Below are 72,089 nucleotides of genomic sequence, written 5' to 3' on the forward strand. Positions count from 1 at the left end.
AAGAAATGAAATACAGCTATCAGTTAATGGTATGAGCTTGGTAACAACTATATGAATCTACCATTGGTATGTATAAGTTGAATAAAATGAGCTGTCTGTCTTTGATACCATTTAGTTGAAGTTTTTAGATTAGTTTCTTGAAGGTGAGTATTTTTCTAAATACTTTACTCATTTACCATACTCGTCTTGGGTTTGTCGAAATGTACTGGCGAAAATGAATAACACTAAAGAAAGAAACCATGCCAAGACGTAAGATAATAAAATATTGCTTATCTTTTAAATAAATTCTTTCTATTTAAAGGAAGATTCTTATATATGTACGGTTTGAAACTTTAAAATTTTGCAGTGGGATGGAACTTTTATGATTCTAGATTCTTTTTAACATAGAAAGCAGTCGAACAGATGGTTGCTTTCATCTTGCGCTATAGAGTCAAAGTCAAAATACAAGTAACAGGAACTGTATTGTGCCCTATGTCTGTTTTTCTGCAATAAGATTCTGCTTATCTCCATATGCTTCATTTCAAAAGAACGTATAATACGACGGCTGCAATTGGAAAGAAGCCATTAAAATTCATACTTGAGATTTATCAGCCTCAGTTTTTAAGGTCTCATCAGAAGGATCCACAACTTTCTCTGCAAAGTGCAGAGTGCTTGGTGAAGAAACAGCTTCTACCTAGTTTTATCGACTTAGGTCAGTCGTGGCAGCCGCGATTCGAACACACAATGTTCCAATCACGCAGAAAGCTCTTTTCACTTTTTGCAAAATATTCCACATCAATTACTCTGGAGAATACAGAATGTATTTTTTTATGTGTCCAAATCCAATTTTTCAAAACAATTTTAAATTTGACGAAAAAAATGCATCAAAATCCAAAAATAATTTAAAATGATAATGGGAAAGAGGTAAAGAACAGCACTTTTTCTCAAAAAAAACTTAAATAATACATTTTGTAAAAAGGGTATAAAACACTGAGCTCTGGATATTTCGTAGTTAAATAAGGTGCCTAGGATAAGTGAGCATCCCCTGTTAACTTATTACATCCGCCATTTCCCATATGAATTGATCAAGGCTACAATCCATAGTCAAAGCTATTGTAAAATAGTGAAAAGACAAATATTGTACTTGTACTGTGGGGGGTTTCTAAAGGTTCACGTTTTCTGGGACAACTACCGTAATTAGCGGTTGCATTAGGTTTATAATTAGGCATTTTTTTCTCTCTTTATATCTCTTTATATATTTGTTGTCAAATTTGATTAATTTGTATGAGGCCGTCCCCCTTTTGCCACTACTTTAAACTGATAAGAATAAACAAAGGTATTTTTAGAAAAAAAAAATATGTGAACGTTCACAAATTCTTCATAAAATTTAACCCTTTAAAATTCATGAGCTTCAAAATTTTCAATTGTAGAAGCTTATTAGTCTACCTAGTACATTGTTTATCAAATCTGCATTCTTTAACTAGCCATTCCAAAAGTAACTATTGGTAAGATAAATGGTTGTTCATTTACGCACATTAATCGTTTTTAGTCCTTAGTTTTTCTGCGTAAGCAGTGTTAACAATATTAAGAATTGCCTTTGACTTCACGCTCTACTTTAGCTACCGAGTTTTTAAATAATCATAAATGTCAAAATTTAAAAGTGTTAATTTATCAAACTCATCCCACAACTCTCCATTCAAGCTCTATTTAGAATTATATGACTGGTTTTTTAACCAAAGAAATTATAGTCTAGTAGAACAAACAAAATTGCAAATTTGAATTTTATCATCAACTGTCAAACAATTATATCAAACTTATCATAGAAACTTCTTTTGTAATAAAACCTAATTACAATCATTTTGTGTCCTTTTAATCTATGTACTTTAAAAGCAAAATTAGAAACTGCCATTACTGCCTTGCCAAAATATATGTTTTAATTTATTTTTTTTTTTTAATGAGCTTATTCTTAGTTAAAAACTTTATAAACAAGGTAAAAAAAAACTGTTAAACTCAAAGTTGCCGAAAGAATCTTTTCAAAGAAAAAAGAGAAGAGAAAGAAGTTTATTCGGTATGCTAAGTAAAGATTCGATCAAAATTTGCGTACTAATGTTAACAACTTTCCTGGAATTTTCTCTTCAAATGCATCATACTCAATCGAATCAAATTTAGAACGACGGTTCAACGCTCTCCATTTTATCCCTTTTCCTGGTCAGTCGGTAGATTGTGATAAATTATTATCAATTCGATTTTGATTTATAGTCTTGGGGGTTGTCACAGTGTCTCTTTATTTGAGTTAACCATTCGTAACGTTTCCTTTTTATTCAAATTTCCAACTTGCACAACGTGAGAAAGATTAAAGATAGAATTTTGTTTATTTTAGGCAGTTCGTTGTCGAATCACTTTCTTTCCCTCTTCGTTTCATTTCAATGTCAACTTACCGGTCAACGAATTGCTTATTTGGCGACATGAGTTGAATTATTAAGCATGTTGCATGTACGACAATATAAGAAATACGGACTGTATGTCAAATAAAATCTATTTCTGAATTTTACCGAACTTTTAGACATATATATTAGTTTTAAACGCTAAAAAATTATATTTAATCGTGTTAATGTATACGAAACAAGAAAAGAACAAAAGTAGTATTCTAAAGTACATATTGGTCCTTTCTCGAATGTCATCGTCGTTTCAAAAATAGTACTTTTTTTCACTGATTTAAAAAAAATTAAATAATAATTTTACCGATTTTGATTTTATATGGAATTAACATACAGTTATCAAACTCAAAAGTCCATTCAAACAGTACAAACCAGGAACAGAATCAAGAGCAAACTTGGAACCTTTAAAAGTCAAAATTGGGATCAAGTGCCATGGAGAAATGAGCATTTCCTGTTGACTGGTCACATGCTTTTTATCATGAGTTGGCAATTAGAATGTCTGTAGACAATTAAGTATGTACGAGTATATGAACGTTATGGTTATAACAACTGGTGTTAAAAATCGTCAATCAATACTCGACTTAATGAAAGATTGTACTTGCTGACAAGGCTATTGTATCGACCATAGAACTTGCGAAATGATGAATTTGATAGAAATTTTGGGTATCCTTGTTTCATCAACTTGTTTGTCAATATGAAAGATGTTCTGTTTAAAGAACAGGATATTGTGTATTTCGTTACATTTGTTCAAAATAGTTTCGTATAAACTACACTTAGATTACAATTAATTTTAAAACAAACAATGCAGTATAAGCGTGTAATGTTTATGTTGCTATTACACAATATTGGCATTCTATCATTTAGTTTATTTCTTAAAATTAAAGCCCTCATCCTCTTTTTTAATGCAAACAAATGAAGTATTTTCTAAAGATATATGTTTCAAAGAAACGTTTCCTGTTTAAATGGCTGATCGAAATTGAAGTGAAAATATATGTTCTTAAATTGTAGAAAAAGCGAAACCGTCGAGGTACAAAAGTTTTATATCTTCTTAAGATATTCGACCCAAATTATTAAATAGCTTCAGATTCATATCTCAGTTGATTCGATACGCAAGAACATGCTCTACGTTTGAACAATTTCTAAATCGAGGTAAATTATTAACAAACAAGTTGATGAAACAAGAATATCAACAGTCTCGTTTAAAGTCATCATTTCGTAAGTTCTATGGTCGAAACCATGACCTTGTCAGCAAATACAATTTTTCATTGAGTCAAATGCTGACTCAGACGTTTTACATACTACCATTAATTGTTAGTCCATCATTTATACACTGAATTGACGACGGATTTTTCCGTCATTTCCCGGTCATGACAAGGAGTACACGGCGGGTGTGACCGGTCGGCAGGGGATGCTCACTCCCCCATGGCATCTGATCCCACCTCTGATGTTTTGGAGGTCCATGTTTGCTCTGCTCCAGTTTTGTATTGTTTTATGGACTTTTGATCTTGAATACTGTTTGTTATCTCTATATGTTTCATTCAATGAAATCTGAACGTATAACAAATATTGACTGCATACTCAGTATATATAGACATAATCTTCATTTTTAGTATCAATATGTAGGAGCGGGGTGTGTTTTAATTTTTGACATTGACCTGTCCTTGAAGAGTTATCCCCCTTTGCTTTGAATAACATCAATTAAAATCAATCTATTAGGTGAAAAATTATTTATAATCGTTTTCTATTCTTAATAATTGTATACATCTTTCCACTATAGCATTTTTTTATATTCTTTGTATTTAAATTTTTATTTCCAAAAAACAAATTCTTGTTTCTCTAGACCTCCACGCATTCTTCATCAATTAATCATATTTTTGAAAATGTCTCCTGGTAAATTCTTTTCTACTCTAAACTCCTTTGAATTAATTTCAGAGAATTTAATACGGAATGTATATTCAAGGTGAAAAAATTATGTACTATTATGGGTCGGATACCTTAGTTTTAAACAAGAAATGTGAATAAAGTATTGAAAAGAGACACAGTAGATGATAAACTATCTAATTCGGCCTAATTTTAAGACCTTCTGCTCGAATATATCTAGTTTTGCAACATTTCGAATTTACGATATTTTTCCTTACAGAAATTTTTATCATTTTTAATTCTTAAATTCAAACGTAATTATTCATTTTGATTAATAGCTTTTGTTGAAAGAAAAGGGTATATTCCTAAGATTTAAGTAGGTAGGAAAAAAATAGAAATAAATTTTCTTGTCTTTTTAATTTCCTACGATGCTATTTTAATAAATCTAATTAAGAACACATCAAGCAAGAAAAAATAGTGACTTTCTTGAAATGTAGTAGTATTTTAAACATAAGTTGTTTATGAAACATTTTTAAAGAAATATGAGTTCTCTATCTTGAGGGCTGGACTTCCCTGTGTATATGACCTTTGCTTTAATTTATACTATATTTCTCGCATTATCACCATAGTTAGGCTTATTCAGTGTAGGAAAACAATGCGATATTTTTGTGCATCTCATTGTGTATAACTTTGCAGTAAACAATTTTTTTAAAAAACATAGATATTATACACTCACGAGGAAGGGAGGGTTAAATACAAAAGATGCAAATTAATCATGTGAAGTTACATATTTCTATTTTATTGACGTTAAAGAAAATATCAACTTAAATGAATTGACTGGTCATTTGAACACTTTTCGATCAGAAACTCACAAGAACAATAAAAAGCTGGACATTTTGTTTCAATTGACCATAAAACTTTATAATTGTTACCATTCTCAAACCTTTATGAGAATATCCAAAAATTCACATTTTGTATTTAAAGATATCAGTATTCTTCTGGATCGGTATTCATAATTAACAATTGGTTGACGAGAAACTAAAAAGAAATCACAGTTAATGAAAATGTATTATTTAGTGTGTACAATAGTGGGCGGAAATTGATTAAATGACAGGTTTGCGAAGATATGATTATAAGCGCATTTCTTATTGTTCTTATTTCAGGAAGAAACAAGACCTTTCAGTTAAAACTGAAAGAAGTAAATGGCCATCAGCCACTGAATGGCACATACATTTTGACCTTTAGTTGCCTTTGTCACATTTCAGATACATTTCAGTCACCATTCAGCGGAAACATTTCAGTCAACTTTCAGTGGCCTTTCCATCAACTTTCAGTGACCTTTCCATCAACTTTCAGTGACCTTTCCGTCGTCTTTCAGTGACCTTTCCGTCGACTTTCAGTGACCTTTTTGTCATCTTTCAGTGACCATTCCGTCGACTTTCAGTTACCTTTCTGTCGTCTTTCAGTGACCTTTCCGCCACCTTTCAGTGATATTTAAATCGCAATTTAGTAATTTTTTTTCACTAGCGTATTATTTTATAATCAGATATCATAAATATGTCTAGGTAATTATTATTGATAATTACAAGAATAAATAAATCGTTGAATACATTCCTCTTGTAAAAAAAAAAATATAGGAGATTTTAGCTTTCTAATGATAAAATCATTCTACTAAGTTTTAGCTCTATAGAGAATTTACAATGATCTTAAATCTTTGACACAGGAACAGGTGCCCGTCTCTGATAATTGTCATCATCCTTATAGGAGATGTGTAATTAATTTGTCTATCCCCAAAATAAAATATGAGAGACTTATTCAAAATGATTTTAAAGTGAATATTTCTAGTTACATTAAGAAAATAAATTCTTCAAGTGATAAAAAATGATGATCCGATAACCGATTCAAAATTTAAATAAATGCATAACATTCTATAGTGCTTATACGTGTATTTTTTCATGGAAGTAAATAGTTGTGATTAATGAGACAGAATTAATATTATTTAAACCATTTCTGGAAGATCACAAGTATAACTAATCAATTTCGTTTCTTAATTATGTCATTGTCAAAACTGCAGGATATTTATTTTTTCAAAGGCATTATTTTAAATTAATTTTTAATTACAAGAACAAACACATTGTTTATACATGCCTCTTGTAGAAAAAAAAATATATAGGAGATTTGAGCTTTCTAAATGATATTGCTTTAATAAAATCATTCTACTAAGTTTCTAGCTAGAGAATTTAACGATCTTAAAAATCTTTGACACAGTAACAGGTGCCCGTCTCTGATAATTGTCATTATCCCAATAGGAGATGTGTAATTAATTTCCCAAAAATCCGCGCAACTAACATAGAATATACAAAAGATATACAAGATATATACACATCGCAGCTCCTCGATTCAACAGGTGAACTGATTGTTCCATCGATTTCTATAAGTTAATTGATTTTAAATCCTCATACCCCAACAAGAAGTCATAGCGTAATTGATAAGGTCGCGGACACCTACACAGGAGACCCGGGTTCGACTCTGGCTATGGGAGCAATTTTTTTTTCTTGTATTAATTTTTTCCTATTTTTTTTATTCGGAATTAGATACATTTAATGCTATTATACCAAGAAAAAGTGAAATAAAATTTTTAGGTTAAAAAATAAGCCGATTATTCAATAAAATGATTCAACTGAATGATCACGGAAAGGTCACTGAAATATATGTGCCATTCAGTCGACTGAATGGTAACTGAATGATCACGGAAAGGTCACGGGAAAGGGTCTTTTCAGTGACCTTTCAGTGACCATTCAGTGGCCATTCAGCCACCATTCAGTCGACTGAATGGTGGATTTTCATCCTGTGGTACGATAAATGTGCTACACATTTAGCATTGTACTTGAATAAGCGTTCCTTTACGCAAAAGGCGCTAAAAGAGTACACAGTTAAATGTAATATAAATAGAATATCTCTACAATGTACATAAGACGAATCCCTGAAAAGACAATTTAAGTTGGCAATGAGTCGAAGGAATGTGAATTTTGACTTAATTATTCAGCCAAATTAAACATTTCTTGACAATATTTTCTTTAATAATTCACTTTTAATTTTACTGTTTATTTGATAATTGTTACTTATTTTCATTGAAAACATGTTTGCTTTTTAATTCAGAAATATCTTTAATTTTTGATCGAGGAAAGATTAAAACTGCCACAACATTCGCCATGTTTTATGGAAATTTTCATGCCTTTTATGGAACCATTAAAATAATCATGTCTCAGTTCTTGGAATCCACTATCCCACACTTGTTGTAATGAATGATTCTATTAATTTTATTATGATCAGATTGCATTTTTTTATTTTTCATTTCTCTTTTGTAAATCCATCACTATGATCCTCAAGGAAACATCGCTATATATTCATAATTAATTGAGACGACGCGCTTAAAATGTCACAAAAAATAGAGGATATCTACAAACAACATCTATTCAAGAATTTGTATTGGTTTGATATTTCCAAAGAATTTTTTTAAGATAAATGTTTTGCATTATCTGCATAATCCTTGGAATGGTTAAAAAGGCAAATCCTGTCTATAAAGGCGTACTTCATCTTTCAAATGGCGTCATAATTTCATGAATGTTATGAATACTTTGAAAGATTTTGCCAGCTGATTGGCAAAATATGAAAATGAAGACCTTGACACTTTGTCAGAATGGATTAAAAGTATCACATGAATGTTGGAATCTCGCATTGAGCGGCTGACGGGCAATATAAAACAATCTAATAATCAATGTAGAAGTGAAATAAGAATTAGATAAATTTGGCGATTAGTTTGTACTGTTACAAGCTTAAAAGATAGTCACAACATTGTCATTGTAAGTCTAATTATTTTAGAGGACCTTGAATCTAATTCTGCAAGAAGAAATCCAACTTATACCCAAAGCTCTGGTTCCTTTCTAAGAAGGGGATTCTTCGAAACCATCAATCAGTTTAAAAATTTTAACTATTTCAACCATAAAATGAATGTAAATTTTCATGCCTTTGCTGGATTCCAAATCCCCTGGTATAAATCCTTCAGTAAAATGCAGAGTGACATTTATAAAACTTAAAGTTAATCAAGCATTTGAACATTGAATTGTTCATGGATTTTTCTAATTTTTCTAAATAATGACGAGGAGCGCACGGCAGATGTGTCACGTCGGTTGGGAATGCTCTTTCCTTCATGGCACCTGATTCCACGCTTGATGTTTTGTTCTGCTCCTGTTTTGTATTGTTTAAAATGGACTTTTGAGCATGATTTATGTTCGTTATCTCCATATATTTCACTACAAATAGTGATCTATAGCGGGTTCCAGTAAATGTTCTACCAAGCCTACTTCCTCACTAATAAATCGGTATTGAAGTGGCGTAAATTAAATCAGATTAGATACACAAAGTCTCCTAGAAACTTTAGAAATCACAAAATCATAGCAAAATCATAACATCAAAATGTCGTTTTAACACTTTATACAACCATTTCCCATGATTAATTAAAGTTTTGAATTTAAAATCATAAACACCTCAACTGCTTTTTTAAAAATAAAAATAACCCCCGTAAATGTCTAAAAAATGGTTATTTGCAGAGTAATTTTATGTTCAAGAAAAATTGATTGTACTCGTATGCACAGGTACACTGAAGTTGATATTAAAAGATGTGGAAGTTTTTGATTGATAATATATTTTTGACTGATAATAATATTTTGATTGATATAATTTTTTTTTAGAGATCATGCCTTCCGACGGTCTGTTTGAATACCCAAAGGTGCCAATATCCCCCATTCATTGGCAGATCTGTTTTCGTATTTATCAGATTTTTTTCAAAAACTTCTAAATGAAAAGAAGAAAACACTTGCTGTGGTCTCTTCAAGTCGATATTGAGATACAGTATATGGACAACGCATTATCGATTAAGAATGGATACTTCTATTCATATTTCGTTTTGATATATCCCAGTGAACTTGAATTAAAGGAAACACAGAGTCTGACAAATTTGTTTTTAATTTGGATATTTTACTTCACCTAACAATCAAGCCATGTTATAACCGTGATGACTTCAGTTTATTTATCCTCAACTACCCCACCTTATTAAATACAATGCCTCATCACTTGCATATACCGGTAATGTTATTTCTTCGAGTTGATTAGATGCGTAATGGTATACTCTACGTACATGTATGAACAATGTCTTAATATAAGGCAAACAAACTCATGAAACAAGAGTATCAGAAAAATCTTGTTTACAGTCATCATTCGGCAAGTTCTAATAGTCGATACAATGACATTGAAAAAACTACTATCTGTTGAAATGCTGACTGAAAATGTTTATACAAATTTAAGGCCATTGTTTTCACACTGAATTGTCTGTGGACTTTGGTCGTTTTTCCGATCAATGCTGGTGTGCATCGAGATCCTTACAACTCCCTGACACCTGATCCCATCACTGCAATTTTTGACAAAGCATAATTGTGAATTGTGTAAAACTTCTTCTTAAATATCATGTAAAATGATAAAAAATGATATGAGTAAAACTTTGTACACCAAACTTCAAACAAAATTTAACACACAAATGCACATTAATTGAGGTATTCTTTTTCAATATCCTACCATTCAAGAAAATGACCTTTAAAAATTTAATTTTTCCAGAATTTCAATCAAATTTAGTTTCATTAAAAAGAACATGTATTAAAATTGCAGAAATTCATTCTTTTCCTCAGTTGAAGAATGATACGTGATTCTTTACAAGAGCATGGAATATAAAATTTTCACCTTAGATTTGCGGTTAATACATTAATGCATGTCAAACAGTTTTTACTTGACTTTAATGTAAAAGCATTCTCCTTTGATGTAAATTGCTGCCTCCAAGTGTCATAATACTAATTTGTCTTGTCACATTACCGGACAGGCATATATTTTATTTTGTCGAGTAAAGATTAAAATGCTTAACAGAACAAGAATAAATATTTTTTGTACTTACTGTTACGTACTTCTACTTATCGTTCATTGATCACAAAGCCTTGTCTTAAATACTAAAATATTCCTTCATTATTACCATTTTCAACGATTAATTCAAGTCCATGTTTTTGACATCAAAGGCAGCTTCTTTTATCAATCAAAATAGAGGTCGTAATTTTATGTATCTTGCCAATGATCATTTAAAAATATTATTTTGTCAAAAACATTCTGATTGTACACACAGGCACTTATAAGTAAATATCAAATAAGATGTTGAGTTTTTGATTGAGAATATCTATATGTTGCTTCTGGAGATTGAGTTTTCCATCAAACTGTCTAAAGCCCTATTAGTAATTAATGCTCCTTGTTATTAGCAGACGTATTTTTTATTCATACATGTATGAAGCAGAGTTTTTTCTAAAAATTAAATGTTCATTATTTTAAGAAAAACTTCCCTAATTTTCAATATGACAATTCAATTTATTCACGAAGTGTTATTGATTAACAATGGGTATATCCATCCATATGTCGAATCGAAATATCCCAGATGACTTGAAATAAAAGATATCACATACCCTGGCACATCTGTTTCATATTTGGATATTCTAAGAGATAGATGCGTTAACGGTAACCTAACAACAACAAAAAACTTTTAAAATACGTTGACTTCATTTTTTTATATTGTTCACTTGTCTTATTACAGAATTATGAATATCAGCAGTCTCGTTTAAAGTCATCATTTCATAAGTTCTATGGTCGATACAATGACCTTGTCAGAAAATACAATTTTTACATTGAGTGAAATGCTGACTGACGTTTTACAAACTACCAGTAATTGTTAGTCTATTATTTTACACTAAATTGACGACGGATTTTTCCGTTATTTCCCGACCATGACAAAAAGTTGTATGAAACAAAGATTTCATGGCACTTGATGCCACCTCTGATGTTTTGGAGTTCCGTGTTTGCTCTGCTCCTATTTTTTTTATTGTTTTATGGACTTTGATATTGAATACTGTTCGTTATCTCCATATCCTACGTTGAAGTCAAAAAGCTAAAAGTGTCCTGTCTGCAAAAAACAGTTTACTCGTAGGTCGAATACTAACTACCGGTTTTATACTAATGGTTAGATATCGGATTTGCTCGATCAAAACAAGGTGCATATTGACCGGACGACGTAGGATGCTTTATCCTTCACGGCACCTGATTTCCATGCTGGTATGCATTGTCTATATTGCATTTTGAGCTCGATTACTGTTCGTTTTCACGATATATCAATTATCTACGATATTCAGGATAGTACAAGAAAAGAGAATCGCTCTACCTTCAACTGCCGACTTTCTCGAAAAGTAATGGACACACTAAGCTGAAAATTTCAGTAAATGTTTATTTATCATATTTAAGTGCAAGATAATTTTTTTGATAAAATATCTGCAAAAATAAAGATTTTATTATGCTTCAATGTGCACGGGGTATTGCCCTACGGCGCACGGACAAAAAACCAAGGTTTTATTAAAGAATACACAAGTTTGAATTCAAAATAAAAGTTTTAGATACTCCTAAGATTTGGATTAAAATTATGTTTTATGCAATCAATTTTGTAGTCTTTGTAAAAATTATAAGGCATTTGGTTAATTTTTGGCAGTTTATCGAGCATTCGAAATTGAAGTCAAAAAGACGTTTTATGAAAGCGCACCGGAGAGCAGTTCCGTTTTAATTCGATGTTGTAATGACACATTTAGAGACTTGAAATGACCATAGAAGAAAAAAAGATTTTAAAAATATCACCATATCTTAACTATATAAATAAAATAGGAGTTTTCTTAGCAAAGTCCTTTTTGATCGAGTCCCTGGGGAGTACAAAACATGCGGACAAACTCCTAATGTAATAGCAAAAGACGCTGTCACAGTAGACCGCCGATATGAGATTTTCTATTAGTTGAATGATGGTGAGGATATTCACCGCACCTGATAAATCTTCAGAAGATCGCATGAGGGTGCCAATTGGTTCTTCGACTGTTTATGGAGACTAAAGAATGTTTATCAATTTTTTTTTTAGTGTTGGCAACGAGTACCCGGTTAACCGGTTAACCGTCGAACGATGCAAGTATCGGTTAGTAAAACTGCTATTCGGTTACTCGGATAAAATACATCTTATATAGTAAATAAATAACAAAAGTAAATTTATTTATAAGCGTATACATAAACATTTCTCTAATTTTCTTTACTGTTAGACTTAATGATCTAGTGGTTCACTAATACGATCGATTTGTTTTGATAAGTTTTCACAGTTAATTGATATAAACTTGAATGCCAGCAGGTTATACAAGTTTTGAAGACTTTAGTTATAATTATCTTATTAAATAATTTAACAAGACGCCGCCAAAGACATGTATAGTTTGGAAGTATTTTAAAAGAACAGCTAATTGGAGTTATCGTGTACGGGTGTGACTTCATTTGTAAATACTCAGCAATTTTTCTCCTTGATCGCGACATATATCGGGGGTCAAAAAGTAAAAGGCGATGAACGCCATTGTGAAATAGCGTTTAACATTGAATATTTCTTTTTCTTCTTCTGATTTAGTTATTTTTTTTTTATTCTGATAACAAAATTATTTCAAGATAGTGCATGCGTGCGTGTCTTTAATTTATAAATAAAGTTCATTCACAATATACTGTGTTTTATTAAACTTTATCATATAATAATAATAATATTTTATCATATTGGACTTTCGCGAGGAGTGCTGACTTTTACAGTTGACTGCTTACTTTTACACAAGGACAATGTATGGAAGCTCTTTTAAGATATAAATATTTAAGTCAACCTTTAACTCAACAAAAATAACATAATTTGTTTATTTATGCATATATTTTCTGTAATTTGCTGTGTATAATAAAAGTTGTACTAAATAATAGTGAAAATTTCAGAACGCTGTGATGTTTATTTTTTACACTAGACAACTTGTCCACGATTTTACGGGACAACCCTCGTAGAAGTGTTTTCTGATATATTATCAATTCTGCACCTCCTTGCATGATACAAGTTTGAATGTCCAAGTAAACTGTCAACTGTAAAAGTCAGTGCTTCTCGCAAAAGTCCATTAATCGTACAATGAAACTTTACTTTTGAATAACAAGCTGCAAGCCTGCTGTTGTATTATGGATGTAAATTATATATACTGAAAAGTTATCAATCTCGAAGGAAATAAGTGTCTTTCAAAATCATTATGTATGTCACTTGCTAAGCAATCATTTAGGACCACTGCGTCGTCCATGGGTATGTCGTTTGTCAAAACGTTGTTTTTGAACCAAAATGCGTGAAATATACCACCGATCATGGGAGCCGCGTCAAACCTGACATGGATGGCGACTTTTATTTCGCCAAGTGAGCGGTGCTAGACATAAAAGTCACGGGTCTTTCGGATGAGACTTTTAGAATCTTTAAAAAACAAGATTCCATTGCATTCAATTCCTTGATTTTTAAAGTATCTAAATGCTGAATTTCAAACAACATTTGATGACATATGATAAATGAAAACTTCTCGAATGGGATATTGAACAACAAACAAATAATCAGTCAATCATATTCTTAATGATGCTATTTATAAAGAAAATCTTAAAAATATGGAGAAGATTCTTTTATCTTGTTTTGACCTTTGGATTTTTTTTTCAATTATATTTGCATCGCCAAGAATGGGGTTGTAAAAAGCAAAATGCATGCCAAATGACCTTTTTCTTAGATAAATTGTTATTTTAATAAGAACAATGACATTTATATGTGATGTAGTCTTGTTTGCTCATTGATTTTTGAAATGTAAAAGGTTTGGGGTTTGTTATTTGGAAAGAGTATTATTTTTACAAAATATTTATGATTTTCAGAGCTTCCTCAGCATGACCTTGAACTTAAATTTTGGTCTGATTTAGAGATGAATCGTGTTCATTGTCTTTTAATCTCTGAGTATGATTTCTTGATAGTTTTAAGTATCAGAGAGCACTGATAATTATGTAAAAATCTTAGCACTTGACCATGAAGTTTGCAATATCCAATAAAGAGAAGAAACATGCTAGTATCTCGTTTTCCTTTACACAAAAGGCAAGTAAATTGCTTGTTTAAGAAATATTATTGTCAACATTTTTCCTCTGTTGCTACAACAAGCGTTTAATTTCTTTGGGTTTTTGTGTACCAGGCATATCCTTAGATAAAAGAAATATTTTCCTCATAGTTTGCGACTCTTTCTGTGAAAGCAACAATTTTGAAACATTTTTGTGGGAGGGAAGAACTGAAAACAGGAAACAGTCTTGTTATAAACTGACAAAACTGGCGTCTCGAGGTTCTACTTATTTACATATTTACTGCATCTGCTTTCATTTTCACCCGTTCTTCTAAGGGTCATCTGTCAAAAGTTGTTGCATATAGTACATAAGAAATCCTTTGGTTTTATAATTGATTAAATTTCAGATTCTAAGCGACTTGGTTCTCAATAAATTCAAAATGATTTGTTTATGTTCACCCTAAATACTGCATAAAAATAGTTTTCTTATTTGTTTTATGCTTCATTTGTTTCATTTTCACTTATATAAAAGAAATACTTTGAAAAGTATTTTAACAAAAATACGTACAGTATATTGCTTTTAACTACTTTTTCAAACCAGGCATATCAAATCTGAGATATATACATGTATGCATTTGTGTAGTAACAATTAGTTGATTGAACAAAATGCATCACAAAAATTGTCATAACTTATATGCAATTTATGAAATCATAGAATTATTTATTTATTGTAACATTACAAGTACATACAGATATTGACAAAATACAACTGAACGGTTTTATCTATTTTGCAAGTACAAAAATAAGTCATATTTCAAGAATTTTGGCAGGCACTTAGTTGTTACAAAAATATTTTGAAAACTCAAAAGTAAAAAAAAAAAACCCATAAATGCTTAAAATCATTGTTGACACGGGTATGTTGACATGACGAATTTCTCTTTAAAAAGCCCTCGTAAAGTCATGTTGGTCAAGCAATTAATTTGAATGCATTTTCGAAAAAAGTAATATAAGGAAAACGTAAAAAAAAAAATCATAATATCCAATCTGACAGCAATGACTATATTTTCAATGCAAAAGGAAAATGAACTTTTCTTCAGTAAACACAAAAACAGTGGTCAAATCAAACAATACAAATTAACGGACAAGATAAACACGGTTCACTAGAAATTGTAAAGACTAAAGACTGTATCAGGAGCCTAGGTGGTGTAAAGATTCCCTCTCGATTTGTCACAACAATCTTGAGTCATCCTCATTTACTGTTCAGGCAGAAGGACGGAACAATCCATAGTCAAACTTAGTATAAAACAAAGGCCTGATAATTGATATGATGCGAAATATATTCAAAAAGGACTTTTGCAACGAGGGTTGACTTTTACTGTATACAGCTTACTTTTACACTTGGACAATATACGAAGGCTCCTTTACAATAAAAATGTTTAGCTCAACATTCAATTAAACGAAAATAACGGGCTGAAATAAAGCACTTAAAAGTTGCCAATGAAGAATACGGCAAACATCCTACCCTAAAAACCGCCCTTCACATGCTAATACCCCGAACAAAAATTACCATTGTCCACTACACAGGTTTACTAATCTAATATAAACTCAGTACCTCCGTACATGACACAGGTTTAAATGTTAAAGTAAACCGTCAACTGTACAGTCAGTGCTTCTCGCAAAGGTCAAATACGACCCAAAATACGTTACATTTTGCTAAAAGTATTTTACGGTGTATTACGACCATATATAAAATTGACGAAATACTGACTTTATACGAAGTTGTTGAAATCCCTGTAACATCAACTTTTTGCGATTAGCTTGAATGGGTTTAAAAACTGGTCATAAAACGGCTCTTCAGTGTTGGGTGAGTTGGGAAACATACCGGTAAACACCATAAGCAGGTGATTAAAAAATATTTTATATTTCTACATAAATTCTCCAGTTAGTACTTTAATACTGCAAATGAAGTTGTTTTTGATTATAATAATGTTTAACTAACTATTGCTAGATTTCAAAACAATAAAGCACTAAACAAGGACGCTGAGGTTCAAATTGAAAAAAAACTTGGAATTTATAACTCATTATAAACGTTAGAAGAACAAAAAGGAACAAAGAGTTCTATTTCTTGAACTTGACATTCAAATCAAAGCTTTAATTTGCATAGAAACTAAAGGAAAAAACATACATTTTTGTGCTGATTTACGTATACCTCCTGAATAAGTAACGCCATTAGGTGGAAAAATGATTTTTCAAAGAACTGTGAAATTCTGTAAATCTGTTTTTGAGGGAAGTCTGTTAAAGTACATGATTTATTTATTCTTTTTTATTGACAAATCATATTCGAGGAAAATATACATGTATTTTCCACAGGTCTCAAAACGTTTTCTTTGTGTGTAACAATGAAGTGAAATATGTTCACATTTTTTGAAAATATTGACTAACATCAGATGTTTATCTTTTTTTACACGCTATGAGATTATTTAAAAGCTTAAACTATATTTTTCGAAAATAAAGTACATCCATTTCTTTACGAAACGTTTATGTTTTCTCTACAGAGAAATGAAACTTATTTAGTCTTCATTTTTGGTGCAAGTTTGAAAATATCTAAATATAAACCAGGCTTAAAAGGTTGCAGAGTATAAAACTACCTTGTTTTAAGGAGAGGGAAATCATATAATTCATTCATCTCATGTTTCAAATTATATACAAAGATGCTAAAACAGAACTTATGAGGGAATAAGAAAACGTTTATTTTCAAATTTTTTATATAGATTGACCTCCTTAATGCGCTTGCCCAATAACAAACAACTGAAGCCAAATTGAATAAAGTTATAATTTACGATGAGACAATCATTGAATATTAATTTATTTTTGCCTTTTAATTTCTGCAGTTATTTTTTACTTTAAACCTTAACATTAATAGTTAGGACACTTGTCAGTTATCTATACATATACTTGATTTACTGTTTCAGAGTTGGCGCAGACTATCACAATTTGACAGAATTCATCAAACCACTTCCTCACATGAAAGGCATTAGGGACCTTAAACTAGATTAAGATATATTTTAATCAATCGCTAACTTCTGAATCATTTATATTCATTTGCTTGTTTATAGTGTACTGAGTATGAACCGTAAAACTTCATGAATCCTAACGAATCATGATAAATTGAGATAAGGTGGGTTGATGTCACTTGGGTTCCCTTTGCTTTCAGTTTAAATTACTTTGATTTTGTTTATAAAATATTTCAACTCATTTAGCTCCATATATATACTTGTAAATTACATTCCAATTTTAATTAATAATGTTTAAACCCCCCCATCCCCTCCAATAAAACCATGGTATGTGATATAAACATCTACATGTACATTTAATTTGAAATTAGAATATTTAGCTTTTTTCTAAATTTTATTTTGGTTTTTCCAATTTTAACGGCGGCTTTTGTTTATAGGAGACACCATTACGTGCCAGTTTAGGTTTCCAAATTCATACTTGTACTTGCAATTGACGACGTTGGAGGACTATGGCATCATGGGACCTCATTTATTAAGGTCTCATTTGAAGGACCAGACTCTATGTCCCACAGTTGGATTCAAATCTGCCATATAAGGATCGCTTATCCAGTTCTAGGGCAAACTTACCATTTCGCAGAGTGAGACACATAAAATTGGCTATGGTTATTCCAATTTTAATTTGTCTAGCTCAGTCTTTGCATTTTCAACATTTAATTTGGCCTTTTTAACTTTTAAATATTAACAGTAAAGTTTGTAATTCCAACTTTAAAATTCGTATTTCCAATTTCAATTTCTTCACTTTTTCTATCTTTTTTTTTTTAATTTTATTTGAGCTTTTAGTGTTGGACACTGAAACTTAAGTTTGGGTTTACCTACATTTAATTTTGAAAATCCAACTATAGCTATAAAGAAAAAATTAAAGTAAATAAACGATTTGATAATCTTACTTGCAGTCTCCCATTCAAAAATTGATGGTAACAATGATATAAAAGTCTAATTCTTCACTTTCATCATAAAGTTTTGTTGTGCTGTCAATATCTTTGTAAAGTAAACTAGCTTCAATTGTAACGGTCCCCGTTACAGATGTTCCCCAAATGCTCCCCAACTCCCTTTTTGTGCCTAATTCGTTTAAGACTTTAAAATTTGATCAGTATCGAGGGATTTCATCAAAGAATTATAAAAGCTACAATAATATCAACTATATGTCATTTTACGCATTGTATGCACAAGCACTTGCATGCACATGCAAGATGATAATGGCAGGTTGTCTAATCCATTAATTTTTCTATATTTCGTGAGAATCAATAAAAAAAATCTTTAAAATATACATGTTACTGTTTTTCAAATATATTGGTCATTTAGCGTATTTTGCGCGCGCCAGTGCATGCAAGCATTTTCGTGCATTCAATTTTGATTGTACCATAATGTACGAATCCGTTTTACCTTTTCATATTCTAAATTTCATCCTGTTTTGTTGAAAACTTAGAAAGTTATAGGCATTTGAAGTTTCAGCCAATCAGATTGCAGCACACGTGCATGCACATGCTTTCATGATAAGTAATACTGTAGAACTTCATAATGTATGACCATGTTCCAAATTTCAAAGAATTTTGTCAAAAAAAAAGAAAGATATTGAGACTTCAGTTTCAATCAATCAAAGCGAAGCGCATGAGATCTTGCTATTTTGACCATGTTATCACGTCTATATACTACTAATAAATACATATATTATGAGTTTCAAAGCGTATAATCAAGAATAGAAAAGTTACGGCTATGTCTATTATATTGGTCATTTCACGTGTTGCACAAGCGCGCTCTTGCAAGCACGTGCGCGCAAAATGAGCTTCATTCCGCAAATCTACATAACATGCCTACTGACCCTAAAAAGGTTTCACCTTAGTCGGATGTGTAGTTTACAAGATCACTCGCGGAAAAGATTTTCCCAGGAATAATAATAAAATAAGAAGAAGAAGAAACAGAGTAAAAACAATATGTTCCCCAACTTCGTTTGGGGAACATAAATATTAAGATATGAATCAGATGTATCAGGTTCTATGATATCCTTAATTTCGAGTTTAAAGGGACATATCGAATCAATTTTTGAATGAAAATGAATGCTGATAATTGATAAAACGCTGTCAATATATCTAAGTGTTGATTTGAAGGTCACAATAAGTGATAAAGTTTTGTTGTGGAGATGTGATTTTTAAGCAAAATTTGAAAAAAGTCTGTTTTATGTTTATCTGTGATTAAGTTTTACACCATCCCTTCTGGTGATTGAAATATATCAAACATTTTGTTTTTATCAAATACAGATTTTTTTTAAAAATAAATTTGCAAATGCTTAAAAGTATTTCTTGCTTGAGGTAACCTTTTTCAGAAATTTATGTTTACGATCATTACCATTGCGGAAATGTATACTTCCCAAGATTGACAAGTCTATTTTAAATAAGGAAATAAAGATGTTACTCTTAATAGTTTATAATCAAAAGATTTTTTTTAAAGTTATATAAAATTAGCACTTCAAGGTTTCGAGAACTTTTATGTTGAATTTCCTATACTAAAAGAAATAATTTATTGTTTGTCATTCAAAATAAACAGATTCGAATGCTGATCACCATAGGTGTGCACTTTGATAAATTTGCCCTGCTTCTGGTTAGCAAATCAGCTGCTTTCTCTATACAAGAGGAAATACACACAGTTATTTATTATTCAGCTTACAGTATTAGAATTACAAGAATAAAACATGGCAGACTTTTTACATGAAAAAAACATCTGTAAGGCTGACAAAATTTATTCAGAATTTTTATTTTATCTTTAATTAGATCAAAATACTAAAATAATCAGATGAGGTTAAAGGAAAAAATAATTATGTTTATCGGAGAGGAAGAGAAGGGGTTAATGGTGCATAAGATGCTCTTCATTCGTTCAAAAATCATTATGCTTGGTATTCCTTTTTTTTTATCTTTAGAAGAAATTTGTAGAAAAATCGGTTTACTAATACATGTATTGTGCTGCAAATATCTAATGAAAACAAAGTTATACAAAAGTGGAAGCGTTTCAACAATAATTAATAAAAGGTTTTTAAAATATATCAAAGCACAGAAAATTAAGCAACTAAACACCAAGGTTTGCCCGATGTAAAATTTGAAGAAGAAAAAAAAATATGATTATACATATTTCACTTCTGAGGTTTCAGTGTGTTTATTTTTTCTCATGGCTCATAAAGCATTTCAATAGCTCGTTATAAATGCAGATATAGAGTAATGTTCAATGCTGAAATTCACATTATTTTGCTTTTGTAAGCAATGAAATCGGTATTTCAATGCGGTTTGCATATCATCGTAGGTGAATTAAGCAAACAATTAGAATTGCAAATTGTTTATATAAAAACTTTTAGTATTGCTTGATTATAATAATTTTGATTGTCTTATGTCAAGAGACATTAATGTCTCTGTGTCAAAGAATATACATAAAATACCTTAGCTAACAGTCATGAATCTGAAAATCATTTTTTTTTCTCTGAATAGGCATATTTGTTTCCACCTCATTATTAATATTTTCACTTTGATTTCAGAATTTAAAAAAATGCACAATTGGCTGGTTCTAGTAAATAGATTATTTTTAAAAAAATGCAGAAGACAAAACGAAATAAACACCCATTTAAAGCTGACACCAATTTTATAATCTTTTTATCAAGAAATCAACTGCAAAGCAAGTTGAAGACGTGCTGTGTTCATGGATTTATTTCTCTATTGTATTCATAATTTTTAAAGCATTATTGCAAGAAAAGGAGAATAAATATGACTTTTTTTCAATTTCAACCGAATAAAAGTGTTTTCACAGTAAATGATATTTAAAACACATAAGAAGTATTAATCACGTGGTTTTAAAGCTCTTTTTGAGGGTATTTTTAGTTTGCAGTTGCGTTCTACATGTTGACCAATACGATAACTTGTATAGTTTGAAAATAGGGGTCAAAGGTTATCATGCCACAATTTTGTAATGAAAGTCTAAGAAGCGTTTTCTATTTCGACAAATGAAGTGATTCCAAAAAATGTATGAAAGAAACGTCTGAAATAAGATTAATGCTATTTTTTCCACAAATCACAGTAAACTCTTTTGCATTAAATTAACAGTGCACAAAAGGTGAAGTTAAAGTTAGAATTAATACATAATTTATTTAAACTGAATTCTACAAAAAAAAACTGTGTTTTCATCCTTTTGTTAGCATTTTTTCAACAGTAAATGAAATATAGAGAGATGTATGTTAACAGAAAGCCTCAAAAATGTTCTCATACTTATTTTTATTTTATCTTCTTTCATACTTTTGCGTCTGTTGTATGCGTACTGACGTATGACTTTTCAATTGCATTTTATTGTTTCTTACCAACTTCTTACCAACTTAGAACAGAATAATTTTTTTTTTGAATTTATTTAACTTCATTTGTCCATATAAAAAAAACGTCATTACTTTTCACCCAAAGCTTTACAATGAAGTTTTTGCCCTAGGGAAAGGGACGCGTTTTTTAAGCCAAATTAATAAATTGGAAGCCAAATTAAGGAAACTGTTAAATTTATAATGATTCTGAACTCTCTACAATTTATCTGTTTTCACAATTGTGACGGAAAAGCTCACAAAACGTTGGTCACAAAAATGACTTATCTGAGGAGATGTTTTGGGACAGGTATAAAACCTCTTAGCAGATATCATTGATGTAATTACCAAGTACGCTTAAAAAACTTAACAGTGACAGAAATTTTAAAGTGTCAAAAAAATCACAAAAAGGACAGAAAATGCAAAAATACGTGCTGAAAAAACAATAGGTCATGGGTTTTCAAAAGAAACTGCATTATTTGCAAATACATCTAATGAGATGATAAAAGACATTAATACACGGCAAGGATATCAAATTCATAATAGTAATAATATTCTGTATTCCGTATGTTTCTCCTTTTAGTTCATAATGATACTTATCAAGAACGAAGTGCGTATTTTATTCAAATTATAAAACTGAAAGCGACAATGAGATATAAGCGGTTGTAACATTTCTGTACTCCATGGAATAATGTCTATTTCCAGAACGATGCCGGAAATGACTGCTAATTGTTAGGCTTCATTATTATAGGTTGTCCACAAATGCTGAGCAACAGGTGTTTAACCTGTTTCAAAGAGTTAATTACCAATATTAGTGTACCGCAAGCATTATGACACGTACATTGAATATGGAGAAAATGGAATAGATAAAGATGACAAAAATGTTTGATTTATGGCAGACAATTGAGTTTGGGTAATATCGTGAGACTAACAAGAGGAGAATTTTAATATTAAATGATATGTCAGTACATGTATGATGAAATAAACACGTGTAGAAGGTGTCTTAATGACATGGAGTCGACATACCTTATAAGTCAATCCCCTCTTTTAATTAGTTAGAAATTTGAGAAGATTAGCAATTAAAGAATAGGGTAGTCACGCTCAGTATTAATTTTATGCTTTGATTCTCTCAGCTCTAGAAGTTCAAACATTATGTAACTGTGCTAATTGTTTTCGTTTTGGTGGAATTTTTGAATTTGCAGTCTCACTGCTTAATCTTTATCGCCAATAAAAATACGGAAACGAATATATCAAATTCGAATCTTCAGCCATTCACTTCCTTTAATGAGTTGGGATTTTCATTTTTGAATTTAAGCTTCAAGGTCAGGCTTCCAGATTAATATGATAGCCATCTTTTTCTGGCGATTCTTTGTTTGTATTTGTTTAATGAGGTTTGATATATATCTGCTATTCTGTATTGATAACTTTGAAGTTCATTTTGATTTAGATGCTGCATATCGGATTCTGTGGTTATTAATGTGATTTTTTTTAATTCATTACCTCATTTGTAAATCTAGCATCTTGAATTGCAAACAGAACCAATATATGAGTATATTTACACACAAGCAAATTTCTTCCTGTTTGCAAAAATAAATTATCAAGGCTTTCTAGTTTGAATAATTAACGGTGAGTAAATTCATTTGCAATCTACTATAATTCTTTTATTTTTATAACAGAAAAATACACCCATAAAAAAGAATTCTTTGAAATGCATGTACATTTAACATTGGGCCTAAGGAATGGATTTTTATTTAGACTTGGATTAGAAGAAAACCAAATTTAAAAAAAACTGGGTTTTTTAACAGAGAAATAATGAATAACAGCTAAAACTTAAGAATGACAAAGGACACTTATCCTGTCTGTACAAGACAACTAAAAGCTATCATGGCCAATAAAAGTTTGTCATGCCATTAATTTTATTTTTAAAAAAATTACAATTATTTCTAAACACATCTGAGCTCAAACGTATCTGTCTGCTCAAAATCATTCTAGAGCAACAAATCACAGAAAAGTCATTGATCAAACTTTGAAGGAATCTCTGAAAACTTGCGTCAATTCTGTCACTTATTTGACAGTCTAGAAGATATACGAGGTTTACCATTGATTGAACTGCCTTGTATATTTTGCATTCCAAACTAGGATCAAACATTCAACAAATGATGAAATGGCTTCATAGTAAAAAGGTGCTGTATTGAGAATTACAAGCTTGCTTGATTGAGGAAAAGGAAAACACTTGCTACAATTGAAACAAGTTCATCTAGTTAGTGATGTGATAAAAACAAAATGCAATATTGATAAGCTTTCCTGTCATTTATTTTTACATGACATTCTTTACACGTTCAGAGAGTCAAAATGTTACTTCAAAGTGCTCTTTTACTGGTGTTTTTAAATTTAATTAGAAAAATACTCTTATCTTCCATAAAAACACCATTTCTTTATAGCTTTTATCATTTTCAATGTTTGAGTTAGATTTGTTACAAATAATATTGAATTTTGTCGTGCATATTTTTCATATACTCAGATAATAAAGATTGATCGCAATGCTATTGACGAAAGTTAGAAAATGACCTTGTGCCGATTACCTATAATTTACACAGTTTAAATGTCGATTTTATTTGTATTTGTTAATACGAGTTTATATCAATTTTAAGTCAAAATAACAAAAAATATATATATTTTTTTTTTACAGAGGTAAACAATTCTGCGTGAAAGATATTTTAGTCAATAGATCGCTTTGATTCTATTTTTTTTATCTTTCAAAATTATTTGCTATATTTTAACATCAATACTCATTTTATTATGTTTATTCTGTGAAGTTTACATATTTCCTTAGCATTCTTTTCAAACAAAATTTCCACAAAAAGAGATTTTTTTCTGAAAGATACACGATTTCAAGAAAATTCATATGATAGCATTAAATCAAGCGAGTTCTCATGATGGAAAAAGAGCACGAATGACTTTTTTATGCCGTAGAGTGATAATGATAGTTGTAAGTCTTTGACATCAAAGCTCGTAAAATGAAGCCTAATATTGCCTTAATTGAGGAAGTCCTATTTAAAAAGTCAAGATAAATGGCACAAATTCATTAAAATTAGTGCAAATTCAAGGAATTAGTTCCCAGTTGAGTTGTTTTCTGTGGACAGTGAAAACATTTTCACTAACTAGTGTGAAAATTAGCCAAAACAGAAGTACGTTTTCTGGAAAAAGTTGATTTCATTAAATTTTTGGTTCAAATTGATGGATAATGTTTGCTTAGTTAAATTAAGAAAAAATATTCAGTTTTTGTTAATTTTTTGGAAAATTTGAATCATGCAATATCCTTACAAAAAAAGAGATTGAAAAATTGAGCAGATTATCAGAGAGAAAAAAACCATCTAATTTGAGGTTTAATCTTTTACGGTTTGGCAGTGTTAATTCATTCATTCACACTGAAAAAAAAATATTGCTGCTAACTAAGACATTTATCAAAGTTAAGAGGACTGATAAATGAAAATATTAAACATGAGGATTACAGTGAAAGTAAATAGAAACACTGAAGTAAAAGTAAGAAAGAAAATGTACAGCTTATATATTACTAGAATAGAAAATAATGATACTCGTAAATGTCATCAAAAGTAGAAAATTAAATTTGAGAAATAAGTTCTATAAATTTGATATTCCTTATTTCTAACACTGTCAAGATAAATTCTTTCAAATACATATTTACCTTGAGCCTGAAACAAATGCATGTATTCAAATTCTTTTTTTTCTTCTTTTTGAAAAGACTTGTTTGATCTGTACAAAAAATGTACAACTTTTTAAAAAGTCTTTGGGTATTTTTTATTTATAAATAGTCATAAAACATTGAATTATTTTGTAGATTTGAAAAAACTGTTTCTGAATCTGTTTTCTTTGTCCATAACTAATATGATATAGTATATTTTCTTCATTTTTTATTCATAAGTACAGCTAGGAGTATAAAAGAACTCAATGTAACTGAACAAAATTCATGTCATACCGTAAATCTGGAAATTTTTACGTCGATTTTATTTTGCGAATTCGGGTCAAAATGGTGTTGATTAATTTTTACGTTTCAAAATTTTGCGAATTACCACTGCTTTGTTTACATTTTCTTATTGGTAATTTATTTTTAAGAAAAATATTTTTGCGAATGCAATGAACTCGCAAATTTGCTAAAATTTTATCTACAGCAAAAATTTCAAGATTTACGGTAATGATTTAACAATAATTTATTTTTATCAATTGAGGTATGAAATTTTGGAATTTAAATTTAAATACAAATAAAGTTACCATCTCAAAATGTTGGTGCTAGTCAAAATAACTTCATTTTTTTTAATCATTTTTTTATGCCTTACATTGCTTTTCTATAATTTCTTTTTTAAAATAAATAGAACATTTGATATTCAATTTCTAAAAAAAATGTTAGTTGGATTGTAATGTCAGTTCTGAGTTCATTCATTCTTCTACATACATATAATACTAATTGGAACAAAGTTGTTGGGTTTTTTTAAAGTACACTGTAAAAGCTTTAAGTAATTTTAGAAGTATTCTTTATAAAAGATCAATTTCAAATCGCATATCATCAAATCTACAAGTTGTTTATTTAACTTGGTGACGCAAAGCTTCGTTTCCCTAAATAGGCAGCGTTACAGCAATTCTAAAAAACAAATTAATTTGAACTCTAGGTCATATAGGTTCTCTAATAGCCTTTGTAATGCACGTTTTGAATGACATTTCCCATTACACTCAAATTGTTGTCTAAAAAATGGTTGGTTGAATTGTTGCATTTTTGCAAAAAGGCGTTTCTGTGTGTGGCTTGGTCATGTTGATTTAGTCTAGATTAAGGAAATATTAACAAAAATACCGACATTTGTGCGTTCATCCTACAAAATAAAAATCTCATCTGTCCGTAAAAGTAACCGAGTCTCTATTTTTTGAAAATTGTTATTTTTTTTTTTCTCTCTCCACTTTCTCTTAACCAAACATAATTAAGCAAAAAAGCAATGAAAGTTGAGTAAATCATTTTAAAGTCTGAGGTCCTTTTTTAAGCCTATAAACTGTTTTGTACTTAACTTTTTTGATACAAAAGGATTCAAATTACAAACTATAACGTTATAGTAACAAATACATATGCTTGATATGCTTTGTATTTGTTTTCCTGGTATGTATGTCATCCTCAAAATACTCTAATGTATATTAAATAATACAAGATATCTTCCAATTTTATTAGCACAATAATATATGTCTTCATCCTTTTAAGTCATTTTGAAGAACTATGCTAATTATGTTTAAAATCATGAAGGATTTTTGGGGCGTCTGAAAATTTCATAATTACTCTCTGCTCAATCTGCAAATTTGCTTAAAGGTTGCATTAAACTAAAAACCGAAAATGTTTATCGTGTTTAAAATTTAGAATTTTTATACAATACTTCAGAGAAAATCATTAAAAGCAGAAATTATTAGAATTCTAGTTAGTACGTTGGCATGTATCTGTATCCAAGTATATGCTCATTACTTAAGAGGCATACTCATCCACAATACATCCATGTCGAGGAATTATGTAATTCTTCGTAGGCATTCTTCGCAACAATTTAACTTCGTGTACGATGCAAACCTAAACCATATTCTGATGTCCTTGAATTTCTGCTTTCAGGGCAAGGGGCATACAAATTATATCTTAAAACTACAGTAGTAACTGTATACGTACTTTTTTTCCGCGGAGTCATAATTCCGCTGTTTAATCCGCGGGTAGAAAATTACGCGGATATCTTAGACTGTCACTATATGTCTTACATTAATATCAAGTACGCTTGGACAAATATCCGCGGAAAATTTGTGACCGCGTACATAACGTAAATTAATACTACGCGGAAAAAAGTACTTCTACAGTATTTAAGAAATTATATTTTTAGGAACTTTAAATCTTAAATCTGATTTTATACAGGGACAACACATTGAGATGAATTGCACACCCTATTGTTTATTATGAAACGGCAGAGAAACTTTTGTAAACTCATGCTGAGGTATAAAGTAATTTTCTGTAAGCATTCCGTGTCTCGTTCTTGAAATTGTTCGTATGTAGCAATTTTCTGCGTATCGAATCAACTGGGAGACATTAACTCCATAAGCAGATGATAACGATATATAGCTAAAAAAATTCAGGAAAGTTTAGCTCACCACGTGAATTTTAAAATGATAAAATATCCCAGTTTGAAACAGTTGTATCAGACTCTTTGCTCTCTTTTATTTCAAGCTAATTGGGATAATCGAGTCAATCAATAAATGAAAGAACTATTAATACTTGATAATACGTTGTCTATATATCCCCATGTCGAACAGTAGGCCACAGACTTTTTTCTTCTCCTCACTTATAAGTATGGTCGTAGGAACCGAGGGGGGGGGGGGGTCGACGGCCATGCCTATATTTAATATACTATTAAAAACATGCACTATACTAGACCACCTTCAAAATAATGTTTGGTTGCCCTCTCCCGACTCAAGGTAAAATTTTCGGCTCGGTAGGTAGGTGGGAAAATCTTTTTTTTTTCTAAATTTTTTAAACATATTTCTTGACGGGATAAGAGGAATGAAAGCAAAAATATCTTGTCCTGGAATATAAAAAAATAGTTTTGAGTCGGGCCATTTTTGTCAGTCGATCAGGAAAGGACAAAGAAACAGTTTTTTAAAGAAAGGTGTCAGATTTGTCTAAAGCCCATGGATTTAAAGATAAGCAGGCTCAGGAAACACATGTATATAAAATGAATCTTTTATTATTTGTTCATTCTGCAAATTAGGATTTGCCTTGACGTAGTTTATGAGGTAAACATGTAAAATGCTTTCTTGTTGACAATCTAGTTTCGCCTTCTAACATTTTACTCACTTCCACGATACGTTATGTCTTTAATTGTCTAATTTGTCTCATTAATAAACTTACGCGTGAGCAATGCTTTCAAATTGGTTGTTCAATAAGAATTTGTTTACGAAAAATTATCAATCACAATGCATTCACACAAATATACAAAAAAGAACACACGAAACATCGCGTTTTTTGAATGTATATTCGTGTGACATGGCCTTATATACATGAACATGGTATTGCAATTTTGTAAACCGGTTTTTCTTGTCATTCAAGCTGTAACATCAGTGGAAGTATTAATGATTGTATATCATTTACTACATTTATTTCTATGTAAGATAAAGTTAATCATCGGAAGAGTTTTAGAAATGAAAATTTTAATCATTATGTTTTTAAAATTTCAAATTAATTGTTAGTATTTTTATTTTTAAAAAGATTGTTACCTTTTAGCATTTTATACATACGTACACTCTATATTTCTAGCTCTCTCTTATGTTAATAAAATTTTAATGTGATATTAGAAATATTTTTTTTATCTAACCCCTTCTTGTTTTCTTTTTTTTTTTTTTATAAATTTGAGTTTCAGTGTTTTTAACTATCATTATTTTGGGTTTTTTATTTTTTATTTTATATGTCACTTGATTTTCAACTTAATCAGAATATACTATACGTTCAGTGCAATGGAAAATCCTAACCACTAAATTGTTATATCAGAATTCTAATCTTTGCGGTTACATCCATCAATCGTGCTCATGCTATTTTCAAATATGTCAACAATTTGTACATTCTATATATAAAAAAAATTTCATACTCCAAAAGTTGAAGAAAAGCACACAGCACACTTTCATCGAAAAAGAACACCTGAAAAGACAGAATCTTCGGTGTTTCATTTAAAGAAAATGCGGAGGACCATAAAACATCTTTTGAAATTATACTTTGCTGTGAACATTATTTATGATGCGTTTTTACTATTTTCATTCATAAAGAAATTCAGATTTTTCAACAAAGGCATGCTAATTTTTACTTCAAAATTACATGATTTACAGATGGGGTTTTTTCTTTAAAAAGCCTTAAGATACATGTATTTCTTTTTTTTTAATATTTATCTGATAAAATTTAGTTTTAAGATTTCCTTTGAAAACATATCCTTAAAAAGTTAGTTTTATGAATTAAGTTAACGAATTCGCATATCCATACATTATAACTTTTTACAGATTCGTATGATATTTCAAAAGGGAAAAACCAAGATATAATATTTAGGAATGTTATATTTGTTTCTTTGGGTCATTAACCTTAACTTTTCTTAATGGTTTGTTGCAAAAACTTTAACAAAAAAAAGCAATTGTGGAAATTAGAAAAACCAAAGCGTTTCTTGAACAGGAAAACCAACGCCCTTCTTTAAACGTTTGCAGATTTTTATGTAAGATAGCATTAACCACTGAATTGTCTTAAGTATAACAAAAGTCTTTCTATATTATTTGTAATGGAAATTTATTCGACGCTGACCTAAAATCAACAATGCAGAGGATTTTATTGCCACGTCTAATTTAAATTTAACACAGTTTTACATATTGTTTTCAAATAGAAAGTAATGAATGTTGAAATACTTTTAATCAGAGCACAAGCTCACAGCTTTTGTTGCTTGCATTCCATTTATTGGGCTTCAGTAAGATTTAATTGGATTAAAAAAAATCATTTGAAGTGAGTTGCAACAATAAAAGTTGCACTGTTACATGTACAAATTACGCAGAAATCATTATGCCTAACTATAACAATGCCTTAATTAATGAGAAATTACATCATATGCTACTTAGTTGTTGTGTATTTTTGTGCTATAAATATTTATTTGTCCTAAGATATATCTTTTATTGGGTAAAGAAAGTTTTCTTTTTCAATTCCCTATTTTTTCCTAGAAAAAGAAACTCCTTACATGAGCAGACAAAGGTATCATTAATCATCATTATATAGGGCAGCGAATTAAGAAGCCATACTTGTCATTTTGAAATGAAAAATTACATTTAAAAATATTCTTCCAAAATGTTCTTTGATATTAACTTGCAAGTAACGTCGCATCACATGTTTGTGGCTGCTGTACTATTATCTGCATAACAAAATATCTTTTATTGGGTAAAGAAAATAAGTTTTATATCTTATATTTGTTCAAAGACAATGAACCTGCTAGTAGAGAAAAAAAGTGCCTTCACATGGGAGAACCGATATAGAGACCCAACATTCCGTCATTCTGAAGTATTATAATGAAAAATATAAAGACTACATGACTCAAACATCTGAGTCAAAATTAAAGAAATTATAATTACTTATTGCTAAGTGTGCAAAAAAAAAAAAAAAATTAATCATTGAATTTTTTTATGATATAGGTCAATTAATATTATGTTTTTTACCTATTTAAATTATGGTTATATATAAATTTTTGCATTTTCTACTCTTTGATGGGGTTGATTACATATAAATAAGTTATAAATAAGTGTCAAGTGTCTAAAGATTCCTTACCCCATCCTGCCCAGTTTTCCCAAATAAGAGAAAAACATCTTGCAGTATAACAAAATTTAAAGATTCTTACATTACAAGATTTTGTCCTCACTCCTGCAGGTTGAAGGGATTTTTATATATGTTTTTAAAATTTAGCGTTATAGTTTTATATGCCATCCAATTACCAAAGGTCATCAGTATAATAATATAACGCTAAATAAGGTATCATTTTTAAATGTAATGAAATATAAACCATTGAATTACTGTGCAGTGTAGAAACGATTCATAATATTTCATATCTAATTATAGTCAATACAATACTAGTATTCTCCCTCAGTAATGATCTGTTTTAAAAAGTCGACATAAATCCGCAAGTCAACGATAAGACAATATAATATTCCATATATACGTATTTACTATTTTGTTTAATGAGAAAAATAAGATTATATATGTATTTTTCAAAATGCAATCCAAATTTTATTTTTATTTCGTTTTAATACATAAAACGTTTTTTTTATTAATTTTAGCAAATGACACATTGTAAATATTTAACGTGTGTAAAAATGCATTAATGTTCAAACCCATTTTGCATGTGTGTAATCCACTGACCGCGCTTGAATCTCGAATGAGCCTTCTGGGCTTTCTATATGACGTCAAACAGAAAAATTACGAAATTATAATTACGTTTATCCGATTTTATACGAACATTTTTATGACCTAAATAAATTACTTATTGATTCCTTAATCCTACTAAGAGTATCCTGTATAACAAAATACAGTTATAAAAACGCTTGCTTTCAGTAGTGTTATATAAAGGAAAACATTTGCAAATGTAAATATTACCGGTAATATATATAATTGTGATAACTACGTGAATCTCAACAAACCAACAAACATTTCATATTATGTAGACATAAACTCACTATCTAATGTACAATGTACATGTTTAGCAGGTCAAGTCAAGGTATGTTACTGTCATAGTGAAAAGTAATTAGAACAATCTAGACTCGACGGGATAATGTTGGTGTATTTTAACAAAAGTTCAATGCATTAAGTGAGCTGCTGTTCACCTTACATTTGGTCAGAGTGGGTAGAGTACTCATTCCGTGATCGAGGTCGTGAGCTCGAATCTCGGCCGCGACTGACCGAAGTCGATAAAAAAAAAGTAGCAATTGTTTCTTCAACATGCGCTCGGCACGTTGAAGTGAAAGTTGCGGGTCTTTCGGATGATACTTTTGAAATTCGAGAACCCGTGTCACTGCACAGGCATTTGCACGGTTAAAATCCTTCACTGCTCAATGGCCCTGAGTACCCAGTAAAGGTCAAAATTTGAAGCCCTTCACCGGTGACATCTCAACATGAGTGAAAAATTCTCTAATGGGGCGTTAAACAAAGTACATGTACATACAAACAATCAATTTTTGGTCAGACAGCATTTGACAGGTTCCACATCGAAGGGGAAAAGTCAAGTTGAATCAATTGAACGTTTGGGATAGAAAAGTTTGAATTCTTATTTTTATGTGTTTTCATGAACATTCTTTCCCAGTGTCCCTCTGAAATGTTCTATTTTGGAGGAGGAAAATTTGTGGGTTTTTTTTTCAAAAAGGGGGATCTTTAGTTACCATTTCAATGTTTTGTAAAAACTTGACTGTGTACATCTTTGGTGTTTAATAAAGAAGTAAAATTTTATTGTTTTATTTGTGCATCTATAGATTATGTTCCTCTCTCTTCTTTACCTGTTTCAAGAACAAATTCTCCATCGTATACCGTATCGTCAACCACAATGTTCAATCTCCGAGTATGTGATATAACATGTCATAGTGGCTGAACAGACAAATCGAATATGATTCGTATCTATTTTGACAAAAAGTAACTGGCTAAATGAACTTTTTTATCAAATTAAAATGAGGATTTTCTTCTCATATTAAGTAAGCTATGCCATCCTGTCCTAAGAAGTTTCAATGATTTGACTCTCAATCATAATCTGAACGGCAACTTCAACAAATATCTTTATTGACTGGAAGTTAAGTGAATAGCAGAAATGAGCCACCATACTTATAACAAAACGTATAGACAAGCATTGTGTATTTAATCTTGTTCAACGATGTTGTTGAAATGTGTAATATAAAATGGTCCTTTATACCATTTTTTCCGTTCAGAACATTGCAATTTTGTTGTAAAAATAAAAGTTAAGTTATCGGAAATTTACTTCAACAGTTTCTTCTTATTTTGTAAAGTTAATTGTACAGTCATAAAAAAAATTAATGGCTTAAAGAAATTGGTATCTTTGAAATATTTGCGTCAAAACTTCACAATTGTACTCATGCCAGAGTTCATGTACATAAAACTTCACCTTATACATGTACTATGAAACAACACGATGAAAACCAATGAAATACACAACACAGTACTAGACTAAGTGCTCAGACCAAATATTTCCTGCTTTTTCCAATTTAACAATATCCGCACTTGTACAGCGATCGATGTAAATGTAAAGATTAATTTTCCTCGTTGTATGAAACAAACATGCACTCCTCTTTTGGAAAGTGCATATCGGAAAATGTACTACCATGTTTAATAAACCAGCTCATTCACAACTTATACGGAAACATCCCATTGAATATTTCTATAGCGAAACCGCCGAACCGCACTATCAATAATGTATTCCGTCATAGAAGATTTCTGATTGGTCCGCGGTGAACTCTCACCTTGTAAATCATTGGCCTTAGTGTTGATATTTTCATTGACTTTATATTTTCCGAAGATGAGTTTATAATTTTTTATTCAAACACTTAAAATTCGTAATCTATATGTTATATAAGTGTTATTGCAATGAGTGAGTGGATTTATTGTTGAATGTTTTTGCAGAGCGAGATTTATGGTAAGCTTTCACGACTAACTTTTTAATATGCATCTTGTGTTTTATAAATGTACGTAACATATTCACTATGTGATGCTAATATCAAAGCTGTTTAATTTTTTTAAAATTTAAATATATTTTAATATATTTTCCTTGCAAGAAATTTTACATTTAAGTAGGTGAGATTTTATGCTGTAAAAAAAAAGATAAATAAATCATGCTAAATTAGTAAAATAAACATTTGAATGTAAATTAAGTTCCTTTTGCGACAAGAGATGAAAAATGACTCGAGAAATTAACTTAATTAAAATTGTTTCAGTAGGTCATTGCATTGAAGTATGGTTCCTTTTGAGTTCACATCAATATAGATTTGCCAATTATATTTCCAGTGTTAAAATGGATGACTTTGAATACGATGCCTTTGTGATATACAGTCCTTACGGAGAGGATCAGCGATTTGTTGACCTTATGACCCGAGTGCTCACGTCCCCGCCCTATAACCTCAGACTCTATGTACCCTGGTCTGATACCACGGAGGAATCTCTAGAAGCAGTGGCCACAGCAGAAAGTATAGAAAAGAGGTAAAATTATTTCTCTCATAAACAGCTTTTAAGGTGCTCCTTAATTCCAATACGAAAGTGTTTCTTTGATATCCTTCGATAATGCATCATTTAACAAGGACTTTTTAATTGTTTTAGATGTAAAAAGGTACTAGTTGTGATATCAGCTGCTTCGCTAGAGAGCGATTTATTCCATTTTCATCTTAAAGTCGCCCATTCTATGTCACCAGGTAATTATACTTTGAACATTTTAAGGTTTAACAGTAATTTGATTTATTAGAATTACTACATTTTCTTTTGATGTTTAATGATGATGTAATATATCAGACTAAAATGATTGATATCCCTGAATACAATTCATAGCATAGGACTTTGTTTCTGAGCAGGTGCCCGTAGAAGAAAAGTTATACCTATTCGACTGGATCAAACAGAGGTTCCAGCTGTGATTCGATTCACCACGTCATGTGACTATTACAAAAGGGAACTCCGTGTGTTCGTTTGGGACAGACTCAACGCTGCCTTCACGGACAGTGATTACACATATCAATCAAGAGTCAGGAAAACAGCATCACTTCCGGAAAAGAGGAAACTTCCGGACCTGATTCCAACCTCATCTCCCTTAAAACGCGTGCAGTCTTGGTGGCGCTTAAAGGTGTCTGTGATCTAAAATTTATGTCCATTGATCATTAAATTTTAATTATTAGGTTGTAGTTTATTATCATATTATATATACAACTGCTTAAGAAGGATTGGGAATCGACAAAGTTCTGTTCTTCAATCTTTTAATGGTTAACCTTGCTTTTTAATGTGTGAGCATGGCTTGTTTTTTAATACATATCTATGCACAATTTATTCTGTGATAATTAATGTACACAACATACAGTCATAAACTTGTAACCTTTGCAATATTTAAATGTTTAAGGGTCTTGTTTCCCTTCACTTTTGCTTGTATTTCAATAAAATTGAAATTTGTTTTCCATGTTTTGAATCACAAATGACTATTATGAATGACACGATATGCTATCCAATATGTCAGAATTATACGTAACCTCGGAAACTTTAACGTTAGTTAAGATGCATCATGACTCTTATATTTAATGACTGCATGTTCTTGGAATTTTATCCACATCCTCAATAGCCAGTTGTTAACCTAACACCGCGCATTAGTAATGTTTTGGTGTAAGCTTGGATCAAGGATGTTAAATATCCTGAAGTTTTAATTAGCTTTCATTAAATATAATTATAGTACTTATTTACGATGAATTATTCATCAATGTAAGTAAAAGTTTAAAATGATTAATGCTTTTTTATCTAATAGCTACTAAGAACCGTCAAATGGCCTGCCAGAATTAGTGATGACTCAAGAGATTCACAAATGATATTTTTTTAATTAATTGTAAGCTCTTTTAGAACACGAAATATATTAAATTGATGAGCCATCAATAGGTTTATTGCCAATTTCCTTCTACTTCTGTGTCTTTCTATGGTTGAAAGCGTTAATGAAAAGGGACTGAGCAGGCAAAACTATGTTTTCAACAACAAGTGAATTAAAAAAAACCTGATACTGAATATAAACTTTTTTCCGGAAATTTTCTGCAGGAGTAAATAGGACAAAATTTTCAAAAAAAAATTAAAGTGAATATTCTTTTATAAAGTTACCAGCTTTTGCAATATACTTACTTAAAATATATTTCCTTACAAAAATTTTGAACCTATCTCAGGACGAACCTTAATAAATATAAGTAGCACTGTTTATATTAACATCAGCATGGTCTAAACATCTTAAAGTTTACAAATATAACTATTATTATTTGTTTATGTTACTATCACTTCTGTCTTATGAATACCGCCTTTATGAGGTAACAGCGCCCCGGCTTTTTCATGAGACAAAAAACTATGACTGATGTTAACATAACGTCACTCCGCCTTAATATTAATGTTGGAACGAAATAGACTGTTACCTGAATTCGTTTTACACAATTATCAATCTAGGCAAGTTTAGCACGGGGAAATTCCATTGGCTAGGTTTTCTTGTATCTAATTATATCCTCTTGTGTTCTTATTGTGTTTTATACACTTCTACGTACAAGGCTTAATTTTTGTAAGGATCGTATTGTTTTTTACCTATCCATATGACTTTCAGATATATTAAACACACGTGATAGAATTTATGGCATATTTATATTTGACTTTATTAAAATAATTGTAAAAACACTTGATTTGTAAGCATTTATATTGTTAAGAACGGGGTATACTGTTTATGTGTCCTTCTTTGAGTTTTGAAGTTTTCACAAGAACATGAAGATCAGTTCGTGTTTTTCGCTGATCTTTCTGATTTCTTATTTCTCGAGGTTTCACGTGACCGATATTTCATAGCTTACTGTGGAATCAGAATTTGGAGCAGAGACAATGTGGATCTTTAAAATTATCAGAAATTGCCTTGAAATTACATTTCTTCTAACATTAACTTTGTAATGGTAAATACCATCCTAACGTTTACTCAGGACCTCTGACGTTGTGAGGGTGTGTAAATACGTGAAATATTGAGATAACGTAAAGTTTTAACATAAAAGTAATGAAATAATGAATTTGGCAGAGAAAATGTTGATATATAAAATTTTCATTGATAGTTTATCTTGTTGAATTGTTTTAAAGAGAGAGCGAAAGCTTCATCTTTGGACTGCTCACAAACCTCCCGTGCTCTTTGAATAATTAGGCTTACGATGGAAAACGCCATTAAGCTTTCGACTTAATGATAGATTTTTGGTGAAAAGGTCATGGTTTTAAGCATAAAATGTTCGAAATGTTGGCATTGGAAAAGCCTGTTGATATATCCTTGTTTCATTGATAGTTTATCCTGTTGAATTGTTTTAAATAAGAGCATACTCTTGCGCATCGAGTCACATGGGAGAAATGCAGGTGATAAAGTATATATTACTACATTAGTAAGGGAAGTTGACAAAAGAAAGCTTAAGTCATCGGGTTGTTTTTATTTTGTTACTATTAACGAGTTCTTTCTGGTAAAATACCGGTATCTAAATATAAAATAAAGATAATTTTGAAAAAGATTAGGTTTGGACACCTAAGATTGTCTTTTGCATTTTTGGAGGTGTGATATAATTCAACATAGAGCTAGCACTTGACACTTTTGGCAATGAAGCATTGAGGAATTTTTTTTATCAGCTCCTACTGTAATATAGACCAATTTTCTTCAAATGGATTGGAGACCAAGTGCTGCTTTAGATTCTTACTGATTAACTCTCTTCTTTTGAAATGTTCTTAACGTTGTGCTACGCAGGCGAAATATGGTACAAAGGCCCTTGTTTTAACTCTAAACACAAAGCAGCAGTGGTTAGAGTTTTCTTTAGAATTGTGGAGTCAAATTCCACTGCAGAACGCGAAGACGCTCCTTTGGATAAAGACGTAAAAACGGGCTAAGGGCCCATAAAACTGAGATTAGCTGAATTTTGATCTCAGTCATACATTTCCATAAGTCCTTTTTTTTCCGTTATATTCCTTTTGTGAAATGAAATACAATATATGTATTGAGTTAACGAACAGTATTCAGGCTGAAAAGCCCATTAACAATACAAAATAGGAGCAGAGCAGCGCAAACACGGAACTCCAAAACATCAGAGATAGTATCAGGTGCCATGGAGAAGTGAGCATCCCCTGCCGACCGGTTACACGTGGAGTGTGCTCCTTGTCATGAGTGGGAAATCATGTGAAAATTCGTCGACAATTCAGTGTGTATATAATGACCAACAATTGGTATGAAAAAAAAATTCTACATTTGACTTGATTAATTGTATCTGGTGACAAGGTCATTGTATCGACCATAGAATTTACAAAATGATGACATTATATGAAACTGCTGATATTCTTGTTTCAGCAACTTGTTTGTTAATTGCTTACCTCGTTTTAGAAACTGAACATACGTAGACAATTGCGTATCGAATCAACTGAGAGATATATACTCCGTATGCAGATGATGAAGGTATATTGCTGCATAAGTAAGGGTAGTTGACGATTGTAATGTTTAGGTCATCTCGTGAAAGTGAGACTTTGAACATAAGTGAGTTCATCCAAGTTTTATGGACACTGAGCCAGGTCCTACCAGGTCCTGGCATGAAAATAATTTCTTTCTGCTCTAAGGTAGTAAATGCCGAGTGCAAGTTTATCCCTCCGTTGAAGCCCAGCAGTAAGTGATGGCGTCCAAATATGCAAACAAACAAAAAAACAAAGAACAATTAAAATAATAAAATAGTTAGTAGGTGACCTACATTCTTCAATGACAGTCAGAGAGAAGCCAGTATTTACTTCTATTTACAGGATCCTCAAGGGCATTGAAAGATAATCATTAGATTTTTGTCATATAATTTTATTGTTCATTAGTTTTTATGAAATATGGGATTCAAATGATTCATTGACTACAGACTTATATCTCTTGCTGGTAGTTTTGCTGTTTAGTGTTACAGTTAGGACAACTGGTTTCTCATATCAAGATACAAGTATATTGTTTGTTTATAAATTAAGTAAGGATCATAATGATTAGAAGATTTTAGAATGAGAATGCACATTTTTCTACTAGGGTGCAACTATTTTGCTCCTCAAATTCGTATGGCGAATTATTATGCCTATATCCCGTAATATTAGTTTTGCAAGTGTGTTTGATTTTTTATTCATCGTTTTAATTAAGATATGAAAAATTCGTACTTTCATAAATCATTCACTGTCTGATTTTAATGAAGGAAACTTAGTCAATCAAATCTTTAAATGAATGAAAAGTTAATATTAAGGAATTATTTCAGTTTTATCATTCTTAAATTATCAACATACTATTGAAATATGGAAAAGGGGACATATTGAATATTAATGAAAACATTCAAATTCTGCAAGCTTAGACAAGCATTTGCAATTGAGTTTCCTTAAGATTGTAGTTATGCCTTCCGTTCGATACTAGTGCAACATGACAAGCATTTATGATTCCATTTATAAATTTTAAAATGATTTTCTTGATCTCTAAGACAAATTAAGAGGAAGAGATTCTCTCCTTTTTCGGAAAAATTCCAGTGACTTAAAAATATTTTGGTTTGCGCCATCCTGTAGAATATTTATATGGGGAAAAGCTTTTTTCTGTAGTGTTCTTAATTTACTCATTGAGCTTACTTTTCTTTTATCTGCATATGACAATAAACTGCATTCGTTGAAACAATTTTATGGTTTTTGTTTTGGGTTTTTTAAAAGAAATAAGAAGTTATTTCCTTTGAAATTCTAAATATTAAAATTAATCATATTTGAGCTTATATTGAATCCCAAATAAAGTCATTTAAAATTTCCAATATTCATCTGTTCATTTGTTTATTCTGTAAAATTATTTGATACTAATAGGACAACGAGGAAAAAATGACAAAAAAGGTACTGAAAATATTCATTTCCTTATAACATAAATTTCTGTTAAGACATAATATTAATAGTTTGCTAAACTCATAAAATAGAAAGTACAATTGTATTTTTCAGTAAGAATTCTAACAAATGGAATTCTTGTTAACACTTGTTAATATGTGTACTTTTCTTGGTCGACCACTAACGACAATGAGAAATATTTCATTTTTCTTCTTGCAGACTGTGCATTTTTACCTTATTTTAACAAAGAATTTCTTTTCGCAACAAATAATATTTTGAATAAATAATTCATTGTCTTTTTATTTCATTTTTTTTCTCCTCGAGACATAAATTTTACATTTTTCTTTATCTTAATGACGAAAGGGTCAAACCCTCTTTCTCCTCTCTATATAAAATAAAACTCGGTAACATTCGCTGTTCTCCCATATCAATCAGCTGACGGTCGATATTTCATTATCAATTCAAACCTTTTTCATTTCTATTTGCTAAATTCGATACTGAAAACCTCTGAAAATACCAAATTCAATTTTCAGCGTATTGGAGAGCTCTGATAGTAACAACGCCTTGATGAATGTCTTGGCTTTTGCAAGATTTAGCATATGACCGCAACCATTTGGCAAAATAATTTGTAAGCTCTGTGGCCTTGTCGCTTTCTTGTCAATAGACTTGCTTGTTAATTTTGACAGACGCCGGCATTATTACCTTGCGCTTAAATTACTGTTAATCAACGGTGCGCGTGCATAATATAGAAAGAATAAATTACTGTCTTCCAAGTGGTTTTAATTAAAATTCATGCAGTAGCTGCAGACAAGAGAATCAGGAGCGCAAGGTATATTGTCGATGAGGATATGGGTTCTTTGAATCAGTTAAATTCAAAAACAGACAGCAATACAGACATACGGACGCACAGACAGACCAAAATTAATTCCCTTCTTCTGTGAATAAACCTTTGCTACCAAGGGAGGAATTGTTTTTCAATTAAATATATCTCAGTAAAATAGGTCATCGTTCACATTACATTGTTAAAAAGCACACGGGTTCTTTAGACTTTCCACTGGCAGTAACTGTGTTCGTCGACTATTGCTTCCAAACTTTTTTATTGTAGAAAACTTTTACAGGGCTTGGATATCGAATATTTGAAACTTAATTCTCCATCGTGTACATTTTCTTCTTCACCTTATAACTATAGTTCTGATGGACACGTTTTTACAGGTGATGTATATGTAAATATAGTCAATCAGGAGGACTTTAGATCACTAATTTTAAAAGGTCCTAAATATAAGAACACCGATCCTTCAACTGGCGTCGGAATTTCGTAAATATTCTGGATTCTGTAGAAGAGTACGCCAGGCTATGAGCCAAATATGAAAAGAAGACGTTGTCAGAATGGATTAGATGTATCAGATCTTATATATGTTACAACTGCGTATTAAAAGATTGAGGAGCAATATGAAAATCATCTATCCTTCTGTTTTCAATAACCCAGAAGTGAAAAAAGAATTAAATAACATGATCAGTACGTACTGGTCCTGCTAACAAAGCAGGTAAAAACATTGTCTTCGTTGTAAGGCTCACTATATAAAATGTATTTTAGAAGAACTTGGCTTTAATTCTGCAAATGGTAATCCAACTTATACTCATAGTTCCTTTTCTAATGAAGAAATTGTACAAAATCATATGTCAGTTTTGAACATTTTTAATATCCCAAACAACCAAAGTGAATTTGAATTATCATATCTTTATTGGATTCCAAAACTTCATTAAAATCCTTACAAACAAAGCTTAAAATATTAACAGTAGTGCAGGAGGAACTTCAAGAGTACTGTGCAACAATATATTGGAGAATTGGAATAAATCAGATGTGGACACTAAAAAGATTCCAAGGATTTTTTGGAAAACTTGAAATCACAAGATTTTACCAAAACTTACGATTATTCAACTTTATACACAACCATTCCCCACGATAGATTAAAGTCCAGGTTTTTTAATATCATCGACAACGGCTTTTTCAATAAAAACTCGTAAATTTACTTACCTTGTCATTGATCATTAGCAAAATTATTATTTTAAGAAAACATTCTGATTGTACACAAATGTACACTGAAGTTGATATGAAAAAGATGCCTGAGTTTTTGATTGATAATATCTATGTGGTTTTCGGAAACCAGGTCTTCCAACAATATACCAATTGCAGTTTATACGGTCTCATTCGAAGGACCGATATTTTACTTGAAAAAAAGACGTTAATGGTAATCTAACAACCAAGATCTATGATAAATGTAATGACTTTAACTTTTCAATCGTCATGCAACTTCCCTTATTTATGCAGCAATATACCTTCATCACCTGCATACAGAGTTTAATATATCTATCAGTTGATTCGATATTCTATGTGCATGCTCTATGTATTTACAATTTCTAAAACGAGGTAAATTATTGACAAACAAGTTGATAAAAAAAAGAATATCAGCAGTCTCGTTTAAAGTCATTTTTTCGTAATTTCTATGGTCGATACAATATGACCTTGTCAGCACATACAATTTACATGTATCATGGAATCAAATGCTGACTGACATTTTTCATACTAATTGTTATTCCATTCTTTGCAAACTGAATTATCGAAGGATTTTTTCCATTATTTCTCGACCATGACTAGGAGCACACGTCGGGTGTGACTGGTCGGCAGGGGATGCTCACTCCTACATGGCACCTGATCCCACCTCTGACGTCTTGGAGGTCCTTGTTTGCTTTGCTCTTGTTTTGTATTGTTTTATGGACTTTTGATCTTGAATACTTTTCATTATCTCCATATGTTTCATTTGTTTAATATCTGATCTGATTTAATATTCCTCTGTGCATGAGAAGAAGAAAACACTTGCTGTGGCCTTCATCGCAATATTAGCTATATTGACCACGCTTTATCAATTAAGAATGGTTAATTCCGATCAAAATTCCACTCAATATATCCCAGTAACTCAAAATAGGCAAGTAAATTTAAAATCTGATGATTGATTTTGTAATTTCTCCCGGCTTTTTTATTCAATGGGGCAAAATTAGACAAACAGTCATTTTCTGCCTGTATATGCTTGCAAAATTGCAGAGAACATACTTGAAATTATTTTCAATGAAGTGCGTTGTATATTTGATAACACACTAGGTTAATTTTTTTTTTACTTTTCCAGGCACCTGATCCCATCTCTCAAGTTTGAGAAGAAAGTGTTCGCTCTACTTATGATTGTATTGTTTGAATTAACTTTTGTGCTCTTATATTGTTCGTTATTTTTCATATTTTTTTTTCATCTTTAAAGTGTAAGAAAGAGTTTTAAAGCTGGAGAATCCGAAAAACGAAACTACATGTAATCGTTTTTCGTTTTACTGCGTCAATTATTAATGATGCACACAACTCAAAATATTATTTTTCACTATATTTCCAAAAAACGTATTTGCTCTTTCATTCTTGATTTTGTTCAAATTATCACAAATCAGACTTTAGGACAAAGTTTTCTCTAATATTATTGAAAACAAAAACCAGTACATTTTCACAAAACATTTAAATTTATATTCTATGCGGATAATATATATTAATACTTATCAATCTTTTTTACCTTGCCAAGGGCTTGAACCTCTGACTGATTTTTATGAAGTTAATAATGCCATGGCTTGTATCATCAAATGTCACTGCACATCCTTTCTTCCATATCTCATTCCTGCCATCCTTTGAACATGCTGCATTTTCATAATCTGAAATGCTTTTATTATCAATAAATGACATTTCCTAAAATATGCATTCTGATTGAAGCGTCAGGTAAATGATTGCTTTGTACCTGATTTTTTTGCACACAACAGGACTCTGAAAGCTTTGTCGTTGACCTGAAACGATTACTTTGATTAAAAGCTCATTAACACTATATTCCTATCAAGATAACGTGTAAGTTCTAGCTGATACAAATAAGTCCTTTAACTTTCCTGATATCACGTTTTTCAATATTGGAAACAAATTAAAATAAAATTATTTAATTTCAAGATATTATATGAATAAAACTATTGGGGAAGGTGGTCTTATTTCATTAATCAAATTTGAAAATAAATGTATTTATGTAAAATAAAATATGTGTTTGTTTATACCCTCCAGACATCTCCGGAAATGACATGGGTAAAAATTGACTTTTGCATCTCAAAAAATTGCCTTCAAGATTTTCTTATTCTAATCATAATTTATCCAAAAAAATTTAAAGATTAAAATAAACATTTAACGCAGCAAAAAAAATTTCTGGTTTATTTTTATTCGTCAATTACTGATATTATAACATAACATATTAAAGCTTACAAAGTTGTTTTAATTTTCGTTTGCTCCTGAAATTCCATTAAGAATATGCCCAATATGCTTGATTCCCGTTTTCAGATGCCTTATTACATGCTTATCTGCAAAGCGACCAAAAAATAACATTGCGATACTCTTATGAGTTCCAATAATTTGAAAATAGATTCATTATTAACATATTCAGTCCCATTTTCATATCATCGGAGGGGTTATACAATACTAGTACATGTATTCTATACCGGTATAACAAATCTGGCGTGATCTCGAGATTGTAAACCAATGAAAGTGTAAAGCGTTTTACATGTAGAATACAAGAATCATTACTGTGTAAAAATGAGATTATGTAATCTATAAAAATTGATATATGTGATTTTATTATTTTTTATGAGGACAGCAAACATTATTCCAGCTCATAGTCCATATAAACGAAACATATCGGATGCAGAGCAAGCACGGACCTCCAAAACACTCAGAGGCGGAACAAGGTGCCGTGAAAAGTTGAAGTCATTGCACTTATTATGTAGTTTTGATGTTATATTACCAATCACGTCTTTTTTAGTAAAATATCAAAATACAAATATGAAGCAGAATTTGTGCAAAATCTTATGCGTTAAAAGAGGAAAACACTTGTTGCGGCCTTCAACTCGACATTTAGATATATCGACGACGTACTATCAATTAACAATGGTTATTTTCATTCTTATGTCGATACGATAGATCCTGGTGAGCTTGAAAAAAGATGCCACAGAGTCTGACACATCTGTTTCATATTAAGATATTTTATTTGAAAAGGACGTTAGTGGTAAACTAACAACCAAGCTCTATGATAAACGTGATGATTTTAACTTTTCTATCGTCAACTTCCCCTACTTATGCAGCAATATACCTTCATCACCTGCATACGGAGTTTACATATCTCAGTTGATTCGATACGCAAGAGCATGCTCTGCATATACATATTTTTTAAAACGAGATAAATTATCGACAAACAAGTTGACGAATATCAGTAGTTTCGTGTAAAGTCATAATTTCTTAAGTTCTATGGTCGATACTATGACCTTGTCAGCAAATACAATGTATCATTGAATCAAATGCTGACTGACGTTTTTCATACTAACTGTTAGTCCATTATTTATACACTGAATTGACGACGGATTTTTCTGTTATTTCCCAATCATGACAAGTAGGACACGGCGGGTGTGACCGGTTGGCAGGGGATGCTCACTCCTCCATGGCACCTGATCCCACCTCTGGTGTTTTTGAGGTCCGTGTTTGCTCTGCTCCTATTTTGTATTGTTTTATGGACTTTTGATCTTGAATACAGTTCGTTATCTCCATATGTTTTATGTATGAAATAGATGTGTCACACTATGTGGTCTCTTTTTCTATTCAAGTTTACTGGGATATATCGAGTCGGTATATATAAATGGAAGCAACTATTGATACTCCGTCGTCGATAAATATGAAGTTGAAGTGCACAGCAAGTGTTTCTTCTTGTGTATACATGAACATTTGCTTTATTTAAATACAAAAAGCGGGTGCAATTGGTACCAATGGTAATTTCGACAGATTGTTGAAAGTCATTATCTATATAATCTACATAGATATTGTCTATCAGAAATCAAGGAAATATTTTCCTCCTGAACCCCATGGTACTAGATGTCTGAAAAAAGCAAATGTAATGTCACAATTTTGATTCTGTATTGATGTAACTATTTTACTTTGAAAGATTTGCAAAATAATTTTTTTTCGATCTTTAATATATTTACATGTATGATTATAAACGTTAAGTTATTGAATATATTGTTTGAAAATAACTTTTTCCACCTCCATGTCCCTTTTTGCAAATTAATATATTAAAAACATTTTTAAAATATCATGATCTGAAATTTTATATACAATTTATTCGAATATTCTCGTTAAATGTCGATTCATTATGGCATTAATTAAGAAAGTACATGTATCACAAAAGTCCACAAACTTTTTGAATAACCCTTGTACATAAATGAAATTCGAAAGATACGTAACTCCTGTCTAGATAGAAATGTTAAACAAATGCAAGAGTTGTCTTTACTTACCAAAGCATGTCAAAATCAAATAAAATTTCTTTCAAATGTTGACTTCATCAGGGTAAATAAGGGCTAAAAAGAAATGGAACAATATCGATTTTAAAGAATAAAACTGATGTTTGAAGATGGCATAATAGATTTTTGGTTTTAGCAATAAATGGGATTCGCATGATATCACTTGATAATCTGTAAAAATATATTAAAGGAACACTGTGATATTTTAATGATTACATCTTAAAAGTAAAGCCTATTTCAAAGAAAAATAGTTTTCATAGTCCATTTCTTTTCAGGTGTGGAATTCATTATCTGAACTACAGAGAAAAACTGAGTTTTTCTTATACTGCAAGATTTCAAATCTAACAAAAATCCTTGTGTGCGTCTTTTCTTTACATCTATCATGTATCGATTATAACCTGCGGGGATAATATTTGGGGCAAAATGAAAACAAAAAACTTAGAGCGAACTCTGTTTTGCCTTACCAAAACGTTATTGAATCTACAGGATTCAGAAAACAACGTTATATCCTGATCACACCTCGCTCTTCTCCAAATTTTGTTTTGTTTAATGGACTCTTGAGCTTTTTATACTGTTTGTTATCCCTATATTTTTTATCATTTATAAACAGCTTTTTTGCATTCATTCAATTGAGATAGATTTCAGTTTTAAAAAAGATGATAGATTGTCATTTGAAAAAGTTTCAGAATTTATTCATAGAGATGTACAACAGAATATTTCTCACTTTAAAAAAAAACTCAGACGACACGATTTTGCCAGAAATGCATGCATAAAATGCCGTTGTCAGAAATGATAACCATACAAACTGTCAAGAAGTGATTTCAAAAGGCGATTGGTTTTTGATTACTTCCCTTTATTATGTTTTATCTATCAATAAAGTTTAATATATTTATAACAAATGAGTCATTTGATTAAATTACAATGCAAGAAAGAGTGTTATATATATTAGAAGGAAAGTTAAATAATCATTTGATTTTTGATATATACTTCAATTTATATTATGACTTCTTAAATATTAAATAGAATACATATATCAGGAATATATATATATATTTGCATTGTTATATAAAGGGTTGTGACATAATAATAAAGTTATTGTGTTAAAGATTAACAAAATCCCCACCCCTACCGGCAACACCTGCCAATTTTTCCCGACACTGAAAATGTTACTTTAAAAATTTGAAAGGCAAGGTAGCCTTGATAAATAAAAACCGCTCTCGTTTTCTTATAGAGGGAATAAATTAAAATAAAGTTTTCAATTACTTATCTTCATCTAAGGCTTTGATTTCTTGAACTAATTAACAATTATATATACAATACAGATTGCAAATATGAATTAGAATAAGTGCAGCATTCATTTTAACTGATATTTTAATTTTATGGTTTTATATTTTAGTCTCTGACCATAGCGTTATGGTAAAAGACTAAAATATACTAGGTTTTTATTTATCAAGGCAAAAAGGATTTTGTTAATCTTTAGTCACTATTTATAACTTTATTATTATGTCAACAATCCTTTATATATAGTAGACAATGCAAAAATATATATATTCCTGATTATGTATTCTATTTAATATTTAAGAAGTCATAATATAAATTGAAGTATATCTTGCTGACCAAAAATCAAATGATTATTTAACTTTCTTTCTAATATATATAACACTCTTTCTTGCATTGTAATTTAATCAAATGACTCATTTGTTATAAATATATTAAACGATTTATTGAGATTAAACATAATAAAGGGGAGTAATCAATGTTGAACCCGCATTTTTGTTAATCTGGATTTTGAATCTGAAACTCGAATTTCGAACCTCGAATCTCGAATGAGCCTTTTGATTGGCTAATCTCTGAATCTCGAAAAAAAAATTTTGAATCTCGTAGAAACTTGAATTCGAATGAGCCTTCTGGGCCTTCGTAGAAATGATAACCATACAAACTGTCAAGAAGTGTTGCGATTGGTCTTTGAAAAAAAAAAAGATGGCGCATGCCTAATCTTGCGAGACTGTTTTGGTTTTAATTTGTGTTGATTTTAAAACTCATTCTAGTTTGTTCAAATTTTAGGCAGTTTCTTACTTTTATTTCTCAAGAACCACATTGACAAAATCATTGCTTATCACAATTCCAACAGATTTAAGATATACAGGCAATGTAATTTGTAAAATAGTTAGGTTAACAACATCGATATTATCTCTCTGATGAAAAAAAATTAGGTAAATGTTATTTGAATATGAAACTGTTTGCCTTTGAATCTCTAAAAAAAGAAAGATTGCAGTGTCTGTGAAGGAAACTTAAAAGAAAATGACCCATGTGTCCCATTTTCGAATGGTTTTGTTCAGTTTATTGATGGTTGAAGTTACGTAAAGAATGAGCAGTCATAATTAAATACTAACTTTCTTTATATACTAGTTTCTTAGGGAAATTGTTGCTCTCAAATTTTTTTTTGCAAGTTGAGCTTTTCACAAGCACTATAATAACTTAAATGAAAAGAAACGGACGAGAAAAGTTTCGTTTGACAAAATTATATGTGTCTAAATGTACTACTTTAACAGTTATCATTATACACACTGTAAATTATTTGTATGTTTCAGAAATATATTTGATGTTAAAACAAATAAGGATATGTGGACGAAAGGAAATTTTTTGTGCTTATATCTCTATAGGATTTTATTTTTTTTTAAAGATCTCATAATATTTCAAACTAGAGTTACCCTATTGCTTGTAATTTTGGAGGTCTGGTCCAATTGACAATTAACAAAATTGGGATAGGAGTTGCGCGTGATTCTTCTCGATGAATAATGCGTCAAAGTGGCATTCCAGGCCGATGTTAATTATTTGTTCTGTAAATTGACAATCCTTCAAGGATTTCTATTCCAGTGCGGTACACTAGCTACTACTTCATCTTCTACTGAGAGTTGAGTAAAATTTTGTTGCTCTTAATGTTGGAAAAAGGATTAATTTAGTAAACGATTCATTAACGGCCAATAAGAAATTGGAGCATGTATATATGTGGGCATTTGTACTTCAAACAAATATTTCTATGTCCGATTCCTTTTTATTTTCGTAAAATTCCCCTGAAGTAAGAAAGTAATGACATCATTTTAATTCATAGTATGAATCCAATCAAATGTCGGGAAAGCATGTAATATTTAGAAAATCAGACGAAAAGTGTTTTATGTCTGTTCAGAAGTGAAATCTTTGTCACTTTATATCTATATATATTTAAAAACCTAGTAGAGCAGGAGTTATACTTTACACAAAATTAGCCCATAACTTCAGACACATAAACACTAGTCGACCATGCAATAGATGGCTAATTTAGAATTGTAAGTAATACATTGAAGGATCACTAAATTGCTAGACATCCACAAGATGTTCATATTCCTGTATCTATGATATTCTTGATTAAAAATCAATATATACTCGTATATCTGATTACATGTATTGGCAATGGTTTGTGTCGCCCTATTTTTGCTTTCTAAAAATATAATTAAACTTCCCTATACTTTGTTTTCATTCGAAAAGCTCACACCCGGTTGGTCATAACTAAAGATTAAATAACGAATCGCTAAGCTTATAACGCAGCTGTGTTCGTATGTATAGGTTAAAGGTTATTTAAATTTACATAAACTCGATATAGGTCCACAAGCAAAAAGAATATTGTAATGACAAAAACATAATACACGCAGTTCATAAATGAATATATCTCCTCAAAATATTTTTGTGAAGTAAATACATGTAGTAATGTAATGAATAGTAAAGATTGTAAAATCTTTTAGGCTCCTGTAAATGTGAAAAGTGTTTCCCCTTAAATATACCGTAATTACGTTTCTGATTAATTATCACCTGATAGGAAAAAAGATCTAAAAGCTTGAAGCAATTTTTTTTTTTTGAAAAAAAATAAAAAGAATGCTTAAATTTTTTATCGTGTACAGGAAAAGCTGAATATTTCTAGTGGTAGAAACAAAAGAAATATTTATTTATTTATTTTTGTTATATATAATTCAGATGATGATAATAAAATATTAGTGAACAAGGATGCTATTTGCTTTGTTGCTGACGTATCTTTGCCAGTACAATTGATTCTGATTGGTTTTTGCAATTTCTAGACAAGTTTCCTCATCCTGGATAAATTGTCGATACAGAATAAATACCATTAAGGACCAATAGGGAAACAGTGTATTTTATAATGGACAAATAACGCCACTATCTATCAATGTTCTCCTCAGTATCATTTGCAGTTCCACTTAGAAAATATTGAAAATCCAAGGATAATCGATTGCCCAAGTCCCAGATGCATAAATAATACAAGCTGATCTATCAATTTCTTGGTTTATCTTGTAAAAAAACAAATATATATGTAATATTTTTAAGTATAAAATGATATGACATATAATTATATACATAATCAAATGAAAGACGATGGCTATAAAATGGCTATAAAATACATCTCTCACACAATATAATTATCACAGACAATAGCACTCTGATTGTATAGCACTCTCTACAATTATTCATGAACCATAACGGACTAGACAAAAATTGGGGGAAAACAACATAAAAAATTAAGACATATTGGATCCCTGACTAGAAAGCAAAATGTAAAATAATGGTCAACTGGTTTCAAAATAAGCCTTAGAGTAAATGATAAAAAGTTTAAATAGTCCTCCATTTGCTTTCTTCTTTGACGGAAGAAAAAGAGTCCATAATTATATCTGGCAGACATAGAACGTCCGGGAGTTTTCTCTTTACTCTCCTTGGTGTCGATATGGATGTAAATGGGCGTGTCTGCTTCCTGAAACACATGGCCACTCGTGGCCAGAACCAAGGTCTAAGGTCACGTTTGCTGTAGTCATTAGCGGTCAAAAATCGAATACAACTAGGGGCGATGCATTCCTCTCGGTGGATAGGGATTATGTGTCTCATTTGGAATCCTGTCAAAATAAATCATTTCCGATTTTATAATTTATATAGTACACTTATTTTTATATTTGTATAGGGTCACGAATTGTAGTAGTAACAGTTTTTTGAAAAAATTTTTTTATAGTTTTATCGATATGTATATATATTGCAAAAATGTAAGTACAGCTATGAAGTTAAATATGAATTTATGTTATTTTTCAATTATAATTTATTATTTTTTAATTAGTTGATTTTAATTTTTAAATTATATTCAGCGTGCCCAGTAAAAATAGATAAAAAGATTATAAGGTTGTTTTTTTTTTAAACTTATAAAGATATTTACCTGGCGACCTTGAAACTGCTACTTTCAAAAGATACATGGCAGTTTCGTTTTCTTTGAACTTCTTGGACAAAACCACAATTACTTTCTCACATCTGAAATAAGAGGTTAAACGTTAAAAAAAATTGCAAGTTAGTTTTCCTTTTAAAAAAAATGCAGTATCTACATTTTCCTTTTTCATTCAAACACTTACCCCTTTGTTATGATTTCTGATTCCTTTTGGTAATCCATTTCGATATCACCATCGCGTGATCTGATATGTAGACGAAGATTATGTTCTGACGATTCCAAATTGTCCGCCATTTCTTGTAGAAATAGTCTGTCCTCTTCTTTATCGTCTGCTATTACGTAAGCATCATACTGTCTAGTTGTGGAGTCTGCAATTATAATTTCAATGGTATTCTTTTATCATATTTTGATTTCAATTTAGTTTATTTTTTCATTCATAAACTTTAAATTTTCATTATTACCGAAAGAAACTTTTTCTTCAGAAATCATGTAATTTATTTTTCACATACCCATATTTTCTTTTTTCTATAATACCTCTTTGGACCAGCTCAATAGTTTGTGTTATAACTGGCGCTTGTGAGTGTCGTTTTTATACGCCACACTTTCCTTGGCTTAACATACTTCGTATAATACTATCATAAAAACGAGATCAATAGCCAAGCTTCCGCTGTTCTCATTGGCTGGAATAATACTATAAATAGAAAGGGGTCCATTCAGTTCATGTGTACCTTACTTATTTTACGAGATATACACCCCCTATGAATACACTATTTAAATAAATAAAGCTGACGTTCTTAAGAATTTGGCACTTTTTTACATCACGTGACTATTTAAAAACCCTCGATAACCAATGGAAATTTTAATCCTTCCTGGTATTTATTTCATCTCAAAATTTAATTTTAGATCTTCAGTGCCTCTCGTGGATACACATTATTGATAAGGGCTTTATTGAAATTCTCAAGAACTTAATATTTCCTTTTGTGAAAAAGAAAGTACGGCAAAGCAAATCTAAAAGAAATCCCCACTGGATAACTGAACAAGTACGACTTTTGATTTTTACTATGTGCTCTGGTCAAAGTATATATACTTTAGATCTAATACTCAGTGCATTTCAATTTTACGACCGTTTCGAGGAAATGATACTACCATTTATACAAAGGTCACCATTATAGCTTCCTAGAATTCATATTCAGAATTGCTACCGTCTTGTCAGTCTATAAGTATGTAGGAAACTGTATATTGTCGATTTTCTGACGTTAATCGAGAGAATACACATTGCATTTTATGTTCACTTTGAAATTGCAGTTAAAAGTACAAACCAAAACCTTCCTTATTAACTTATATTCTAAGATTTTTACAGAAGTGATATCATATACATTTTGTTTTACTGAAAGAAAGAACAGCTGTGTTAAAACATAACATAGGAAATGTGACATTATTGATATATATTTTGTGAAAAACAAGATATTCCGTGCAGAACATCTGCTCAACTGTTTTAAGCTGAGGTTATTAATTTTTTTGATTTTGTTAATTTCAGGAAGTTTCCTCCTTTTTCATCAATTATAACATTGACAATTTCATAATTAATCACAAAAATGATAGGTGGAAGGAAACAAAAGCAATGTATTTTTATTTAAATGAAGCAACATTATCCTTCTAAGAGAAAGATGAACGTTTATACGAATTTTATATCAAAGTGCATGCGCTGTGCATCTATAAACAAAGAAAACAAAACAAAATTAAAATGTTTTTTTGTAGTTCTAAATGAAGAAGCCCCTTTTCTTCCAAAAAAAAACTCCTTGTGTAAGTTACGCAAAGAATGCGCTGCACATAATTAAGAAGGAATTTCCTGTCTATATGTGAGGGAAGTTGTAGCTCTCTAGTTTTCTTAAGCTCTTCACAAGCACTGAACTGACACCAAAAGTAGTAAATTTTCATATGACTAATTTGTTGCTTTTTTGTGCCTAAATGTAGGACGTTTAACGAGTTGTTATTATTATTATTTACGTTTTTGTTTTATAACATCATTTATGAAAATCTGTTGGATGTTGGAACAAGATGTCAGATGTAGGTGTAAAGGAGGAAAATTTTCAGCTCATAATGTAAAGTGTAGAATATATTCTATAGAATGGAATTATATTTCTATTTTTTTTAAAGACTGACACTGGAAATAATTATATATCAAAAGTTACAAGTATACTTCAAGAATCGAATTTGATATACATTATTTAAATCTCTAACGTTGAAGTGTCTACTTTCACATGAAAAATCAGAGAAATACAGATGTAAAGATTTAAAGTGTAAAATCAAATATTTAAGACACATTCATAAATAGCATTTATATTTTGAAATAATTTTTGAAAAGTTTTTCAAAAGATTTTGTTGAAGTCGAGGATGAAAATGACACGTGCACATGATTTTGGTCAGCTGTCCTCGATATTGCCCAATATTTAGTAAATAGGTAGCATTTTCTGTAAAAGTAAATATTTCATCAAAAATAGAGAGAGAGAAAATCATGAAAATATCTCGCTAAATCGATTGATTGCCTATAAAATATAATCACAAACAGGATAAAGCGTATTTTAGGGACAGAACACTCAAAAACTCGAGGATACTTGTACTAAACGTTAGAAATGTTAAGAGCTAAATGTATGTTCTTTTTTGTAAAACAAAAATCTCACGTGACTGATGAAACCTCCAATGTAAATCATTTAGGAAGAAGTGTAAAGAGTTATTGTATAATTTTTCCCTCGTAAATTTCTGAATTCGAAGAAGTGCAAATGCCTACAGATATAATACTATGTACCATAATGATAAAATTTACTTAAATGACCTCGTATTAAGTAACTCGGCATAAAAAAAGTTTCAGCATTCTAGTACATTCTAGTATATATATATAGATGTTTAAATAGTGATAAGAATGTGCAAAGAACTAACAGGGGCATTGCAGTAGTGCAGATATAAAAAATATAAACATCTTTTTTTTTTCTTTAATTTATCTTTATCTTAAATTCTGCGGTATCTTGCACATATTATGAATTAGGAGGTTTATAAATCGACTAATTTCAAGGCCATATATGCATAATTAATTTATGTGTTAAACGATGGTACACGCATGTTCTATATGCCTGTTTAAACATGTGTTTATTCATGAAATATGGAGATAAAGAAGCGCAATCAAGCTCAGGAGTCCATTAAAACAGTACAAATTGTGAACAGAGCAAATAGGTACCTCTTAAACGTTCGAAGTGGGATCAAGTACCTTAGGGGATTAAACATCCCCTGTCGAACACTCAAACCTGTGTGTGCTCCTGATCATGATCGGGAAAAACGTACTTCAGTTGATACAGAGTGTAAATAATGACCTAATAATTTGTATGATGAGCGTCAGATAGCATTTAACTCAAATGATGAATTGAAATTTGCTGACAAGGTCATTGTATTATTGCAAAATGATGACTTTAAACGAGTCTGTTTATATCACTGATATGTTGATATCATTGATATTTTTGATTCATAAACTTGCTTGTCAAAAGCTTGTAGAATTATGTTCTTTCATATTTCAAAACATATTAACTGTTTTGAAATATTTTTTTTCTTTTACTGTTTTGAAATAAAATTTCTAAGCCAGCATAAAGCGTCTTTATTTTCATTATTTGAAATCTATATCAGATTTTCTGCAGATGTCAAAAAAGACATTTTAATTGATATTTTTAATTCTTTCCGTTTATTGTGACATTTCAGTTTTGTATTTTAAATAAACAAGTAAAACATATTGTCCACTTTCATTCCCCTGCATATTAACACCACCACCGCTAACTCAGAAAAAAGGTATCTTCTGGGTAAGGGGTTCATGTCTGATTGAATCTGATTATTTGATGATGATGATAATATATATGAAAAGAATAGTGCACCTAATCAACGATCTCTTTATTTATTATTGTAATATAATTTTTATACAAAAATATTGTGGAAAGCATGTTGATTTGAGTTTAGGCTGGCTTATTGGCAGAGAATTTGTAAAACTGAGACCAATCGTCTGGCAACAAAAAAATCCCCTAGTCCCTCGAGCTCCTTGCGTGTAACTGACTGCCACACAGACTATATTTTGAATGGAGATAAATTAAACACTATATATAAAACTACCTTATAGTAGGCATGCTTATAACGTAATTTGGGTATGACACGACCATTTACCACAAACTAAAACAGAAGGAAATATGAAGGGAAAAAGTCGTTTTGTTTGGACCAGAACTTTTCAAAAGATGTGAATAAGAATATTACGTTTGGTGTGATTGTATCCCGCGATATGTGATTAGTACCAATGTCTGTTAGCAGGAACATTGAAATAAAAGAATATTTGTGTTTGGGCAATAACTTTAAAGACAAATAATTCTATAAATTCAATATAACACCATTTAAACTGTATGTATAGCTCTAATATAAGGAAGTTATTTTATAAATTGTATTTGGTCAAGAAAAATTATCAACATAGCAATAAAAACATAGAATACATGACATTGTACATGTATGATTTATTTTTCTCTGCGGGAAGGGGGAATTTTACGCTCGTTGTTGCTGTGTGATGAATGGTATTATAAATAAATTTTTATTATTTACAGGAAGACATTAAAAAAACAAGGATATTAAAATGAAAAACTGAAAAATTATCAAATGAACAACAAACAAATGGGCTTCATTATTACCACCACATCACAGGCACTTGATGTTTCAAATAAATTTTTATCATATGAAATGCATGTATATGGAGATATTGAACAGTATTTGAGCTCAAAGAAATGTTAAACAATACAAACAAGAAACAGGACTGTGGAAAACAAGGACCTATCAAACATCAGAGGTGGGATCAGGTGCCATGGATGATGGAGGAGTGAGCGTCCCATGCCGACCAGTCACAACCGCCGTGTGCGCCATGTCATGATCGGAAAAATCCGTCTACAATTCAGTGTGTAAATAGTGGTCTAACAATTTGTATCGACTATAAAGCTTACAAAATGAAAACTTTAAGACTGTTGATATTCTTCTTTCATAAACATGACAAGCCTGTCAAAAATGTACCTCGTTTTAGAAATGACCTTATGAATCGAATCAACTGGAATATATAAACCCCATACTGTTAATGACAATTTAAAATGAATTTATAGAATTACTCTGCTAACTTATGTGATTGACTAGTATCAATTTGAACAGAAATACATAATCATGACACTTCCCTCAAGACCAGTGTTGAAGCCATCAGGATCAGGCGCCAGTTGGGGGCATTCATTCTTTATCGATAATGCACACCTGCCATGTTTTCTATTTGTCATGATCGGACAAAAGGGAAAACCGTTGGCAATTCTTTGTGAAAATAATGGACTAAAAGTTTAATATGAAAACTTAAATTCAAAATTCGACTGATTTACCGGGTATAATTGCATTTACTAAAAGGTCATTGTATCGACTATATAAGTTGCGAAATGTTGACTGTAATTGAGACTGTTAATATCTTTGTTTCATAAACTTATAAGTCTATAGTTTGCCTCATTTTAGAAACTGTTATAAGCAGAGCACATGGTCTTAGAATTTGTCCAAAATTTTATACATGTACGTGCAAAGAAGAAAAAATACGTGGCCTTAAACTAGACATTTACCAAGGTAGATATATCGACGACGTATTGTCATTAACAATTGTTCTTTCCTATCTTGGTGAGCTTGAGATAAAAGATACCACAGAGTCTAACACATCTGTTTCATATTTGGATATTTCACTTGAAAAAGACGTGAATGGAAATCTAACAACCAAGCTCTGTGATAAACGTGATGACTTTAACTTTACAATCGTCAACTTTCCTTACTTATGCAGTAATATACCTTCATCACCTGCATACTGAGTTTATATATCTCGGTTGATTCGATACGCAAGCGTATACTCTATACGTATGAACAATCCTTAAACGAGGCACTAGTAAATTATTGACAAACAAGTTGATGAAACAAGAATATCAGCACTTTTGTTTAAAGTCATAATTTCGTAAGTTCTATGGTCGATACAATGACCTAGTCAGCATTTACAATTTACCATTGATTCAACTGCTGACCAACGTTTTTCATACTAATTTTTAATCCATCATTTATACACTGAATTTTCGACGGATTTTTCCGGTAATCCCCAATCATAGCAAAGAGAACACGGCGGGTGTGATTGGTCGGCAGGGGATGCTCACTCCTCCATGGAACTTGATCTCACCTTTGATGTTCTGGAGGTCCGTGTTTGCTCTGCTCCTATTTTTGTATTGTTTTAATTTATGGACTTTAAATTGGATCTTGAATACTGTTCGATATCTCCATATGTTTCATCCCCTTATCATATAATTTTGTTGCTAAGTTCCCACCAACGTTTTTGTAGTAAAATATCCCGATTTGAACAGCTGTGTCAGACCCTATAGTATCTTTTACTTCGAGTCCAAATATAAATATCGAACCACTGTAAGAATGGATTTGAAAAGTGGTGTTTGAAAAAACGTCGTTGATATAATTATCTAAATGGTGAAATAAAGGCCACAAGTTATGTTTTCTTTTCATTTCATAGTTTTTGATAAATTCTGCTTCATTTAAATGCAAAATAATCTGCTGTTAACGGGCGCAATATTGCGACTGTTTGTAGGAAGACTTGATCTACGAAAACTACGTAGGTGTTTTTAATTAGAAACTGAAGCATCTTTTTAATATCAATTTCGGAATATTTGTGTGTAGAAAAAAAAATGTTTTATGAAATAGTCTTGCAAATGACCATTGATAAGATTAGTAAACATATGAGTTCCATTTTTGTTGAAAAAGTAGCTTCTATGATCTGAAAAAGCCTGGACTTTAATTTTTCGTGGAAGTGGTTATTTAAAGTGTTGTCATAGTTCAATTGTTCTAAAAGTTCGATCCTTGGATTTAATGTTTTTTCTCAATGTTGTACTATTGCTGCATGTCAATAAAAGATAGCATAATAGTAATATCATATTTAAGCAGAGCAGGGAACAATTAGCATTTGACATTAAGCAGTTGGTTGTCGAATTTAGAATTCCCTAGTGTTACCAGATTCAAATTATCATATCATTCTACATTTTTTTGATTTTCTATTATTCCTTTTTCTTTACATATTGGAAATTTTTTTTTTTGTTCAGTTAGCAAACCAAACTCTAATTTTAACTGCATTTCAACTGACCTTTTGAGGAATAAAAGTATAATTTCAATCAATGTTCTCTACGATTTTATGCATAAAAATATGCATTAATAAATTACAAAATTTAGTTATATTCTTTATTTTGTGAAAATAATAAAAATCTTCGTACTTTAATGGAAGGCATTTAACCTTTCCGGACTTATGTGAAATGTAAAGTTTACCAGCTATAATTGTCAGTATAGGATTTCGTTTTCCATTGAAAGGCTTAGGCATAAATCTTTACCGACCTCTAATTGGGGTATTTTATACCAAACATGTTCAATCTCACATCGATCCTATTATGTAGATTTCTGAACAGCAAAAATAATAGATATAGGATTTTAAAGGTTTTATGTACAACACATCCTGAAACATGAGTGGTGTGCTTTCCGAATTGTAAATGGACATTAAACTAAATAAACTTCGGTTATTATCCAATAAAGAGTTCATTGGAAAGGAAGGGGATTTTGTGTTCTCATTTATATGGAAAATTGTGTGGAATGTGTTTATTAAAATGACATCGATATTTGTGATTTTTGTACCTTATTTCATAGCATATGTTATAGATGGCAATGATAAATATCAACAGGACTTGGAAAATTCCAACAGGAATTAAACTATTTCAATAATTGTTGCAAACCTTTGATTTTTTATAAAATTCGTAAGCTGAAAAACCTTAGAAGCAATTCAAAGAAAATAATTAAATAATTAGTTTATAAATATTTCCAAGAAAATTTAATTTTTCACTTTAGTATATTAATTAAAAATAACAAGGAGAAAAAACCAGAAAGCATGCAATGCAATCCACAGAGAAATCACTTGGATGGTTTGGAATTCCATTTAAAAATACCAGTATCGTTTTATGTCGCATACCTTCAAATTTCTTGGATTCAACTGACATTTTAATATGTCATTTGGATCCAAACGATAGTCATCATTCACGAATTGTGTATATCTATGAATTGTATATGTGTATAGGTCTCTAATTGAAACTTCACGGTCTGATTGTTGTAGAAACAACCTACGTTTGACATCCAGGAAGAAATATTTGTCAGTTTGTACGTGATGTTCTTCAGGTAAACAAACTGAAATCATTGCCAAAAGCGAAAACTTTAGTAGGACATAATCAAGACAAGAACAAAAACATAAAAAGTGGAGAAATTGATTGGCCTACAAAAGTAACCCACTTCTCTACACTTTAAAGATTTCTTTAATAAGTACATAGTGTAAATGTTAATTCTCTTCGTCTACCAGTTTTTTTTCTTTCTCTCTTTGCTGGATTTTCCAGCTTTTTCCTGCATTTTTTTTTACAAATAGTGCGTGTGTAGATAGCTAAATACTAAGTGTCTGAAATATCGCCAGTTCTTACAGTACCTTGACTACACTCTTCTAAAATATGGGGGTTTTGTCATTAAAACGAGCATCAAATTAGAAAAAAATTGCAGGCAAGAATTAAGAAACTTTTACAATATCAATTTAATAAATGCATGAAAACTGCATACTGCATAAAAAGTATATAGCATTGTCTTTTGGTAAAAATTTAGCATCAAGTTATACATATTTTAAATAAAACTAGAGGTACTGTGAGCAATGAGCTCACTAAAGGACCCCCCCCCCCCCCCCCCCCCGCCTCCCATATGAATATAATGGAAGTGTCCATGTTTTGCTCTGGAAAATCCAAAATATACATTGTATGTCAGATCAAAAAGTAAAATAGGAGGTGCACAATGGCAATATGTAATGAAGATTCTGTGAAAGTTTCATTAAATTTCCTTCAGTGGTATGAGAGGAGTTGCGGATAAGAGATAGGTACCCCAAACCGTAACAGACGGACGGATACAGACAGACGGACGGACGGAAATACCGACTACTATATACCTTCCCACTTTTCAAGCGGGGGGTATAACTAGAGGCACTGTGAGCAGTGAGCTCACTAAAGGACCCCCCCCCCCCCCTCCTCCAATATGGCTATAATGGCAGCTATATGTTTTGCTCTGGGAGACCCGTAATAAGTGCCAGATCAAAAAGTAAAATAGGAGATGCACTATGATATATTATTAAATAAAGAATCTGCGAAAGTATATATCATTAAATTTTATCATTGGTATAGGAGGAGTTGTGGATAAGAGCTGGGTACCCTTAAATATTTATAGAAATAATGGCAGTGTCCAGTGTTTTGCTCTTGGAAACTCAAAATATGTCCTATCAAATTGTTAGATAGGAGGTCACAATGGCACTATGTTACAGAGTTTCTGTGAAAAAAAATTCATTCAGTGGTAAAGGAGGAGTCGCGGATAAGAGATGGATACCCAAAGCGTAACAGACGGACGGACATTCCGATCACGATATACCCTCCCACTTTTCAAGCGCGGGGGGGGGGGGGGGGTATAACTAGATGTACTTTGAGCACTGACCTCACTAAATGATACTCCCACCTCCCATATGATTATACATGTAATGACAAAGTTCGAGTTTTGCTCTGGGAGACCTGAAATAAGTGTCAGATTAAACAGTAAAATAGGAGTAGTACATTATAAAATTTTTGAGAAAGTATCGTTAAATTTTATTCAGTGGTATAGGAGGAGTTGCAGATAGGAGCTAGGTACATTTCAATATTTATAGAAATAATGGCAGTGTCCATGTTTTGCTATGGGAAACCCGAAATATGTGTCTGATAAAAATTGAAATAGGAGGTGACCATGCAATGACACTATAACCAAAATATAAAGTGGGAAATATAAAAAAAAAAATCACATGGAAAACGTACGTTTCTTCAGTTAGGATTCCGCATACACATTTATGTCTGATATTTAAACTAAAAATTTATCCCCCCAAAAATTTAATAAAAAGAAAGAAAGAAAACACGAAACTATGGATCTGGAGAAGATAATATAGCTCTGAGTCACTGATGCCCCTGTACATTTTTTATAATGTAAGTTCGAGCAGTGGTAAATAAAGATGCCTTCCTGCTGGTCTGGAGAAAAAAGAATGGGGCGATGATGACGCTATAATGATGTGATGACGATGAAGCAATAGTGTGCTGACGATGATGATTACGGTGAATATGAAAACAATTGAAGGTTTGTTCAATTCTATTGAAACCAAAGTTAGTAATATTAACTGTGTCCATATGATAAAACATTTGTAGAATTAGCATTTCTGGATGTAACAACTTTAGGGTTTCTATCTCAACAGGAAGCTACTATTCCATTTTCCCAAATCATCCATCTTTCCTTTGTGTATTATATGGAGCTGTCTTTTTTTAGAAGGTAATTTTTTCCAATGTTAGGCCCATAAAAAGTACATATTCATGAATCATTAATAAGTAATATTAATCAAGACCTGGTTAAAATAAAATACAGAAGTTTTTAAAATAAATCAACAATTGTCAAATAGATTTGTAATTTGCAAATGTTTCAATGTACGCCGTAAACCCCCATATAGGGAAAAAATCTTTTAAAATACTCTCCTCAACAACAGCAAAGCCATAATTAGTCACATTGATAGCATCTTCAGATAGGGCCCCAAAAAATAATAGTCTTGTTTCCTGTTACCAGCCTGAAAAAAATAAGGTAGGTACATGTAGGTAGGAAAAATGTTTTATGTTTTTATTTTATTGTTTTCCAATGGTATATTTTGGATATGAACTACTACAAAACCAAATTAAAGATGTCATATAGGTCAATATCTTCTTCTAAAATTAAATTTCATGGCTTTTGATGCATAACTCAAGTGATATTTTATGAAAGTCATATTGAAAACATATATCATGAAATAACACATGAATATATTTTTTTAGTTTTGGAACATGAAATTATTGAAATTCCAGAAATTTTTTTTCCAAAACTAAAAAAAAACTTTATGGTCTGGTGCAAAAAGATAGGGTAGGTCGGGTAGCAGGAAACAAGACTATATTTTTTTGGCCTTGTTTAGATTCAAGTTTGTTGAAATCATGACACCTGGGGGTAGGGTGGGGTCACAAAAGCAATCAAACTTTTACAAAATTTATTATGTTGAAAATCTGCTGATGAAGAATAACAGGGTCATATTGACTCAGGTGAGCATTGTGACCCATGGGCTTCTTGATATAAAAGGACCACCTGTTTCTAATCTTTCTGAAAGCCCTTGGCTGTGTTCATATATCAAACAAGTATGTAAGTGTAATCTCAATTTATTTTTCAGATTCAGGAATTTGAAGCAAGTGTTCTAAGACATGTCCATGACGATAAGGAGGACAACTTTTTTGCCTGTGTATCTGACTTTAAAGAGGGAAGATATTTTATCAAAACAAAATTCCATGAAGAGTTTCTTGAGAAATTAAAGGATTACAGAGCAACAAAAAGTACCTGGGTCTATTTGGATAGAATTGAGGGTTTAGGGAAAACATCATCAGCAATTTATTATGTTTTAAGATGTCGAGAAAATGGTGACCTTTCAGTTCATTATGTTGACTTAAATAAAATTGAATAAAGAGATGAAGATTTGGAATCTTTTGCTGCTTATTGTAAGAAGTTTGAAGATAAGGACTGTGTTATTGTGGATCATTTAACCCTCTATGATACACATTATCTAGAAAAAAAATCAAAAGAATTATGGAACGACAAGTTGAAGATCCAAAATTTATTATTGAAACGGGTTTCATCGCAAGTGCACATAAATTTATGGAATTTAGAAGGAAATTTCAGCTTGATGAAGACTCTTTTCTTAACATATGGAAAGGGTCCTTGGAATACCTAATATCGAAAAAAAGACCAGGAGGATAAGAATTATGGGCACAGATTGGACCTTTTAGACAAAGGAAAGGAAGTTGATGATGAATTTTCAAGGGAGTACATAATGACACCTAAATTGTTGAATAGTGTATTAGGGGATATGTACACCAGAACAGATGGAACAGTTTTAGATGCTTTTACACAGAATACAAAAGAGAAACAACATAAAATCTTTAAATTGTAAAAGTTATGAAAGTTATGAGTATGCCAAGTTTCAGCTCCACACTGCTATTCTCCTTCATTTTATTCCAAACAGAAATGAAATCGTCATGAAAGGGGAATGGGCACAGGAAATAAAGATAGGGATCAACATATTTGAAGTTGAGCGTTACAAATTTCAAACAGATGATCTGCAAAGTAATCTTGAATATGTAAGAATGGGTTTGGATGTTGGTGATGCCTGTGTAAAAATTCAACATCTGATTCCTAACTTGGCAAACTGTTGGAGAGGAAGGTTTCCTTATGATTTAGAACAGATGCTACGTATTGCAAAAACTGTTGGTTTTGATAAAATTTTGCCAATTATGTTTCAGCAAGGTGGAGCAAAAAAGGAGTTTGATAAAATGTTTGTCGAGTGTCAAAAAAAAGTGTAAATCTGTACATTTGCCATTTTCCAGCGGTAATGAAACATTGTATCACTCATCACAGAAGGAACAAAAAGTGTTGCATGCACCTTGTAAAGTAGTATCCACTCCTGCTGAAAATTTCTTTGACGAGATGGAAAAGACTTATCTGCATATTATCAAGATATACCACAAAATCTAAAAAGCCACGAAAGAAGTGTTGCATTATTTTCCCTTTTTATAAAACAACTCTCAAAGTCATTTGATAGTTTTTTGGTATTTCCACAGAAACCAAATTTTATTGGAGTAGACTATTTTGTCTTCTATGGTGACTGTGGAGAAGATCAAGAAGGGGAGGGATGTACATCATGTAAAAAGGTTAAAGTTCAGGAAAAAACGCTGTAGCTTGTTCAAGTGGCAACTGGTGCAATGCTTCGAGGTGATACCCTTGGTCAAGCTTTGAATGTAGTGAAACAACTTTTTGTGCATGAAAATGTTGTAGTTCATGCTGTTGTTATTGTCGCAAGCAGGAATAAAGAGTCCTATACATTGACAAGGTGTGCATTTTAAAACATTTCTGTGCTTAACTTGGATGGAACAGAAGAATTACTGCTACGAAAAAACAACCTTCTTTATGATTTTTACGTGGAACTTGTCATGTTCACCTGAGCCTTTTAGGTGAACTGTTGGAAAGTCCTTTTTACTTTTCCAGTTTGTGACCTTGAACTTTGTCAGAATGAACTCCAAGTCAAAATAAAGATACAGTGGCATGTAATATGCAATCTTTGATTTAAGTATGAGCTTTCAAGGTTTCTCAGTTTTGAAGTTTTAACCTTGACTTGATTTGCAGCAGCACTTACAGACAGATAGACAAACGAACAGTCAGATGTTGTCTGATAGATGTATACAATGTCTGAGGTTGATCATTTTCTGTCAAATTTAGGTTGAGTTGCACGGGTAACCTATTGCATTTTGTTCCTGTCTGTTTGAAGTGCATCATCCGTTAAAAATTGAACAATTTTAATTTCTTGAAAACTACATGGCCAATTCTTTTCAAATAGGTATTAGTATCTTGGGGTAAGAGAAACATAAAGAAAGAGGGCGTATGAGGTTTGGACAATCCCCCGCTCTGAGACAAAATGTTTCTAAATTTTCAAAATTCACAGAAAAATTATATTTTTATAAAATCATGTACTCAGTAATGTAATCTTCAAAACATTTTATTATCATTTTATTCTACCGAACGACTTATTATTTCATTATCTTTATTTCAACGTTGACAGTTAATCATATTTAGTGGAAAATGGGTTTCCTAGAGCTATAAAAAAATTTTGAACATGATTGGATCAAGTCTCCCTTCTTCGTTAACGCTTAAATGATGGAAACGTAAATGTGAAATCTATTTCATTCGTCCAAAAAATGGAATCAAAACCCATTCTATATGAAAATAAAAAATTTCTGAAACAAGATGTGTTTGTGAAACGCTATGCGCCCGGGGGCAACAAAGTTCTAAAAACCAATTTTTAGCACATAGGTCATAATCAAGGTCACAAGGTAATTGAACTTGGTGTCAGTTGAAAGTGCTTAATTAGTTGAGTAAGTATACCAAATATGAAGTCTCTATCTCTCATGTAACAAAATTTAAGGCGAATGTTCGAAAAAGCTATTTTTAACATATAGGTCACAGTAAAAGTCACAAGGTCATTGACCTTGGAGTCGGTTGAAAGTGCTTAATTAGTGGAGTATGCATACCAAATATGAAGAATTTATCTCTCACGGTTCAAAAGTTATGGCGAAGGTTAAAGTTGACAACAGACAAACAGACAGACAGGACAAATACAATATACATGTACGCCCCGAATAAATTCGGGCGCATAAAAATTTACGCTTCAACAAAACCGTTCATTGAAATCACACTGACAGACGTCGATAATCAATATGCTTCGTAGCGTAGTGGTTAAAGAGTTGGTCTTGGACCAAACCCTGCCCTATGGATAGAGTTAGAATCATGCTTGAAGCTTTTTAGCTCACCTGAGCCGAAGGCTCAAGTGAGCTTTTCTGATCATATTTTGTCCGGCGTCCGTCTGTCTGTCTAGCTGTCCGTCTGTCTGTCTGTCTGTCTGTAAACTTTTCACATTTTCGACTTCTTCTCAAGAACCGCTGGGCCAATTTCAACCAAACTTGCCACAAAGCATCCTTGGGTGAAAGGGATTCAAGTTTGTTCAAATGAAGGGCCACACCCTCATTCAAGGGGAGATAATTGAGAATTAATAACCAGAAGTCTCTGTCGAGACTGTAGCTCTACTGGTTTGTACTTATCAAAAACCATTGCACTATTTTATGTATCTTTGTATAGTCTACTTGTGTGCCAACTTATTTTGAAATCAGACCAAAACTGTAGAAGGAGTAGTGTTTTAAAGGAATTTCACAAAGAATTCTATTTATAGTAACCATGGCAACACCGTTCACCGAAATCAAAAACCGATGCACTATTCTATGTATCTTAGTGTAGTCTACTCGTGTGCCAAGTTATATTGAAATCAGACCAAAACTGTAGAAGGAGGAGCGTTTTAAAGGAATTTCACAGAAAATTCTATTTTTTGTAACCATGACAACATTGTCCATCGAAATCAAAAACCGATGCACTATTCTATGTATCTTAGTGTAGTCTACTTTTGTACCAAGTTATACTTAAATCAGACAAAAACTGTAGAAGGAGTGGCGTTTTTAAGGAATTTCACAGAAAATTCTATTTTTAGTAACCATAGCAATACCGTTCATCAAAATCAAAAACCGATGCACTATTCTATGTATCTTAGTGTAGTCTACTTGTGTGCCAAGTTATATTGAAATCAGACCAAAACTGTAGAAGGAGTAGCGTTTTTAAGGAATTTTACAGAAAATTCTATTTTTAGTAGCCATGGCAACACCGTTCATCGAAATCAAAAACCGATGCACTATTCTATGTATCTTAGTGTAGTCTACTTGTGTGCCAAGATATATTGAAATCAGACAAAAACTGTAGAAGGAGTAGCGTTTTTAAGGAATTTCACAGAGAATTCTATTTTTAGTAACCATGGCAACACCATTCATCAAAATCAAAAACCGATGCACTATTCTATGTATCTTAGTGTAGTCTACTTGTGTGCCAAGTTATATTGAAATCAGACCAAAACTGTAGAAGGAGTAGCGTTTTAAAGGAATTTCACAGAAAATTCTATTTTTAGTAACCATGGCAACACCGTTCATCGAAATCAAAAACCGATGCACTATTCTATGTATCTTAGTGTAGTCTACTTGTGTACCAAGTTATACTGAAATCAGACAAAAACTGTAGAAGGAGTAGCGTTTTTAAGGAATTTCACAGAAAATTCTATTTTTAGTAACCATGGCAACAACGTTCATCGAAATCAAAAACCGATGCACTATTCTATGTATCTTAGTGTAGTCTACTTGTGTGCCAAGTTATATTGAAATCAGACCAAAACTGTAGAAGGAGTAGCGTTTTTAAGGAATTTCACAGAAAATTCTATTTTTAGTAACCATGGCAACACCGTTCATCGAAATCAAAAATCGATGCACTATTCTATGTATCTTAGTGTAGTCTACTTGTGTGCCAAGTTATATTGAAATCAGACAAAAACTGTAGAAGGAGTAGCGTTTTTAAGGAATTTCACAGAAAATTCTATTTTTAGTAGCCATGGCAACACCGAAATCAAAAACCGATGCACTATTCTATGTATCTTAGTGTAGTCTACTTGTGTGCCAAGTAATACTGAAATCAAACTAAAATTGTAGGAGGAGTAGCGTTTTGAAAAATTGTTTACAGACAGACGGACAGACAGACGGACAGACAGACAGACAGACAGACAGACGGACGGACGCCGGACGCATTACTATCGCATAAGCTCTTCTGGTCTCTGACCAGTAGAGCTAAAAATTTGGTGAAAATGTTTTAAAAATCTTCTTCTCAAGAACCATTGTGCCAGGAAAGCTAAAACTTATGTGAAAGCATCCTGAGGTAGTGTAGATTTAAGTTTGTTAAAATCATGACCCCCCGGGGGTAGGGCGAGGCCAAAATGGCCGACCAAAGTTTTACATAGAAATATATAGAAAAATTCTTTAAAAATCTTCTTCTCAAGAATGACAAAGCCATATTTCATCTTATTTATATGGAAGCATCCCCAGGTAGTGTAGATTCATATTTGTTCAAATCATGACCCCCGGGGGTAGGGCAGGGCCAAAATGGCCAACCAAATTTTACATAAAAAATATAGGAAATTTCTTTAAAAATCTTTTTCTCAAGAATGACAAAGCCATATTTCTTCATATTTATATGGAAGCATCCCCAGGTAGTGTAGATTCAAATTTGTTCAAATCATGACCCCCGGGGGTAGGGCGGGGCCAAAATGGCCGACCAAAGTTTTACATAGAAATATATAGGAAAATTCTTTAAAAATCTTCTCAAGAATGACAAATCCATATTTCATCATATTTATATGGAAGCATCCCCAGGTAGTGTAGATTCAAGTTTGTTCAAATCATGACCCCCAGGGGTAGGGCGGGGCAACATGGGCTGACCAAAGTTTTACATAGAAATATATAGGAAAATTCTTTAAAAATCTTCTTCTCAAGAATGACAAAGCCAAATTTCATCATATTTATATGGAAGCATCCCGAGGTAGTGTAGATTCAAGTTTGTTCAAATCATGACCCCCAGGGGTAGGGCAGGGCCAGAATGGCCGACCAAAGTTTTACATAGAAATATATCAGAAAATTCTTCAAAAATCATCTTCTCTAGAATAGCAAATCCATGATTGGTCATGGGACTACTTTTGGATTTAAACTTTTCAATAATAAACTAATTTCTACTTTTCCTAGGCACAGTGCTCAGGTGAGCGATGTGGCCCATGGACCTCTTGTTCTTTTTTGTTTTCACATATCTTAACCAGAAGTCTCTGTCGAGACTGAAGCTCTACTGGTTTGTACTTATAGCAAAGGAAGAGAAAAGTTCTTAAGATGTTAGGAATTGAAACTTTACCACAGCAATAAAAAGAATAATGATCCTTGATTAAGTCTCTTTATGTTCTTAGTATAGTCTACTTGCATGCCACAGGCCACATTATATTATAATCAGACTTAAACTGCAGCAGGAGTAGCATTTTGAGATTTTTTAACAGAAATTTCTATTTTTAGTTACCATGGCAACACCGTTCATCGAAATCAAAAACCAATACACAGAATTACATATCTTACTGTAGTCTACTTGAGTACCAAGTTATATTGAAATCAGACCAAAACTGTAGGAGGAGTAGCATTTTGAAAGAATTTCACAGAAATCTCTATTTTTAGTAACAAGGCAACCCCGTTCATCGAAATCAAAAACTGATAAACAGAATTATGTATCTTAGTGTAGTCTACTTGTATGCCAAGTTATATTGAAATCAGACCAAAACTGTAGGAGGAGTAGCATTTTGAAAGAATTTCATAGAAATTTCTATTTTTAGTAACAACGGCAACACCGTTAATCGAAATCAAAAACCGATATACAGAATTACATATCTTCACTGTCGTGATCCCGTGCCGGATTGGACAAAACAAGATGGCGGCGGGAACAAATCGAAAAAGGTAGGTACCTGAGATTTCGGTAAATATCCCCCTTTAACCGTCAGATATGCTTGATTCGAAGATACTGTCGAATTCCTAGTAAAATGTTTATTAGTGTGTTTAATTACTACTTTTCCTATCGTCTCTTAAACTTGAACATTTAACGACTGAAGACTGCAGAATTTCTCCGATTGAGTTTGAAGCGGCATGGAGTTGTTTTTTTCTTCGATTTTGACAGTTTTATGCATCCAGCAGCAGGAGAGTGGCTAACAAATGATACGTTGGAGTAATTCTGACCTGGTGTTATATGTTTATTTATTATAACCCATTTTATTACAAAGATATTTCGATTTTAAAATGTTGACATGTGCTGGATTGGAATCGGTTAATTTTAATGGAAATTGTGCCGGATTAGACTGCATTTTTGGTGCCGCATTGGATGATGTTTATTATGGTCATTTATGTAATAACTTTTTTTCTCTTTAATTTGTTAGATATGGATGGATCGTTTAATGAAATATACGAGAAGGAGGAATTTAAATAATATAGCTTATCTTACCGAAGTAAGATTGTTATCAGTTATGGTCAACCCCCCTCCCCTCCCCCCCCCCCTTCGATTAAAAATCTTTTTTTTCCTGTTTCTTTTTATCTCAAATTTTATTGTACCCATATTTCTTTTACAGAGACCACTGTTTTGGTAAACCCAAAGAGCTCGTGGGGCTAGAAAAAAGGAAAGGAGGAACCGTTAGTAAGCCAGAAGAATCGTCCGCAAAACCAAATTGCATCATGTTACTTAGTAGGGCCTTTCCGTCAGAGTTAAGAAAAACAGCCTCGAATGTATCATCATCAACGGGTTTTAAAAAATTATATATTTCCTGTTTATTTGAATATAGGATTGAAGGGTTTAGAAGTCCCTTCTCTTGTATATTTTAGGTAATATCATTGCAGTCAATAAAGTTAAACTTCATACTTCACAGATAAGAGGTCTTCCAACATTTATTTCAAAGTTTGTGAAAAGGGGGGTTGTCATGGCGTCTATGTAGTACATGTACATTCGAGGTTATTTTTAGACTGCTAGTAGGAAACGCCCGAGAGTTTGCCATCGGCGAAATTCGATCCTACTTAACAGAGTACCTACGTACGATAGTACAAAAGAGTGCTTAAGGGTACGCTAGTAAAATTTTATAATCTAATGCAAATAAAATGCTTTCTATATGTTTTTCTAAATTAGTTTAACATAATAAACATATCATTTAAATAAAATGTGTATGTGTTCTTTATTTTCGAAGTTAGGCCTATTTTAATTTTTGATTTCAGATTACAGTTTAACGCTGGATCCCGATATCGATGTAATTTTACTTCAAATGTTTCGTTGTTAATGTGTAAAATATTACATTTTAAGTAATGAAATTAATTTAATTTTTGATGAATTAAAATTAAGTTGAAAATAATAAGTCTGAAACAACATTACTTATGCTGTAGTAAATGTTTATTGAAGGGCTGGATGGCCCCCAACTCTTTGTGATATAAGGTAAATGTAGTGTAAAAAATTGTTACTGAAAGAAGTTGGCTTTGAAATTGAAATTTCTCTGGATGCCCCCCCCCCCCCCCCCCTTCAAAAACGATGCTTCGTGGATGTACTGTACAAAACCATGAACATGATCGAGTAGAATACTAGAATTTGAGATTTGGTTGTATTTCAGAAGACAAAATCAAAATGTTTCTTCTGTTATACGACAAATTAAAGGAACTTACCGTAAAATTGTTTACAATAAATTTTAGTAAAATAGTAACTTCCTAGAAAAAGGTATCAATGGTGACAAAGGCATTCCTTTATCTACTACGGGGAAGAGATATTCAAAAAGGACGAAGAAAATTTCGGACATTTTTTGTTAAAATTTAATAAAATAACAGTCATGAACATTTTTTGTGTCTAACGATAACAAACAAAAAAAGTAAAATGCGTGATAGAAAAATAATATAAAAAATCTTTGAAACAATATGAATGAAAGAAATCAGTACAATTGTTTTGAATTTGAAATAATCACAGATATACCTATCTAAGATCCTAACAATATTTTGGTCAGTGTCTGTTCCTCGGACTTTCTGAATTTCTCTATGCCTGTTTTTGATGTACATGTACCGTCGTAGGTTGTACTTCCACCTGTAGCAGCTGCCGTAGATAATGCATCGATACCTCTCTGCTGCTTCATGGTCAATTCTTATGTGGTTGTAAAGTGTCGTCTCTACAAAACTCCTGAGTGCAGATGCTTAGATAAGCTTTATTAAATTCCTCCTGGTATTTCATTGAACTATGCATCCATAGCTTAAAAAATAAAAGAGAAAAAAGTTATTACATAAACGATTATCATGAACATCATCCAATCCGGTGTAACGTTGAATATT

At 31.4% G+C, this 72,089-nt stretch overlaps 2 protein-coding genes and 1 pseudogene across 2 annotated transcripts; 2 read left to right on the top strand and 1 right to left on the bottom strand.

Annotated features, from left to right (window-relative positions):
- Window positions 1–34,270: 34,270 nt before the first annotated feature.
- Window positions 34,271–35,999, top strand: LOC134253548 (myeloid differentiation primary response protein MyD88-like). The gene is made up of 3 exons (XM_062736077.1): window positions 34,271–34,487; window positions 34,605–34,696; window positions 34,853–35,999. The coding sequence occupies exons 1-3, from the start codon at window positions 34,303–34,305 to the stop codon at window positions 35,131–35,133; spliced, it is 558 nt and encodes a 185-aa protein (XP_062592061.1). The 5' UTR covers window positions 34,271–34,302; the 3' UTR covers window positions 35,134–35,999.
- Window positions 36,000–50,595: 14,596 nt separating this feature from the next.
- Window positions 50,596–52,150, bottom strand: LOC134253607 (myeloid differentiation primary response protein MyD88-like). The gene is made up of 4 exons (XM_062736163.1): window positions 52,038–52,150; window positions 51,713–51,896; window positions 51,523–51,614; window positions 50,596–51,211 (listed from the first exon to the last, which is right to left on the bottom strand). The coding sequence occupies exons 1-4, from the start codon at window positions 52,039–52,041 to the stop codon at window positions 50,934–50,936; spliced, it is 558 nt and encodes a 185-aa protein (XP_062592147.1). The 5' UTR covers window positions 52,042–52,150; the 3' UTR covers window positions 50,596–50,933.
- A 10,618-nt stretch (window positions 52,151–62,768) lies between these two features.
- Window positions 62,769–64,759, top strand: LOC134253561 (uncharacterized; annotated as a pseudogene).
- The last annotated feature ends 7,330 nt before the right edge of the window (window positions 64,760–72,089 follow it).

Source organism: Saccostrea cucullata, unplaced genomic scaffold (assembly GCF_032062105.1).
Source record: "Saccostrea cucullata isolate Sc308-1 unplaced genomic scaffold, CSIRO_AGI_Scuc_v1 ctg110, whole genome shotgun sequence".
NCBI classification, from domain to species: Eukaryota; Metazoa; Mollusca; class Bivalvia; order Ostreida; family Ostreidae; genus Saccostrea; species Saccostrea cuccullata.

Bases quoted from the DNA above. Each gene is read 5' to 3' on its own strand.
- LOC134253548 (XM_062736077.1), top strand. From the start codon at position 34,303: ATGGATGACTTTGAATACGATGCCTTTGTGATATACAGTCCTTACGGA. The intron at 34,488-34,604 runs GTAAAATTATTT...TAATTGTTTTAG, and splicing joins GCAGAAAGTATAGAAAAGAG to ATGTAAAAAGGTACTAGTTG. The intron at 34,697-34,852 runs GTAATTATACTT...GTTTCTGAGCAG, and splicing joins CGCCCATTCTATGTCACCAG to GTGCCCGTAGAAGAAAAGTT.
- LOC134253607 (XM_062736163.1), bottom strand. The intron at 51,615-51,712 runs GTAAGTGTTTGA...CTCTTATTTCAG, and splicing joins TCAGAAATCATAACAAAGGG to ATGTGAGAAAGTAATTGTGG. The intron at 51,212-51,522 runs GTAAATATCTTT...TTATTTTGACAG, and splicing joins AGCAGTTTCAAGGTCGCCAG to GATTCCAAATGAGACACATA.